General features: G+C 37.7%; 3 protein-coding genes and 2 long non-coding RNA genes across 6 annotated transcripts; 1 reads left to right on the forward strand and 4 right to left on the reverse strand.

Moving 5' to 3' along the window:
* Window positions 1–22,335: 22,335 nt before the first annotated feature.
* On the reverse strand, window positions 22,336–23,285 carry LOC124337656 (basic proline-rich protein-like). The gene is made up of 2 exons (XM_046791698.1): window positions 22,427–23,285; window positions 22,336–22,346 (listed from the first exon to the last, which is right to left on the reverse strand). Exons 1-2 carry the CDS (start codon window positions 23,283–23,285, stop codon window positions 22,336–22,338), a joined length of 870 nt encoding a protein of 289 aa, XP_046647654.1.
* Window positions 23,286–23,812: 527 nt separating this feature from the next.
* Window positions 23,813–25,003, reverse strand: LOC124335950. The gene is made up of 3 exons (XR_006916967.1): window positions 24,321–25,003; window positions 23,961–24,258; window positions 23,813–23,899 (listed from the first exon to the last, which is right to left on the reverse strand). It is a non-coding gene; the product is annotated as an uncharacterized LOC124335950 (long non-coding RNA).
* A 19,164-nt stretch (window positions 25,004–44,167) lies between these two features.
* Window positions 44,168–45,081, forward strand: LOC124337534. Its single transcript, XR_006917411.1, has 3 exons — window positions 44,168–44,334; window positions 44,846–44,938; window positions 44,999–45,081. It is a non-coding gene; the product is annotated as an uncharacterized LOC124337534 (long non-coding RNA).
* A 5,910-nt stretch (window positions 45,082–50,991) lies between these two features.
* Window positions 50,992–51,528, reverse strand: LOC124337657 (protein PXR1-like). Its single transcript, XM_046791699.1, has one exon. The coding sequence runs from the start codon at window positions 51,526–51,528 to the stop codon at window positions 50,992–50,994; it is 537 nt and encodes a 178-aa protein (XP_046647655.1).
* A 1,100-nt stretch (window positions 51,529–52,628) lies between these two features.
* LOC124335755 (F-box-like/WD repeat-containing protein TBL1XR1) lies at window positions 52,629–54,244 on the reverse strand. Of its 2 annotated transcripts, XM_046789200.1 has the most exons (4): window positions 54,035–54,230; window positions 53,805–53,961; window positions 53,658–53,732; window positions 52,629–52,855 (listed from the first exon to the last, which is right to left on the reverse strand). In XM_046789200.1, exons 2-4 carry the CDS (start codon window positions 53,941–53,943, stop codon window positions 52,644–52,646), a joined length of 426 nt encoding a protein of 141 aa, XP_046645156.1. In that variant the 5' UTR covers window positions 53,944–53,961; window positions 54,035–54,230; the 3' UTR covers window positions 52,629–52,643. The 2 variants fall into 2 exon arrangements, with proteins under 2 accessions (XP_046645156.1, XP_046645155.1); XM_046789199.1 differs by lacking the exon at window positions 52,629–52,855 and having other exon boundaries at window positions 53,368–53,732; window positions 54,035–54,244.
* Between the last annotated feature and the right edge of the window lie 17,845 nt (window positions 54,245–72,089).

Below are 72,089 nucleotides of genomic sequence, written 5' to 3' on the forward strand. Positions count from 1 at the left end.
AGAAAGTACTTATGTATCCACGAAATTTCGGATACATTCTAAGAGTTACTATGCATTAGGATTAAGACTAACCAAACCTTTGTGATTTAGGACTAGATTTGATATATCTTTCCCCATTTAGATGAAAATATTTGCAAGGCTTTTCCTGAGGTCAAGAATATTTGAACTTTAACATTCTTTTATGAAAAACCATTGAATTATTCCTGAAACTGCTTTTTCGAACTTATCGTACAGATGAAGCATTTTGACCCACTTTTTCTCCGTTAGAAAAAAGCATAAATAATAATAATAATAATAACAACATTGTAAATGAAGTTTGACAATAAGAATAAAGACATGAACAATAAGTTACAAATAAAACAAGTTATCACCCCCTCCTAGTTTTTTTTGTTTATTTACAGCGATTAACAACACATTCAGTCTGCATATTACTTGAAGTAATGCATTTCGCCCAGCGCAATTATTGGTAAGTTGAAAGTGGAAACATCCATCATGAATACTGAAATTAACAACGTTTAAACTATAGAATAAACAACCTACAGTTCTATGTAAATATTAGTTGCATTTTGAAAAGATTTCCGTGGACGCGGTGAAAATGTCTGCGTTATTTGGAGGAAGAATATGTAAACTTTTATTCGTGGTTCTTGGTATTCTCTCTAGAAGATCAGTTAGGAGTGACTTAAATTTTTTCATGCGGTTGAAGAAAAAAGCGTTTAGCTTTGAAGAAAGCACTTTACTCCAAGTAATTATATTAACTCAATTTCATTTAATTTGTGCTTTCCAACCTATAAGATTCCATATTTACTCCTTTCCGGTGAATGGTCTGCAAGTAGTTGTGAGTCTTCGCTGATGAGTTCCGTACGCTTTGATTAAGAGTGGTTTCCACGAAAATAAGATGTTGCAGAGACAACTCTCAGAGATAAGCAATCAGTTTAATAAACGGTATAAAAGCCAGCAAAAAAATTCTTTGTTTAACATGTACTCTATGGCTGTTTTTCTGTGGGTGGATGATGCGAAGAGTTTCCAATCAAGTAAAGACGAAGAAAATATTGTTGAAAACATGTTTTATTTTTCCACCTGCACCCAATTCCCACAGTTTGCCAAAAATTCTTAAGAGAAGAATATCATTTTTTAACAACTTTTGAGAAAACCACTCAAAGACCAATAATTTTTTTATTGTGATGCTCTTCTAAAGCTCAGCCGAAATTCCTTTCGGCACTTTTTGTAGGAATTAACCAGCAAAAATTTAAAATTAGCACCAAATTGGCATATATTTAAAAAATAAAACCAATTTACCTAGAATATCCTCGGTATGATGGGATCCTTATAAACGGGCGACAAAAGAACCGTTTCTATTTTGCGGAATTAAGGATATCACAAATCATAAATCAGGATATGTAATTTCCTCTACCAAAATAACTGCTAAGTAATTTTCAATTCTAAAATACAACAAGTAAAGTAAAATTGGATCCTCAATAATAAAACTGCAACAAAGAATCTTACCAATGCTACCGTGTAATGCCCCGTTTGATATTTCAAAAATTTCCCAAGGTTGACATTAAAATTTCAAAACATTGTTTTGGATAAATTAGCTCGGTATCAATGGATGCAGACAAAGGACTAACCGATTAAGGTAAAATTGAAATAAGAAAAAATATTTCGAATCTGCTAAAATGCATTTTAATTTACAAAATAAGGAAAAAAGTTACAAAATCGTTCGTAATCAAAGATGCAAATCAGAACGTGTATATGTTTATAGAGCGAAACCATTTTTTAAATTTTTCTCTGATATTTGTGGGAATTCTAAAAACTTTAACAATTTTCTTATCCGATTGCGTTTAATAAAAAAATATTCTAAAATTAGCTTGAACATGAACAAGGTAAGTGTTGTTTAATTTTCTAATGAATCAAATACCAAATACTAAAATTTTTTTTTTGTAGGTTGATATGGAGCCGTTTTTAAATTAGGTAACGAAAATTGTCGAGTTTTTTACCGCTCCCTTGTAACACCTTGTCACCAAAGACAACAACCCACCCCCCTTAAAACAATTTTTTTGTTATTTAGTGATGTGGTGTAAGCAATATTTCTACTGAATGGGTAAAATAGTAACACTAGACTAATTTCCCTATTACAGAAGAGTGTAATTTTCATAAGGTTTAGATAAGCGTAACCTTTAAAAGTTACTTTTCTTCGTGAAACTGTATTTTTCTGCTTTCTTTCTTAAGCTTTCTTAGAACATAAGGTTATTGTAGCGATAGTAGCCATCCTTGGAAAGTGCCCTTTCCATCTAAAGTGCACAAATTATGATCAGTGTTAGTTTCAGTTTAGTGAACGAAGTTACGGCAGCCGACTTTCAAATGTTAGTACTTCGTTGCATGATGAACAAAATCCATGGCTTTAAAGAGTATCTTAATTAAAGCTCTTGAAGCATGTAGTAATAATGCAAGAACAATTTATTGTAGGATGAAATTTAAATAATTTAAATTTTTTTTAAATAGATATGATTACTTGTAATGGTGCTATAATTTTCTTTGGATACGCAAACTGCATTATTGATTGAGCAAATGATGGAATTTTAGATTGATTACTTTTCGCAGTAATTATTTTCAAGAAAATATTTAGTTATATACAAGCACACAGGCTAGAGTTTTCTAAACTTGAAAGTTCAATTTCAAGTTTAGAGACAAAAATTTATAATTCTAATTGATTAGTTTTGCTGCAGCACAAATTATTCAAATTTTTTCTTCTTCGGCTGAGTACAATTAATTTTTTTCTGATTTGAAGTTGCTGTAAACAAATAAGGTCATCAATCCGTCGTTACTAAAAATATGGATATCACAACCAAAATGGTCAATCAACTTTGACTTAATGGATTTAGAAGAAATGTCGCGCCGTAGTAAATCCAAATGTCAACAGAGTTTGGCCGTCCCAAAACGGACATTATAGTGATATGAAAATTTTGGGGAAAGATAAAAGGGGAAAATCGTATCACTTATCCTCATACTACATCTACTACTGATGCTTCACTAATTCCGCTTTGTCACAACCTAGTCTGTTGTGAAATTTTTGATTGCAAATTCAAACAAAAATGTAAATTTAATTATAAAAATTCTTGTTTTAGCAGTTAGTAACTATGTACAGATTTATTAATTGCAACAATTTTATTGTGATAGTCAAGGTTAAGTATAAAATACTCTATATATATGTATTTTTTTAATTTTTTAGTTGCAGAGGCGTTATCATTTATCAATAATGATAGTTTCCTCTTTATTGTATTTCGATGGGAAAAAGAAAAAGAAAAAAAAAAACAAAGAAAAGAAAAGAATATTACGGCAAAGAGAGTAGACTAGGGTACAGTGATGGTCATATTTGGAGTAAAACAAAAGAAAAACAAAATTAGATAGGATAAATGTGAGAGGCGTGAAACGGAGTATCAAATCGTGCATTCGTCATAGGTTACTTAAGGCGCTGAGTTTTTTTCGTGAAAAAGTTTTGACGGGCTTGAAGAAGAAGTTTGGATTGAGTGAAGACGTAGAGTTTAGGGGGCCAAGTAAGCTTTAGTTGGAGGACTGCGCGGATAAGAGGCTAGCGATGTATGGAAAAATTGGGGCATCTGAGTACAAAGTGTTCAACCGTTTCATCTTCGGAAAGACAAGAGAAAAGCGACGAAGAAACATGTTTGAAGCGATAGCCGTTTAAACGACAGTAGCCAGTAAGGAGTTGATTAGTCTGGTAGGAAAGGGAATTGGTGTTGAGAATTATTGCACTGGCTGCTGTGGGGAAAAAAGGCCCACACCGACTTTCCAGCTTTCATGGACTTCCACTCATCTCCCCATAGAGTGTTGATGTAGTTGAGAATCACATCTTTTGCATATGATTTTGTCATCGGAAGGGATGGGTGATGAGAGGACCAGCTTCGGGTGGCACTTTTAGCAATAGAGTCTGTCATATAATTCCCAGGAAGACCAGAGTGGCTCGGGATAAAAAAAATTATATTTGGGCAGTGTGTAGCCAAGATTTTTACTATAGAAGAGAATGGTTGGGAGGATTTAGTGGACGCGGATGGAGTAGAAGCAGCAAGTGCGGATTTGGAGTCGGAAGAGATTTCGTAGTTTTGAGAGGGAAGTGGGCGTGTTGAGAAGATCCAGTCTAGGGCGGCAAGGATTGAAAAGCCTTCTGCTTGAAAGATTGTAGTGTGGCGAGGTAGGGAACCAGAGAGCGAATTGCTTTAGTTCGGATGTAAAGCAGATAAGGGCAGAATAGCCAGCCCCATTTTTGCGTATGGAAACATCTGTGACTGTGAAGATTCGGGTTGTCGAAGGATCGGAAGAGGTGAGTGTTGTCGAGGAAGCCGATTGAATTTCCTGCGGGTGGTTTCTATTCCAAGGAAGTATCTCTGGAAGGTGGATACATTTAGGTCGGTCGTAGGGATGTCCAGCTTAGTTGCAGAAATAGCATTGGCAGCTATTATAGAGGCTGTTTTGGAGAAATTTTTTTTTCCAAGGAAGTATCTCTGGAAGGTGGATACATTTAGCTCGGTCGTAAGGGATACCCAGCTTAAGTTGCAGAAATAGCATTGGCAGCTATAATAGAGGCTGATTTGGAGAACTTTTTTGTTCTTAAATTCAAGATATCTGATGGTGGTGAGCTCTAAGACTCTGTAACCAAGTGGCATGATTCCTGACATGATTAGCAAGGATTCAGTTTGAGATGTGCGAAAGGCGCGTAGCATTTGAATTGCATATCTTCTTTGAGCACTGGGTAGGATTTTTTTGGTAGATTTCAAAGTTGCTCTTTTAGCCCATGTTGAGCAGCCATACAGGATGGTGGGTTCAACTATAAGTTTGTAAAGGATTTGTAATGGGACACGATTTAGGCCCCAGGTGAGGGATCAGCAGTGGCGCATTGAGTAGAATAAGCGAGTTGCAGAGGTACATTTTAGCTCAATGTGCCTTTTCCAACTGAGAAGATTGTCAATAAGAAAGCCGAGAAACGTAGTGCTGGTGTAAGGGAACATGGCTGTTCCTTGTAGAGTTAAAGAGAGATTATCTGGGAACAGACGATTGCTCCGACGAAAATCGAAAATCATAAAGATGGTTTTAGGGGAATTAATCAGAAATTTTATGGAGAAAAGCCAGTCTATGACTGCACTGCATGCGATATTTAGTCTGGATGTTGCCGTGGTTGGATCATAGTGGCTGCAGGCGATATTTAAATCATCGGCGTAGGCAGATATAAAAACCGGGAAAGGAAGAAGGATGTAGAAGACATCATCAATTAGAGTAATCCAAAGAAACGCTGAGAGGATTCCATCACCTTGGGGGCAACCAGTGGAAAAGTCTGTTTCACGTCCCTCGATGTCGATCTGAGCTTTACCATTAGCAAGATAGTCTCCGATGATGCGAACAAGGTATAGCGGGCAGTTCTTTTTTATGAGTGCGGCTATTATTGCAGGGTGCCATGCTGAGTCGAACGCTGCCTTTATGTCGACAAAAGCGCTTGCAGTAAATTCTTTTTTCGAAAAGTGGGTCTTGGTGTTATGAACCAAATCGTAAGCGGCTGTTTCGGTGGAGCAAACTTCTCTGAAACCGTGTTGCCCTTGGTTGAACCAATTTCCTTCAGTAGCGATCCATTTCAGTCTAGAGAGGATGATACGTTCAAAGATTTTTGAGAAAGAAGGGAGCACGCTAATTGGACGATAGTTTCCAAGTAGCTCATAGTTGGATTTGTTCGTTTTCTGAATTATGGTGATTTTAGCGATTTTCCAGGATAAAGGGAACCAACCGTTTGAGAGGGAAACGTTAAGCATCTTCAGAAGAATATCATCATAACATGGGTGGGAAGCAAGAATATGCGAAGATGATAATTGGTCGATTCCGGCGGAATTTGTAGGTTTTAGGGTGGAGATGGCGGACTTTATCTCGTACATTGTGATTGGACGAGTATGACATATGGGATGAGAAAGAATAATGTTGTTTTGTTTTTTTTTAAATTAGGGATGTATGGCAGTCGGAGGAGGGTAGAGTGGGTTTAAAAAAGTGGCAGGCGAAAGCTTTAGCAATGTCGACCGGAGAATGAATGATGTTGCCGTCAACTAACAGAGAGGAGGAATTGCTGCTGTGATTATCTTTTCTCGCTAGGTAGTGGGGTGATGTTTGAAGACCGTTGTTCATATCGTTTGTGCAGAAACTTTACCACGTTTCCTTTTTTCGGGTCCTAATGAGACGTTGAAATTTGGCAGCTTCACCCTTGAAGAGCATTTTTGATTCGTTTATCTGGAAAGTAAAAGACGCAGTTTTTTTGTTGTTTTTACGCCATCTCCTATAGGCTTGTCTCATCCGCTATCTGAGGCGCTGCATGCCTTACTTGGCAATGAAAATCATGGCGGTGTTACTGAAAATGAGTTGCAAAAGGAACCTCTGGCCTGGTTGCTACGAAATACTCGATTATTTCAATCGAACTAGATCCGGATAACCTTACGGCAAGTCCCTAGCCTTAGCAGCATTAATATCAACCCCTGAGAAAACAGTCAATGCTGTCGCTGCGACTGAAGAATATAGATGCCAAATAGAAAAAAAAGTCTTGGAAACTTGTCTTTCCTTCAGAACTGCCGGCTAGCGCTAGCTACGTCCTAATTTGATAAAAATGAATTGGGAATTATAAACCTTGGCAAAGAGAAGTACCACCTCGCTTTAAATGACGTCTGATGCCTGTTGGCTGCGCTCAACAACCTGGCGCTGATTTTGAAGACACATTTTCCCAAGTTCCCGAATCGAGTTTTTTCTTATATTTATGTCAATCGTGGCTATCAAATATAGGGTGATGCCGTACTTCTCAAAAGGGCTCCACGGTACTAAACAACCACCAATTTTATGGAACAAAACCCATAATGGAAAACTGGAAGCAGCAGACTTCCAGCCGTTGATGGATACAGTGTCTATATTCGTTTTAAAGGATACGAGGTTTCACTACCTATTGTGAACAACACGGCAAGTGAATTCGAGATTCGCAACCTTCCACCTACCCAGTTTCTCCCCGTTACACGGAACGTGAAAGACCAAATAATCAAATTTTCGTTTCGTAAAGATACATCATTCTAACTCTACTCAAGAAACATAAAATGAGAAGTCCTAACGACCACTGACCCAAACTCCCGCCTCAATGCGTCATAATGTTTCCAACTAGCGAGAGGGAGAGGCTATGGAACTATATAACGAAAGTTCCATAAAAAATCAGTAGTTGAAGCCCTTTTGAATCTTACAAATGCTACACGCCAGGAAATCACACATTCCGTTGGCCAAGTAGCGAAGTATTGTTCAAATCCGCAATCAGCGCAATGGAGAGCAGTTAAAAGATTATTGGCCTATCTAAAGGGAACCTGTTATCTGGGAATACAGTAATGGCTATTGACGAAAAAGGACAATATGTTTTCGTTTTTGGGATCTCTGTAAAAATAAAATCAAGAGAAAATGCACTTTTAGTTTGCTAAATGCAAATCACACTTGTTAAGCAATTCCTGTTTTTTTTTTTTTTTATTTAGTGTGGACGCAATTGATGGAGCTGCGAATTGCTTCCATTTTGCAGAAACAAAAGTCCTGGAACCCAAATTTACTTGTAGAAAACCAGGATTTTACTTTTAGGACCACGACGACACGACACGTTTTCCACATGGTAGCACCAACCACTGGTAAGTTGAAATATTTTGACTTGTCCACAGCCCTGGAAACTACAACTGATCAGATTGTACAGCTCCAGTTGGTGTCTGTCCCTGCCCACCCGGGCCCGTAACCCGACACCAGAAACCAGATTATGATCCCCATTTATCCAGTTGATATACCGGGGCATTACCCCAAGATGTACGGAAACTGGTAGAGAAGCAGCCTCAGAAATATGAGGCTGCTGTTGTCCCACCGGGTTAACCGCCATTGGAAGAGGTCATTTGACATGACATTTTTCTACGTGGTTGCTCAGCGAATGGACACTCTTCGCCGTCAAGTATTGGGGGTGGCCCCTTCTTAAGCCGGTATTAAAAAAATAGTGGGGTTGGTTAAAAAGAAGTATATTTTAAAAATATTTAAATATTTATTTTTATTAAAATAAATATTTTTTTTTTAGGGAATTGTTTGCGACATTGTTATGCCCAGGCGGAAAACCGACCCACACAAGATCCTCCACCCAACAATTTGGATCTGCTCATGCAGCAAATTGAACTGTTGCGGGGCATAAAGCAGGTCTTGGAAGTGAGACTCCCATGCCCTGCTCCAATGTCTCAATCAAAACCCCAAGAGATTGTCGAACCCCAAAAGATTGTCGAACTCCAAGAGATTGTCGTAGGCACTGGTGTCCCAGGCGTTCCATGCGTCCCAGGTGTCCATTAAAAAGGCATCGGGTGAATTCCCCCCCCCCCACTTTTTTTTTAATCCCGAAGAACACAAAAGTTTGTTTTACTTACTGGAAGCCTATTTTTTCTTTTTCCTTTTGCGGCTGCCAGGCCAATTGGTAAGTAAAGTAAAGTAAAGTAAAGTAAAGTAAAAAAAAAAATAAATGTTTATGTTTATTTTTTATTTAGGCCAGCCAAGATTGGTTGAGGTTGACCTTGACGGTTTTGCTGCTGAGGTGGGGGCCATAGTTCTCGAAGGGGAATCCAAATTCCTTAAAGGAACGTTCGGCCTCATATGTGTTGTCGCGGTCAGGTATTTGGGGTGGCCCCTGCTTAAGCCCGCTTTACATAAATTGTGGGGTTGGGTAAAAGGTTTGTGCTGCAATGCCTCTCCCAAACTCTCTCCGCAGAAGCTGCTCATAGAGCAAGTGACGCAAATAAACAAGTCGTTGAAAGCGGTCGTGGAACGTGGAGCCCCATAGTCTCGAAGAGGAATTAAAATTACTTAAAGGCACGTTTGGCCTCATATTTTTTGTCGCCGTCAAGTATTGGGGGTGGCCCCTTCTTAATCCGGTATTTAAAAAATTGTGGGGTTGGTTAAAAAGTAAGTATATTTAAATATTTAAATATTTATTTTTATTAAAATAAATATTTTTTTTTATGGATTTGTTTGCGACATTGTTATGCCAAGGCGGAAAACCGACCCACACAAGATCCTCCACCCAACAATTTGGATCTGCTCATGCAGCAAATTGAACTGTTGCGGGGCATAAAGCAGGTCTTGGAAGTGAGACTCCCATGCCCTGCTCCAATGTATCAATCAAAACCCCAAGAGATTTTCGAACCCCAAAAGATTGTTGAACTCCAAGAGATTGACGTAGGCACTGGTGTCCCAGGCGTTCCATGCGTCCCAGGTGTCCATTAAAAAGGCATCGGGTGAATTCCCCCCCCCCACTTTTTTTTTAAATCCCGAAAAACACAAAAGTTTGTTTTACTTACAAAATTAAATAACGGCGCATCGTTGTGTGGGACGCTAGCATGAAGGATACTTCTTTGAAAATAGATGGCTGAGCGATCACGAACCAAAACATTTCCAACGCTCAATTGCAATTTAAATCGCCGGGACTTTGAAGAGTCAAATTTGTTGAATAAGTCAGTAATGATGCGTGGAAAAAAAACCTAGATCGTAAAAGGGGCTCAGAACATCATATTAGCTAGAGTGCCTGTAAATCACGTTCATAGTTTCAAGTTTTACATTGCTGACTCGTAGTCAGTGAAGGTGGGTACTCTGCTAGAGTAGTGAATGAAGACGCGCTGGGTTGCGCAAAAACTCGAAAGGAAAAGGATAAAGTTAAAACGGCAGAAATGAAGCCAGAGGAAGACATTGCTGGACCTAGTCAGACTGAATATTAATCTGAAAGTGAAAAAAGGAAGAATCTCAAAGCTAGATCTAAAAAAGGAGCTCAAAAGATCAAATGAGCAAGACTGCCCGGAAAAAGCGTCCAAAATTTTTAGTTTTATGTGGCTGACTCGCAGACTAAGCCGGCTAATTTTTGTATTTAGCACTCTGCCCCCGATGGACGGCCCTGTGTTGGTTGATTCTCTATTTTCGAAGGCATTGTCGTTTGAAACGGGAGCGGAGTCGGGGCAGCGCGTGTCTTGCGCTGCTCGACACTCTTTTTTGTACAAGAGTGGTGGAGAATTTTTCTATTTAGCACTCTGCCCCCGATGGACTGCGCAGTACGCATACCCACGGGAGAGTGGTCAGTGTTCAGTGAAAGTCTGCTAGAATATTGAATGAAAACGTACAGGGTTGCCGCAAAAACTCGAAAGCCCTATTTTTATTTTGCACTCTAAATATGTCCAGTAGAGGGCATCAAAGATATTTCAAAAATTGCGACATAAATGCCATATAGAGATGAATATGTAATTATGTAGTGGCAACCACCAGATGTCACTAGTCGTAAAACAATTATTTTATCAGTTTTTCATTAATTACCGGAAAATTAATTCAGTAAATAAAATGATTTTTGTTCTGGTCGCACCGCATATTTTTCGTCTAATTTTCAAGACCAAAAAGTAAAAAAAGTAAAGGTAACCCAAAACAAGGGAAGCTATAATGGAAAGTGGAATTTAGACCAATGGGGAAAGAGATGTAGTCGCAACCGCAAGATGTCACTAGTCGTAAAACAATTATTTTAGCAGTTTTTCATTAATTACGGGAAAACTAATTAAGTAAATGAAATTATTTTTGTTCTGGTCGCACCGCAGATTTTTTTTGTAATTTTTAGACCAAAAAGTCCGAAATCTGTCGTGAAACACCCGAGCTATGGAGCGTTACATACACACAGACATAAAAAGTGACATGGCTTTTTTTTTCTGCGTATGCGATTCTTAGCTTCACCCTTCGGGCTCGAAATAAATGAATAAAAAACATTCAATCTAATTGGAGACAATTTTTGGGGGGTTGCTAATCGTCAATTCGGCAGAAATATAGGCTGCCGAATCGCCGTTGCAATTCGGCAAAATGTCCAAATTGTTTGTAAATAGAAATTGTAAATGGAAATACACATTTAAGTATGATATCCGAAATTCAGACCCATTCATTACAATCTTTTTCTGTATAATATTTCTGTATAGCATTGTATAAGTCAACGGTTGGGCTTTTGGAAAGATCGTTGAAATTACATGCGAGAACGCATAGGTTTGAATCTGGTGATGACAACGCTATACATGACGCTCGTCATTTCATTTTATTTTTAACTTTTACTTTACTGAGATTCGAATCTCAGACCTTTCGAATGGCAACCACGCCATCTAACTGCCAATTTTGAACAAGCAAGTGAAAATTCTTTTCCCGGCTATTTAGAATGTGTTCAAAAATAAATTAACGATTATATAATAACGATTTTACCATGCCTCTTTGGTATTTATAATTGTAAATTTAAGAAATAAAATTATTCAAAAAAAGTTGTCAGCAAATTCTAAGGTTTCAAAAGGTGTCGCCCATTAGACCCCATGTTAAAAAGCTTATGGCACTAAACCTTGCTTTTCTTACAACTATAAAACAACTATAAAACCCGTTTCTAACGCACCATCTACGAGTATGATTGATATTTAAAAGGACTTATTAGCCTTATTTCTGGGACCCATGTGGGGGTCATTCTTTCTCTTGTGACATTAATTTTATTATCGACTTCATTTTTAGCTTATTGAACCGAAGGGAGTTAATTCTTCCTTCTTATAATTTAGTACAGTTTATTGAAATCCAGTCATCCGCGAAAGTTTCGTTGGTAGGCAAATGGCTCTCTATGCTTTAAGTTTTATTTGACGGAAGGGATACTACCATGCCTACCGTCATGGACTTTATTAAGGATTGGACTCAGTCCAATATCGCCGCGTTAAAGGCTGTCGGGTGGGCTTTTTTACAGAAAAAGTCAGTTAAAATACCGTTAAATTGAACTTTAAAATACGATTCTAACTACGTAAAGCATTTGTAACGAAACTTAGAATGAAAAGAGAAATTTAATTTTTTATTTTCGGAGAAAGGGAAGAAAGTCAACTTGACTCATATGCCATCTATCAACCAAATACCCTAAGTTCTTACTTAATGTGGTATTTACTAGTGCATAAAAAGCTGCACGTGATGTTTATTGCCGATATCAACAGCTGATATCAAATTTTGTTAGTTTTAGACACCAAATGACAAGAGATTGGTTTGTTTGGTTGGTAGACTATGGCATATCAGTCAAGTCGACTTTCTTCCCATTCTCCAGCCTTTTCCTGCAAGTAAAATGTAAATATCTTTTTAACAAGCAATCCACCACTGAAGTGCACCAAATCCATGGACCCCACTTTTTTTTCCCATTCCGCTATGGGATCTAAAAATCTGAAATAATTCAGGCATATCCAGTTTTTTACTCCGGATTCACCTGTGTTTGCAGAATTTAAATATTCCCTGCCGTTTGGGAGATATTTAATGTTAAAGTTTGGGTTTTTTCAAATTTTAACAATTTTGGGGGGTCTTTGGTATCGCTTTATGGGTAAATGCTAACCTTTAAAAAAAAACAAATTCTCCCAAAAGTTTGCTCGTCCATCCATTAATACGAATCCAAAAGGAATTTACATTCTAGACTAGATTGGCCGAGTTATTCCCAATCTAGTAAAGTGTAATTTTTACAAGTTTCCCACCCAGCCTAGTCTCCATTTTTTATCACTCAGAGTAGTCCATGCAACTGTGTCCCCCGTTTTTTTTACGCCGTTTTCTCTTTTTCTTTCTTAGTTAAAGGAAGTATAGAAAGAAAAAGAGAAAAATCAGTCTCGTTCTGAATCTGAACGATTGAATTTTGTTTCTCGAACATATTTTGGCAATAATGACTGAATTAATATTGTGTCCATATTTTGGTTTTCCCGTGAATCGTAAATCCCATCGTGAAGTAACCCAACCAAACAAAATACTAGGAAGTCCTACTTTTAAAATACAATATTAATTAAAAATATATTTTGTGGAAGAACGCAAGAATATCAGGTGACATTATAGTCATAGAAAGTTGAAATTAAGACAGGAACATGTCAATATTATGCAATGTAATGCCAACTTCAGATCATTAAAATTTTTTCTATTGAGTCGAGGCTTTATTACCTTCAGATTGACTGAATGTTATCTCTCACAAAAAAACAACTTGTGGAAAATCGTACCGTTGCCACCTTGACGTTTATGCATTCCTAGTAGTTGGAATTTTAAAATTGAAAAAGGAAAGATGGCCTACCGAGAAGAAGGAAGGCTCGTTTCCTTGCAAAAGGGTACCATGATGAAACCAAAGGAATTATCTGCCAAGAAACTTTTGCCGCAGTCGTCCGATTCAATTCTCTCCGAGTGCTAATAACAGTTCAGCTTCAAGCGATCTCGAATTATCCTAGCTAGACGTGAAAACCGCATTCCTTAATGGCGATTCGGAAGAAGACATTTTCATCTATCAACAAGAGGGATACATCGTTGCTGGACGTGAAAAAGAAGTGTGTCGTTTGAACAAATCGATTTATGCGGTATCAAAAAAGTAACCCACATATGGAATCAAAAGGCTGCACTCTTCAATTATGGCATTTGGTCTTAACCAAAGCAATGCAGATCCATGCATTTATTATTGACTTGACACAAACCATATGCTTATAATAGAAATTTGGGTGGATTACGGACTTGAATCCGCAAACGACATGGCTACTATCAACAAGACAGTAAATTTTCAAAACCAAAACTTTGAAATGGACTACAGACCGGCGGATCAGAGAGATCGGATCCAAAAAAGAATTTTTCTCGCTTCTTAACAGTATATCGAGAAATTGTGGTCCAAATTCAACCTGAGCACCTGTCACTCCTTTGCACTATCAGCTTAAAAAGGAGCCACTACCCTGTCATAATTAATGACACCTCATGGGCACGAAGAAAAAAACATGATGTTAAACATTCCTTACCGAGAAGCCGTAGGGAGCATCTTGTACGCGGCCATCACGGTACGACACGGAATTGCTTTCATTGCAGGAAAAATAGCGAGATTCTGTGAAAACCCTGGACCTATCCATCGTAAAGCGGAAAAAAGGGTCATTAACAATGTTTAGTAATTCCTAAAGTACCTTGATGGAACGCAAAACCATGGACTGTGCTTCGACGGCAGACACATCAGCCAAAAGAAAATCATGGGGGGCTTTGAATAGTGAAGGTTCCCGAAGAATAAGTCTGAGTTCAAAAGGGATTCAAAAGAAAATGTGATTAAGAAGATGTATCATATTTTTATTTTAATTGAGAAGATAGATTAAAATTTTAAGTTGTTTAAGTTCTGAAATCATTCATGTTTAAATTAATTAATTATTTGAAATCAAGGCTATTTTTGAATGAGGAGGATTGTTGAGCAACGAAAATACTGCCATCTAAGGTTGACTCGTGAAGGTGTGGTGTGGAGAACTCGGATGATTAGCCTCAACCACGGAAGAAGCAAAGAGTCCATAGCGTCTTTGAACAAGAAATCGTTATCTCTATATAAATTTTGTATGAATTAACATCGTCCCACTTAACTGTCTGCATAACGTGTAAGTTGAATTATTGAATCTCAGTACACCGAGATTCCAATACAAATACTCATAAATGAGATTTTTACCCACATCATTCAATGCATTGCCTCTGTTATTTAACAGTACATGAAAGAAGACACCTTGCTGGACTGCAAGAAGATTAGTAATTTCTAGTAATTTTTGTGTAACGACCCGATTGTTTAATCCTCTTCAAGTGAAAAGTCCATTAAAGTATCAAAATGGAAACTTTCATTATAACAACAAATAATTAAATTTGAAATCATTGAATGGATCTGGATGAAGAGTAGCTTTTTTTATTGTTAAGTTTTACAACTTTTTTATTCAAGCGAGTACTTACTAACAATTAATCCACGAAAGCTACGTTGACTGAATTTACATGGGCAATTTAAATCGACGGTGGTGGAAAATGACGCTGGTAAAGTAATGTGTTTTCTTCCAATTTTCTGACTCCAATGCTTTTCTTCACTTTTGCTTTTTCTTCACTGTTGTGAAATAGCACTTTGGCTACATATGGATTGACCAGCTAATCAACCATCATGTTCAATTGGCTGTTAGTTATCCTGGCAGGCTGAAAGTTATCCTAACTTCTTTCTAATTTCTTCTTCTATTTTGTTACAGTCGGAGAGTTCCGAGAAAAGACGTGGAAGAGAAGAAGGCGATTCTGAGGAAGCTGACGACGGGGAGGCGCGTTAAAGAAGGAGATGAAGAGAAGAAAGACGAGGCAATACGTTGACGAACGAGGAGAGAGGAGGTAGACCGTGCTATTCAGAGAGTTAAGAGTGTTTTTCTAGGCAATTATTTGGTGTCTTGGTGCTATTATCTTGTTTCGATTGACCAATTAATTATAAAATTTTGTGACTACGTGTGAGAGTGCTGTTAGCGCGGGATTTGGCAATAAATCCAGAGGTTTAAAGGTATGTGTTAGGTCCTTTTCTTTCGTAAAACAGGGCACAGATAAAAGGAATTACGAGTCATAAACATTTAAAATATCCGTCGTTGCTTATGTTTAATCATTTCAAATTACCTAATAGAGGTAATTTAACCATCCATTTTATTTCCTGTTACACTCATGGATAATACCTAAGATATTTTTTCCACAGCATGATGGTAAGTTACGGAGGCGGTAGGAAAACAGCCTCCAAAATCTGCAACACTAATACACACATACATTTAAAATGAAAGTACTTTTGTGCATCGCACATCCGCTGGCATTCGGCTAATTCAAGTTGCAGACTTTGCTGGTATATTTCTTCGTCCATAGCCATGAAAAGATAATCCGGAATAATAAAGGTGGTAGATTCACGTCTTAATGAGAGACAAAAGGGGAGAGAATACCAAAAAATACGAAACTGGAAGAATAAAATGAGATCCAGGGGACCCTGGCATATGCACGAACGACAAAAAACTAAAATGGAGAAAACACGTTAGGGGAACGTATCTGTATTTCAAATCGGATTTTCTTCTATGGATGGGAGAATACAATGAATGGGAGAATATGTCGATTCTGAGAATATGGTCCAGGTTATCAAGTAAATTGATATTTGAAGTCTGGTAGTAGGACTGCTTATTGAGGATCCATTAACGACGAGTAGGACGAATTTTAGCAACAACTGTAGAAATCGAGGATCCTCTTCCTATCCCACCCCCAAAGAAATTTAGTTAAATTAAAGAAATACTTTTACGGAATAATTCAGAATACCTATCCTGCCAATGTCAGTGCGCAGAGCTCAACACCGTTCCAGTAGTCGACACAGGCATCCAACAGAATTTCACCAGTACCTTGTTGAGAGTAACTGAAACCGGCCCGTGTTGGATTCTTGAACACAGACACCAACCATATTCGGGAACGGGAACTTTAATTTCAGAAGAGACAAGCTGCGAGCCCAGTCTGTCCTTGCGGCTGGAAGGATCCGCTTGCTGGAGAAAATTATAATAATTCCATTAACAAAAATTGTCTTGGTAATTGATGCGCATAACTAGGAAAGAAACTTTTCCGGGCAGTATTCTGGAAAACAATTTAATTGGCCAATTCCCACAACGGCAACTTTAACGTGTAAGGTTTCATGTCAAAAACAGAAATCGTCTAAAAATAAAATGAGATTCCAACTTAAAGGGAAACAGGAAAAGAAATGGCCACGGTTGGTTGCAAAGTTATGTTAGGTGACTGTGGACTATGTATGTGAGGGTAATTTTCTGGGCTTCATTCACATTTGTGTTTGCATTGAATTGTATTTGAATTCAATTCAATTAACATAGTATTACGGTAGTGGAAGGTATCTGGATTATAGAAGAGAGAAGGAGACAATTTCGGAAGAATTTGCAAAGAAGAGAATGGGATTATCTTCTAGAATCCTTCTTGCTGAACCATTAACGACGAATTTTTAGCATTGACTGCCAGCCAATTTCTTTTCTTGATTCCGGATTTTTTTCGGCTACTTCAAGAAACACCATATGTTGCATCTGTAGATAAATGGTATTGTGAGTTGAAAATCAATTTTTTTCGGGGGGGGGGGATTGGTTAGGCGATAATTTCCCTGACCCAAAGTAAATTGAAAACCTGCAGCTGCGGCGGGAGATCCATCGGCGAAAAATTGCTCGTTAATAGACTTTCCTTCTCCAAAGAAACTATTGGCCTTGTTGTGGTGGCTTCTGCCTTCGTGATGACGATCTCGACGATAGTTTCTTGGTGTTGATTGTTTTGAGGCAGTCACGGATGCTTCAGCAGTGTGACCGTGGTAGCGTTCGTGGTCACAGCCTTTAGAAGTACTAGCCGCGTCCAATGGGCTGGGATCGTCAGGAGACTCCTCATCAAGTGGACGTTGGGTAGACGACTTTTTTTCATCATGTGACCCTGCTTAAGAAAAAATAAACAATTTAAGCATTTTTTTTTATAATTTTAAACGAAAAATGGGGAGACTTACCCTTGGAACGAGGAGGCCAGTTCCAATTCTCGTAAGTAGTACTGCATATTGGAGGCCAGAGTGTGATATTTGTGACACCAATAGTCGCAACTCCAAATATATCTTCGGCCATATAAAGAGCCAAGTTTGCAATTCGGTGATAAAACAATCCGTCCGACTCTTCAGTGCTGGAAGCCATTCCTAAAAAAAATTAAACATCAGATGAAATGAAAGCTATGCAAAAGCATGGAAATAAAAAAAAAAGGCATCGAAGAAAAAATTGGACTGAATTTTTTCACCTTTGGTTGTGTCAGTAATTAAGTTTGCCCAGAAAATAATAAAAAATGCCGAGCTCTGCCGTTGTAGACATCGACATTAAGGGTTTTAAATTCATTAGGGAGAGCTTTTTCTTCTAAATTGAACTTTAAGCTTTTTGGATTATGAGGGCGAGAATCTCCCCTAAATCTGTTGATAATCTGACAAACTTTTCAATTTTGGGAAACAATTTTTTTTTACTCCTAAAAAGTTTTAGAGGACCGGCTCTACTATATATTTTGCTGCTTTACCTTTTTGCTTCACGCCCATGGCGATTGGTATATCGAAGAAGTTTTAGGTGGACGTCAACATCAAGACTGGGAATTGGTTTTCATGCAGTTTGAAAGGTACGTCTAACGAGAAAGTGTTGTTCCATCCACCACTAAAACAAACAGCGGGATTTTCATTTTCGGAAAAAAACATTTAAGTGCAGTCTCTTGATTAAGCAAAAGAAAAAACGTGAGAAACTATAACGAAATTTTCTTATCCGTTGGTTTGGGACGATGAAAACGATTGAAACGTTTTGTTCAGCAGATACTTTTAAAAGATTCATTTCAATTAATCTCACGATAATGCATTTCAATTTTAAAAACCTTTGCTGCAGCATTATTTGTATAATTTAAGCAATTCATGTCAAATCATGGCTGGAGAGGACATAGCCATCGGATGCATTGGTGGAGCAAATCCATCTTTACGACCATAATCAATTCACAAAGGATCTGAATTTTTCTCTGAGTTTCGCTTCTCCGTCCTTCATCTAACTTGTCTAGTTTTTGAGATTATCGAAGTTTTTCCCATCACACTTTTCCAGTCTTTAAAACCTCCTAAGATACAAGAAACAAACAAAAAAAAGTTGGCATACCCATTAACTTCAAGTAACCTCTATACTCTTTTTAATCCCTCAAGAACATTGTTTGGTTGATCAAAAAGCTTTAAGTCTTGTAGAATAATGGGGAAATTTCCTAACATTTGAATTATATTGTACGATTAAAAATAATCGTAAGAGAATAACATGAAAAACGCTAACCTTGTTATAGTACCTATAGATGATCAAGGATTGACTCATTCCCCGTGTAAAACCTTTATTAAGGGTCTTTGAAAATGGGGACATTGCGATTGTCTTTTTTTACTGCTGTTTCATTACCAGATTAATCAAAAAAGTATAAATCATTTTGTAAAAAAATTTATACAATAAATACTTCACCTTTTTTTAAGCCAATTATGAAATTGCTTACCCTTCTCACTTCCTTCACTAGTATACATTCTAAAACTAATTGTTTATACTGGTTGCCAACAATAAATAGTTTTGTAGTATAACAGCAGTAAAACTTGTCAAAAGTATGGTTACTTCATCTGGCTTTAGGATGATCAAGCTTTTTCCATCACCTTCTTTCTTTAAAACATCTAAGATAATAAACAAAAACAACAAATTAAAAACAAATGTCCGGGTTTAAACAAATATTGAAAATCAGCATATCCTTTCGCTTCCAAGCAAACCTCTTTACTCAATAAACTTCCTCACGGGTATGATTTGCCTCGATGCGGGAGGAGGGTTTGACTTCGGGTTGCAGAAAATTATGATTCCAGCAAAATAATGATGACATAGCCTAAAGATTTGATCGGTCAATGAAGACTGAATTGAACATCAATATAAGGCAAAGAGAATCTATTTATGAGCCTTTGCAGAAAGGGAATATGATCGTCTAATATGAGACTGCGAGAGAAAAATAGAGACTGGAAAAATACGATTCAGTTTTTTTTTTTTACCGGAAACTTTAAAACTTCACTAATTCGAGAAATAAACAGTTGCAATGGGAGAATATTCCGATTGCTAACGAAAATTATGTGCTCCTAGGTTTTAAACAGCAGCTTTTGTTTTGACACTTTGCTATTTGGGTAAAGTACTTGCTGGTTCCAACATGAACCTCAAACCACTTGTCATCTTGCTTTACTAAATCTAAATGCACAATTTCCAAGTTGGGTGAGTCCACGAACTCAGCAACAGGGAAATGTAGCATCTTTACTAAATTAGACCAAATCGTTGGTGAGCCCTTTGTCGGTGTGTTCAAAATTCTTCATCGGTCTCTTCATCTCTCTCTCTTCTGGATCATCGGCTCTGTAGTTGCTATCCAAAGTGGGTTCTGAAATGGCTATGGGGTAAAATGAGACCACTCAGTTCCTTGCTCTACTGGTCAATTTTTCGTTCGATTCAGTGGAAAGCACTTCATCCAGGGGCATTTGTAGCCACAAAAAGACCATCAAGGTTATGATTAACAACGATGGATTACAATCTCGATAATTCGATAAAGACATAAAAAATGTCGAGAAAATACGATGTGAAGAGTCTCTTTGGACTAATCTGGCAACTCTGACATGTGTGCTTAACATTGTTTGTGTTAAGGGACGCGTAGAAATGTCCGGTAGAGGGCCGCTAAAGGCGAAGGAAGAAACTTTTATTCCGGCTAGCACCGGCATTCAGAGAGGTTCATTTTCATGTTCGTGCATTTTTGATCGTATGTAACCAGATATAATACTGGTTTTTAAGTCGCTCATTTTTCTTAATCTAGCGATGGCCTAGATAACTTTGTTTTTTCTCCTATACGAAAACTTTTTTTAACTTATAGTTTAAAATATTAAAATTGAGGCTAGGGATAAGTGAGACGAGGAAATGGTATAAAAAATAAAAATACATAAGAGTAATTTGGCTAGCGCAACAGTTGCCAATCCAAAAACACCTTCAGCCATGTACAGGCCCCATTTTGCAATTTGGTGATAAAAATCATCACCTTCCGATAGCTGGGAGCTAGCCATTAGCTGGTGGCTGATGGCCAAGGGGTTCTTGGTTTTTTAAAGCCAATTGGGGCGCTCTGGTGCTCGCAGAAACAGGGGTAACAGCGTACACCAGTTGCTAGTCCACCAGCTTCGTCCGAAGAACTGTGATCACGTGCCCCTTCCTCATCATGCGGATGTTTCGAAGACTTCTTGTTACCTGCACGAGAAAAAAAAGATTTTAAAATTTAAAAAAAAATTCTGTACGTCTTATCCCAGGATGAAAAAAAACACTTGAAAGCAATGAAGCTGCTTGAACCAATAAAAAAGAAGAAAAGAAACAAGAGAGTGGAAATTTTTGTATTGGCAAATAGTAAACCACTCACTGAATGTAAAAAAAAAACTGAATGTTCAATCTTGATTACTCTTTGTTCCCTGGGATGCAGCTAGCGCATCCAACTTTTGGTTCAAAGATAGCAGAATTTTCCTATATAAAACAGGAAAATAATAATAAAACATAATGTTGAATCACTGTTTTGAAGAACTTACGATGCAACCTGATCAACTTCACCAACTCAACTGGTTCTTAGGCATTGCATTCAGAAGGGTGGAACTGAATTTCCGAGCAACAAAGATGTAAACTACTTGCTTGTAATAAACTGCTGTCCATTTTGCCGAAATGTTGTCTATTGTTATCTGTACGTCAGCAATGAAGCTGCTTAAAACCAATAAAGAGAAGAAAAGAAACAAGAGTGGAATTTTTTTTCATTTATAGTAAACCACTGAATGTAATACAAAACGAATGTTCAATCTTGATATTACTCCTTTTTCCCTTTGGAAGCAATTAGAGCATCCAATTTCTGGTCCAAAGATTGCAGGATTTTGCTATAAAAAAAGGAAAATGTTAAAAACACATATTGTTGAATGACTGTAATGAAAAACTTACGTTGCAATCTGATCAGCTAACTGTGTCTGGCTGTCCACCTGATCTGCCAATTCCAATACACTTTGTTCAGACTGCGGTTTCTTCTTTTTCTTGTCGTCGCACTCAGTGGCCTTTTTCATGCAGTAATAGAACATCCTGGGCCCAAAGTTGTAACCCATCCACACAAGGCAGAAGAAAACAGTCCCGTAAGATGTCCAGTGCACGTGAGGATCATCCTTAAACAGCGCTGTTTAAGTGTTTGGCTTTATTGGCTCTATAGCTCTAGTTTTTCAAACATTTCAAATTTTTAGAAAAAAAAATTAATTAATTACGAGCTGCTGGAATTATTCCAGCAGCGTAAAGTTGCTTGGCAAATTCAAAAAAAGCCAAGTTCCGTGCATCACGTTTTTTTGTTTCAGTTTTGTCTACGGAAATTCTATCTAAAGAAATAAAAAAAACTTAGAATTTTTTTTTTTTTTATTTTTAAAATCCTATTACCTCTTCCATAACGGGGATATTGCAGGCTGCAGTTGTATCTTCCCTCTTCTCCTGTTGGAGAGAAAACAAAATTTCTAGCGCCTAGATGCCGTTTCACTAGACAACGTGCATTATGCAGAGTGTAGTGCCCCATCTCCCAGCATCCAGTCTGTCGACATAAGCCTGGAAATCTGGGCCCCTACGTCCGTTTAGGGTCACCACTCCTAAATCAATCAGGTGATTCATTAAAATAGTCGCAGCTTCTCTTTTGTTGTCATCAACGTAATTATCATTGGATAAGTATCGGGCCACAAAGGGATCACCTGAAAAAAATGGGAAATAAACAATAAATAACACGAATAATATAAAATATAAAAGTTACTAACCGGGAACGGAAACTGTTGTTCGATATCGATTTTCCGTTGCCACACTCAATACAATGGCCGATGTCCCAACTTGTTGCGTCAAGAAGTTAAACATGTCATATTTGACCTGCATATAACATGCTAATCTAGGCCCACGTTGACCAACTTGAGGTTCTCCAGGAGGAGCGACAGCCGGTTGTGGCCGACCGCGACCGACAAGACGTGGCTCTATAGCAGCGGCAGCGGCAATGGGCATACTCCGCCCGACTTGAGGTGGTCCAGGAGGAGCGGGAATCGGTACTGGCCGACTCCGACCGACAAAACGTGGCTCCATAGCAGCGGCAGCGGCAATGGGCATACTCCGCCCGACTCGAGGTGGTCGAGGAGGAGCGGGAATCAGTACTGGCCGACTCCGACCGACAAGACGTGGCTCCATAGCAGCGGCAGTGACAATGGGCATACTCCGCCCGACTTGAGGTGGTCCAGGAGAAGCAGGAATCGGTACTGGCTGACTCCGACCGACAAGACGTGGCTCCATAGCAGCGGCAGCGGCAATGGGCATACTCCGCCCGACTTGAGGTGGTCCAGGAGGAGCGGGAATCGGTACTGGCCGAATCCGACCGACAAAACGTGGCTCCATAGCAGCGGCAGCGGCAATGGGCATACTCCGCCCGACTCGAGGTGGTCGAGGAGGAGCGGGAATCAGTACTGGCCGACTCCGACCGACAAGACGTGGCTCCATAGCAGCGGCAGTGACAATGGGCATACTCCGCCCGACTTGAGGTGGTCCAGGAGAAGCGGGAATCGGTACTGGCCGACTCCTACCGACAAGACGTGGCTCCATTGCAGCGTCAGCTGCAATGGGCATACTCCGCCCGACTTGAGGTGTTCCAGGAGGAGCGCCAGCCGGTTGTGGCCGAACGCGAACGAGAAGAGGGGGCGCTATAGCAGCAGCAGCGGCACCGACTTGAGGTGCTCCAGGAGTAGTGGCAGCCGGTTGTGGTCGACAACTGGTCATTGGCTTTATTACATCTTGAGAAATTGCTTCTTCTATTTCGTCGGACATTGTGGTTAAATGAATTGGTGGCATTTTCTAAAACTAAAAAGGTTTAAACTTTAGATAAACATTAACAAATTTGAAAAATTGAAAATTTAATTTATGAAATGGTGAGTGATTGAAAAGCTGATTGTGGAAACAGTTGATTAGAAGCAATTTTTGCAAAGTTTACTAGATGGCGTTACTTTTCCATAATAAACGCAGACGTCAGCTCCAGTTACGGGCCCGCCCTGATTCAACAGTGCTACTAGAATTAGGTTTCCGCCCAATAGTTATAATAGTTCCATTGGAACACAGATTGATATCACTCGAGATCTCCTAAATTGAATTTAGCGTTAAAGTCTGCCGATAGCATAATGCAAAATATAGGAACCATTTCCAAGGTATTTTTTGGCAATAAATCAATCCCATAATGTCCGGAACAAAATAGTAACAATTATTTTGTTATTTCAACAGGGAATTGTTGTTCAAAAGCGAGAAAGCAGGCCAACACCTTCAGGAGAAAACCAAAAATGTTTCACTAATCAAGAGTTTCACCCTATGCTATACAAGCAACATGAATCCATCCGTTCATTGAGTTGAGTTGAGCATCCAAGTGCTTTTTCAAAGATGTCACAATTTTCCTATATAAAACAGGAAAATGTTAAAAAACATATCGTTGACTGACTGTTTTAAAAAACTTACCTTTAGCAACCTGCTCCGCCAACACATCTACCATTTCCCCTAGAGTTTCAGCAGGTTGGGATTTCTTTTTGATTTTGTTATGCCATTCCGTTGCCTTTTCCATACAGTAGTAAAAAATCCTTGGCCCAAACTCTTTCCCCATCCAAAGAAGGCCAAAAAAAAACATCCCATATGATGTCCAGTGAGGATTTTTTATCAGCATCCCAGTAATGGGTTTGATGACATCTTGAATTGCAGTTTCAATCGGGTCGGACGTTGTGGTTAAGGGATAAAGAATTTCGCGAATTGGTGGCACATTCTAAAATGTTTTAACTGTAGATTAATATTTACAAATTTTGAAAAATTGAAAATTTAACTTACGAAATGGTGAGTTAGTTGCTGATTGTGGAAACAGTTGATTAAGAATCAATTTTTGCAATCACGTTTTTCGCGCCAAAAACATAGTATGCATAATTGCCATGCAAAATTGAATATACCCTCATGCTTACAACATGAGGGTATAAAACCTAACACATCACTCATTTCCTCCTGAATTTCAAGCTTAGAAAGGAGATTCTTCGGGGGTTTCTCTTTCTTCTTGTGATACATTCCCCTGACTCCCTAACCCCAAATCCAAAAACACATCCATTTCCATCCAATTCCTTACGCTGTCCCATGAGGATCGTCGGACATTACATTGGTTATTACCTTTTCAATTGCACCTCAATAGGTTCAGGTGTGGTGGATGATATGAGACTATCAATTTGACGAATTTGCCGATTTGATGGAATGTTCAAAAATGTTCAAAATGTATGTTAACATTTACAAATGAATAAACTTGATAAATTTTACTTACGAAATGGTGGAGTAATTTGCTGAATTGAAAATGGGGGAAACAGTTTACGAACAATTTTTGCAATTCACTGTTTTCTGAAGCGGTGGAACGAAATATATTGAAAGTACTTATGTATCCACGAAATTTCGGATATATCCTTTACTAAGAGTAACTATGCATTAGGATTCAGACTAACCAAACCTTTGTGATTTAGGACTAGATTTGATATATCTTTCCCCGTTTAGATGAAAATCTATAAGCTATCAAAGGATGCAGACTAAGGACTAACCGATTAAGGTAAAATTGAAATACGAAAAAAAATTATTTTGAATCTGCTAAATTGTATTTTAATTTACGAAATAAGGAAAAAAGTCGCAAAATCTTTCGTAAGATTGATCAAAGATGCAAATCAGAACGTGTATCATATGTTTAGAGAGCAAAACCATTTTTTTAATTTTTCTCTGATATTTATGGGAATTCTAAAAACTTTAACAATTTTCTTATCCGATTGCGTTTAATAAAAAAATATTCTAAAAAAATTAGCTTGAACATGAACAAGGTAAGTGTTGTTTAATTTTCTAATGAATCATATACCAAAGAATTTTTTTTGTTGGTTGATATGGAGTCGTTTTTAAATTAGGTAACGAATATTGTCGAGTTTTTTTACCGCCCCCTTGTAACACCTTGTCACCAAAGACAACAAAAATTGTTTTAAGGGGGGGGGAGGTGACCCACCCCACCCCCTTAAAACAATTTTTTTTTATTTAGTGATGTGGTGTAAGCAATATTGCTACTGAATGGGTAAAATAGTAACACTAGACTAATTTCACTATTACAGAAGAGTGTAATTTTCATAAGGTTAAGAAAAGCGTAACTTTTAAAAGTTACTTTTCTTCGTGAAACTGTATTTTTTTTTGCTTTCTTTCTTAAGCTTTCTTAGAACATAAGGTTATCGTAGCGATAGTAGCCATCCTTGGAAAGTGCCCTTTCAATCTAAAGTGCACAAATTATGATCAGTGTTATCGGGAATATATTAAACAAAGGCATCTTGCGCGATGTTCAGTTTAGTGAACGAAGTTACGGCAGCCGATTTTCAAATGTAAGTACTTCGTTGCATGATGAACAAAATCCATGGCTTTAAAGATTATCTAAATTAAAGCTCTTGAAGCATGTAGTAATACTGCAAGAAAAATTTGTTGTAGGATCAAATTTAAATAATTTTAAAAATTTTAAAAATAGATATGATTACTTGTAATGGTGCCATAATTTTCTTTGGATACGCAAAATGCATTATTGATTGAGCAAATGATGGAATTTTAGATTGATTACTTTTCGCAGTAATTATTTTCAAGAAAATATTAAGTTATATACAAGCACACAGGCCAGAGTTTTCTAAACTTGAAAGTTCAATTTCAAGTTTAGAGACAATAATTTATAATTCTAATTGATTAGATTTGCTGGAGTACAAGTTATTCAAATTTTTTCTTCTTCGGCAGACTACAATTATTTTTTTTTCTTATTTGAAGTTGCTGTCAAAAAATAAGGTCATAAATCCGTCGTTTCTAAAAATATGGATATCACAACCAAAATGGTCAATCAACTTTGACTTAAGGGATTTAGAAGAAATGTTGCGCCGTAGTCCAAATGTCGACAGAGTTTGGCCGTCCCAAGTCCAACGTCCCAACGGACATTATAGTGATATGAAATTTTATATTTAAAAAAATATATTTGTGCAGTGTGTAGCCAAGATTTTTACTATAGAAGAGAATGGTTGGGAGGATTTAGTGGACGCGGATGGAGTAGAAGCAGCAAGTGCGGATTCGGAGTCGGAAGAGATTTCGTAGTTTTGAGAGGGAAGTGGGCGTGTTGAGACAATCCAGTCTAGGGTGACAAGGATTGCAAGGCCTTTGGCTTGAAAGATTGTATTGTGGCGAGGTAGGGACCTAGAGAGCGAATGCTTTAGTTTGGATTAAAGCAGATAAGGGCAGAATAGCCAGAACCATTTTTGCGTATGGAGCCATCTGTGACTGTGAACATTCGGGTTGTCGAAGGATCGGCAGAGGTGAGTGTTGTCGAGGAAGCCAATTGAATTTCCTTCGGATGGTTTCTATTCCAAGGAAGTATCTCTGGAAGGTGGATACATTTAGCTCGGTCGTAAGGGATGTCCAGCTTAGTTGCAGAAATAGCGTTGGCAGCTATTAAAGAGGCTAATTTGGAGAACATAGGATTTTTTTGGTAGATTTCAATGTTGCTCGTTTAGCCCATATTGAGCAACCATACAGAATGGTGGGTTCAACTATAAGTTTGTTAAGGATTTGTAATCGGACACGATTTAGGCCCCAGGTGAGGAATCAGCAGTGGCGCATTGAGTAGAATAAGCGAGTTGCAGAGGTACATTTTAGCTCAATGTGCCTTTTCCAACTAAGAAGATTGTCAATAAGAAAGCCGAGAAAGGTAGTGCTGGTGGAAGGGAAAATGGTTGTTCCTTGTAGAGTTAGAAGAGATTATCTGGGAGCAGACGATTGCTCCGACGAAAATCAAAAATCATAAAGATGGTTTTAGGGGGATTGATCAGAATATTTATGGAGAAAAGCCAGTCCATGACTGCACTGCATATGATATTTAGTCTAGATGTGGCCGTGGTTGGATCAGAGTGGCTGCAGGTGATATTTAAATCATCGGCGTAGGCAGATATAAAAACAGGGAAAGGAAGAAAGGATGTAGAAGACATCATCAATTAGAGTAATCCAAAGAAACGCTGAGAGGATTCCATCACCTTGGGGGCAACCAGTGGAAATGTCTGTTTCACGGCCCTCGATGTTGATCTGAGCTTTCCGATTAGCAAGATAGTCTCCGATGATGCGAACAAGGTATAGCGGGCAGTTTTTTTTAATGAGTGTGGCTATTATTGCAGGGTGCCATGCTGAGTCGAACGCTGACTTTATGTTGACAAAAGCGCTTGCAGTAAATTCTTTTTTCGAAAAGTGGGTCTCGCTGTGATGAACCAAATTGTTAGCGGCTGTTTCGGTGGAGCAAACTTCTCTGAAATCGTGTTGCCCTTGGTTGAACCAATTTCTTTCAGTAGCGATCTATTTCAGTCTAGAGAGGATGATACGTTCAAAGATTTTTGAGAAAGAAGGGATCACGCTGATTGGACGATAGTTTTCAAGTAGCCCTTAGTTGGATTTGTTCGGTTTCTGAATTATGGTTATTTTAGCGATTTTCCGGGATGAAGGAAACCAACCGTTTGAGAGGGAAACGTTAAGCATCTTCAGAAGAATATTATCATAACATGGGTGGGTAGCAAGAATTAGCGAAGATGATAATTGGTCAATTCCGGCGGAATTTGTAGGTTTTAGGGTGGAGATGGCGGACTCTAGCTCGTACATTGTGATTGGACGAGTATGTATAGGCTGGTGTGCTTCAGGATTTTGTGTGAATTTCTTTATAAAACAAAAATTAACACGAATTCATAATATAATGAATTTTAATGTAATTACTTCTTTCGTTTGTATAAAGTTTAAAAAGTTCTATCGAATTAACGTGATTGGTATGAGTTTTATGGAATTTTTGTGGCTGAATTTTAAACATTCTAGCTTGAAGTTGAAAAACAACACGAAATACAAATTTGCAGTCAGCAGAATAAACTTTTTGATTTGGACGTATTCCTTGAGCTCTGGAATTTTGATTTCCATAGTGCGAACAAGTAAAAAAAAAAATTTCCTTCCACTTCAAGTCAATCACTTTAACGTTTACAACGAGCACCTTAACGGCTTTGGCATTTCTTGTTGGTTGCTTTGGTTTTAATCAAGGTGCTTTGTGTGCGTACCCTTTTGCAGGATTTCACCGAAGAAAATTGAAGGAGACTTTTGAGGCTCATGGACCCATCCATCGCGTTAAGAAGATCAAGGATTAGGCCTTTGTGCATTTCGGAAAGAGGAACGATGCTGTGCGGGCAAAGGATCCCTATTCTTTCAGTTTCTTTGTTGGGACTCAGTTTCTTTATTGTTTCAGTCATCTTTGTTGGGAAAAAAGAGTACTCTTACTAAGGGGTAAGGTTCGTATAATCGGGGTAACATTCGCCTTCCGCGAATACACGATTCATTAAAAAAGGGGGGTAAGGTAGCTATTATTGTCAAACTGGCAAAATTTTTATTTTATCAAGATGTATTCGTCATTCTTACAGTTTGTCCATTGTTTTGTTAAAGGATTGACAAAAAAAGTAAATACCTCAAATAAAAAAATACCACAAAAAAAATTCTGCCATCAATCAGGTAACATTGCAATTGTTTTTCTGTTGACAAAAAACTTCAGAAATTTCTTTAACGGCGAATTTGTTTCATTTGTTGCACAAGTATACTCTGAATGTTTTTAGTTGTTATTTTTTAACTGTTTATTTTAGAATGTGTTACCCAGAACAGCAGATATAAAAAATAACCATCTAAGAAAAGTGTATGTTTTGGTCAAGCCATCGGGTTGGACAGCTGCCACCCTTTTACACCTTCACGACTCTTTTCCAGTGAGGTGGTGGTTGTATAGCAACTCCAGAAGCTAATAATCATTTTGAGGTAAGTTTGCCCAACTACACAAAAAATGTTTCATTTCTAGTTTCCAATTGATTCTCTTGCCAAGTGTTTTGTGACTTGTGAGTAAAGTTTTCTTGAACGTGTTTAGGTCAAGATGATTTGTGTGTGAAACCTTAAGCAGGATTTCACCGGCTTGGGCCAATCCAGCTTGTGAAGAAGATCAAAGATAGTAAAAAAATACTTTTTCATTTTACGATTCTTGTTTTCATGGAATGAACTTATGTATTAGTTTGTGCGCAATATTTCTTGCCTATAATTTTTTGAAAGTGATAAATCGTGCAACAAAAAAATACAAGCGTGCGGCTTGTTGTTGTCGATAAGGTTCATACGTTTTTATACATAAATACGGCTCCAATAAGTAAAAAAACGACATGCTACTGACCTGTTTAAACAAGATTATTTCAAACTACTGCATTATAGCGTTTATTTGCCAGATATCAACGAAAAAGGAAGAAACCTAACAAAAGTCAGTTTTTTAATTAAAAAACATATGTCATTCTCAATGACTTTATAAAGAAGACTAAGGTGATAAAAGAAAACAAGGCCATTTGCGGTGTGACTTCGAAGTACTTTCGATGAGGTGATACTCCTGAGTATCACCTCACCATTTACTGTCTAAAAATCTAACTGTTGCACTTCGTCGACACAATTTATAGCTATGTTGGAATAGAAACTTCTACATTTCAAAAAATTAGAAAGCATATGACACCGGAGAAATTCCTGGTGACGCACTGACGCTAATCTATTATTTAACTTGAGTACTTAACGCAGGCTTTAGGAAGTTGGATAATTTGATAATAGGCCTAGCCATAAGCAATCAAACAATTAAATATTTAAACAGCATAAAAGGGTCAATAATAAAACTAAGCGGATAAATTTAATCAATGTTATAATATCCCTGATAGCCTCCATCTTATATAAAATGCAACAAATAATTCATTGTGACATCATGGAAAAGAATAAAACAAATTCCGATAATGAGTTTGATTAAAACCTAACTAATAAAGTAGAGTGATAGTCTGATAGACAATGAAGCACATTGTCTCTGGGGCAATGCACTGCCTGGGCTAACTCATGCTCACCACACTGGGCTGTGATTTATTCCAACAAAGGTTCTCAGATTATTCCTTTAGATTATGGAACTGATCTTGTACAATTAGGTGGTATCTCATCCTTTTACACTGATTTCAACATTCCACTCACTAGCGTGTTTCTTCGATACTGATCATTTTTACCTGCTATACAGTGGGTACCGAAAGTATCCGTACGGCTGAGATGATTAGTAGGGAAACGCGTTTTTTAAAACACTCCAATTTCACTTTCAGCGTGAATAGATCTAAAATCGAATGCAGGTGGAATAATCCACATATTGTTGGTTAACATTTCGGTTAACTGAGGGAATCACAATTGGGCAATCAAGAACCTTAGATGGAAGCACTTTATCTCTTTTGTCAAATGCCTATTACTTAAACAGTTCAATGAGTAATCCTTTTCACAGAAAACCACGCAAACTTACGCTCCAACCTCCGTTCACTTTTTATTCCGAGTTCTGCTGGATTCACAGTTCACACAAACTGGATCTCATGAGTTCTCTCTGCTGAGAATAGATGGGGATAGGAAACGGTGGTTGCGTTGCCAATTTATTAGTTGTGTTATTCACTTCCTCCAAATTTTGGAATCAACGAACCGCAAGCACAAAACACAATCAATGAATGAAGCTTCAAAAAAGTTTTATACTTCGGTCCTTTTTCTAAGGAGCTTTAGACACCAGGGTCAAGTGGATGCATCGTCAATTCGGGTGCAAGTCCTCTGCTGATGATCAACGTATATAAAAAGATGGCTGGAGTCTAAACTTTTCGTTAAACCTTGGTCAAACTTGATGAACAAGATCTATTGAAAATGTAGAGATAAGGCAAATTCAACAAAGGTTTTACATGCACACGAAGGCTAACGGCAGCCTTCAGATTGCAACATTGCAAAGTCAAGAGATTTTACAAGCATTATGGTCACAATTGAATATTTACAATTATCCAACTGATGCTATAAAATAAATTTTCTTCAGATTGGATTCGCCTACGTATTTTTACTTTGTACAAAAGTCTTAATCATGAATTGACACACACACAGTGGAGTGAGTTGACCGAAAACTGTTGAATGGGCATCAAAAAGAATTTATCATAGTTCTTTTCGTAAAAACAAGTCAGATAAAGTATTATTAATATTTATTGCACACATTGTAAAGCCAAGAGAGCTCGAAACATTGAGAGTGACTTAATAATTTCCTCTTGTAACATCCATTCCTCTTGTTACATTCATTCCTCTTGTAACATCCGGTAAAATGAGTCGAGTGGCCATCTCGTCCTAGACCTGCATCGTCAAATAGAAATGAAATCATCTATTTGAGAATCGAATATCTTTTTAAGCATACAAAATCTTGGAAATAAAAATAAAAATAAATAGAAATCTTGGGGTTAAGTGGTTGGCTGATTATGGAGCAGGATATGGCATGGACATGGAGCAGGATATGGTGGCAACGGAGATGAGCACAATCTCACCTCTTTTAACACCAATTCTCATGCTGACGGACACGCCCACGGACACAACCATGGACATGTACACGGATACGGACACGGCTACGGTCACCACGGACTCGCACACGATTTCAACCCAATTTCAACACAATCACTCCACAGATTTCAATTGATAGATATGATTTTCAGGTTTCAGCATTTCAGTCGTTCCGTCTTGGAGGTTTAGACACTTTTAGATTTTTCGATTGTTGATTTAAGAGTGGAACGTGTGTTATTCTGATAAGAATTACTGAAACTAAACCTGTCTGTCAGCATATTGAAGATTGCGAACCAGAAGATTGTATTTTTCTAACAGTCAAATGTGGTAGTTGCGGTAAATTGTTTCAAGATTATGACGCTGGGGGGTAAGTAATCATTTAATTTTTGGTCTTAAAATGTCCCATTCAAGTTTTTTGTTGTTCTAGAATGCCTATCCCTAAGCCAGCAATTGTAAAAATAGATCCCTTCAAGACTTTTTACACGGTCGGCATTGAGACTGCCCAACACATCCTTAGTGGTGAGCCTGTGAAAAATGACCCTTCTTCAGGAAGACCACCAAAGAGGTGCAACAGATGTGATGTAAGTTGGCCCAACATAATTTTCTAGAGATAACAATTTTCTTACATTTTCTCTTTTTTTCAGATCTTTATTTGCAACATTCCTCAGAATGTCTGCAAAGATGACCTAATGGAATTGTTCAAAACATGCGGGACAATCTTGGCTATTCAGCTAAATCTTCACCTTGGATACGGGTAATTCAATTCTTAAAGAGCGAAGCAGCCCTAGAGGCAATCGTGAGTTCGATTATCGCGTTCAGATACGCCATTCTGTTGTGATGTATCAGCTGCAGATGTTTGGTGAAGAATACTTTTGGTGGAGAGCCATTTCCGGAAAGAGTTACTTGTATACTCGCCCCCATTATCTGAGCGAAGTATGCGAGGGCGCTGTCGAGTATCAGTAAACATCTTTTCGACGTATTGTTTAAAACCTTCTTCGGTCTCGGACTTGTTCTTCATAAAGTATTCCACTTTGTATCCACTGTAGTCATCTTTGAATATGACATAGTACAGTTTTTCGTTTTGAGTCGCTACTTGAAATGGACCAACTAGGTCTGAGTGAACGATTCCTCCAACTTGTCAAGCTCTGGTTCTTCCTTTTGGGAACGGGAGACGCGAAATCTTGCCGATTATGCAGGCTGTAAAGTCCTCTTTGTGTGAGGTGCTTCCCACGACGTTAAGGACTGTGACCAAATTTAGTTTGATTATTCGTTGCATGGTTGCGTAATTCACCTGAGCGAATCGTTCATGCCATATGGCGAATGTTGTTGCATTTTTACTGGAGAACACGTGTCTGGGCTCATAACCTGATAGAAATGTACAAGACAGACTGACTTCTATCTCTATGTATTGATCAATTTTCGTCTTTCGCCTTTAGGCCCTAAGGACAAAAGTGGGGGTATAGGCAGCACGAAAAAGGGTGAAAAGGTGGGGGGAGAGCAAAATTCATCACATTTTTAGGACCGCCCACAAAAAATGGCGTGGGGTCCGTTTTTAAATGGGGGGAGCTAATCTCAACTTTGAAGTGAGATAACGGGGGGAAATTATTATTTTAAAAATAAAAAATACCATGAGAATCAGCGGGAAAAACTTATTCTAATCATATTTTTTTAAAGGAATCCCTTTTTCATTCACCAACCCAATTCGACCGGCCCCCGTGCTCCTTCCATATAAAGTAGATTTTCCCTCACTATTTTAAAACAGAAAACTGACACAACATCTTCAAATTTTGTCATTTTTTCAGGTGTTCACCGACAATTTGCCACATGATGCGTACGAGGACAAACGTACAGTCCCCTCCATAAGTATGGGATCACCCCGCGCCGTTCCATAAGGCGGCGTGTATTTTTCATATGGGTTTTTCGGGTGGCAAAAATCGAAAAAATGTCATAAATTCACCAAACTTGGGATTTATGTCATTTTACGTCTTTTCTATTGTCTGAATTTTTTTCAGATTTTTTCCCCTATTTTTTATGCCTAGAAAAGTGGCGCACAAAGTATCGGATCACTCCGACGCCGGCCGTGTTGTCTTATGGCGCAAATGGGCTTTTCATATTGCTTTTTATATAATTAATTTTCTAGAAGGAATTTTTATTTTCAAACCCTTTTTACATTTCCCTTTTATAAATTAACTGTAAGATTTCCATTATGATCGGAACCATTTCCGAATTTTCCCAGATTTATTAATTTCCCCAATTGCTAAAATAAGAGACTGCAGAAGACTTCATTTACGGTTTACAACCTCTATCAGCTGACGTAGGCCAGAAAATTAGTGTCGTTTCTATACACCACTGGCGCTCTGCTTCCTTTTTTACTTAAGGGGCGTATAGAAACGACACTAATTTTCTGGCCTACGTCAGCTGATAGAGGTTGTAAACCGTAAATGAAGTCTTCTGCAGTCTCTTATTTTAGCAACTGGGGAAATTAATAAATCTGGGAAAATTCGGAAATGGTTCCGATCATAATGGAAATCTTACAGTTAATTTATAAAAGGGAAATGTAAAAAGGGTTTGAAAATTCCTTCTAGAAAATTAATTATATAAAAAGCAATATGAAAAGCCCATTTGCGCCATAAGACAACACGGCCGGCCCCGGAGTGATCCGATACTTTGTGCGCCACTTTTCTAGGCATAAAAAATAGGGGAAAAAATCTGAAAAAAATTCAGACAATAGAAAAGACGTAAAATGACATAAATCCCAAGTTTGGTGAATTTATGTCATTTTTTCGATTTTTGCCACCCGAAAAACCCATATGAAAAATACACGCCGCCTTATGGAACGGCGCGGGGTGATCCCATACTTATGGAGGGGACTGTATTTCATTTTTTGTCTCAACCATTTAAGAATTTAGACCGATGATGAATTCGATGTTGATCGAACTGCAACCGTCGATTTATTTACATGACCATGCATTCTGGAATTACAAAAAAAAAATGAAATAGAAAAAGCAAGGTAAGTTTCACTAATTTTGTTTTCACTAATATTTTCAAATTCAGTACCTACCTAAAGTTTGGAAACGCGCGCGCGCGAGAGAGAGAATCTTATGGCGTTTAGCTTTTCTTCTCGGCGATCCGAAAAATCCAATTTTCGTCGGATCGCGATGAAATTTTTTTTGGCTTTAGCCATTATGGGTAGCAAAAAGCTGAATTTTTTCAGATTTTTCCTACCAAGGGGAGGGTAGGTTAAAAATGGATCCCTAAGTTTGGAAACACGCTATAGTGCTCCATGCAAATTAGGGTACTTTGAAGGGGAATAAATAATGAACGGGTAGAGCTAGGTTGACACGGAAAACTCTGAAATGAAGAAGTTCACAAGCTGAACAACATTCTACATTTTCAGAATTTTCGCGTAATATTGAATGTAGTCAATTGTAAATTGAAAACAGAATTTATTTTTTGGTCCGTTCTAGTCCCTTTCTTCCCCCCATTTCCACCCCGGGCGCTTTTTTCTCTGATAAACAGAGAAAACGCGCGCTTATGAGGGGGCGACAACCCGGCGTGGGTGGGAATGGGGGGGAAGAACGGGAAAAAAATGGGCAATAAAATAAAAACTGTTTTCAATTTACTTTTGACTAGATTAAATATGACGCGAAAATTCTGAAAATAAAAAATGTTGTTCAGCTTGTGAACTTCTTCATTTCAGAGTTTTCCGTGTCAACCTAGCTCTACCCGTTCATTATTTATTCCCCTTCAAAGTACCCTAATTTGCATGGAGCACTATAGCGTGTTTCCAAACTTAGGGATCCATTTTTAACCTACCCTCCCCTTGGTAGGAAAAATCTGAAAAAATTCAGCTTATTGCTACTCATAATGGCTACGGCCAAAAAAAATTTCATTGCGATCCGACAAAAATTGGATTTTTCGGATCGCCGAGAAGAAAAGCTAAACGCCATAAGATTCTCTCTCGCGCGCGCGCGCGTTTCCAAACTTTAGGTAGGTACTGTAAATTTCATGAGTATCATTAGATTTGAACAGCGAATGAAAGAAGAAGAATGGGAAACTAAGGCAATTAGTTCCTTGGCAGAAATTATACTCCGCCAAAATTCTCGTATCTTGCATTACACAATGCAAGAGCGGAATAGATTGCTGAAGGAAAAAAAAGTTTTCGACCGGAAAAGGATCGCCCAAGAAATTAAGGGAGTTGTTTGAAGAAAAAGATAAGAGTAGAAAGCTGGAAGAGAAACTCCAGGAATAAGAAATTCAGTTACGGGAAAAACAAAACCGAGGAAGACATCCAAATAATCAGTCTTCTTCCAACAAAAACCAAATTGATAGAAAAAAAAAGAATCCTCGATGCCATTAACAAGTGATCTCCCACTCAATCGCACCGAAATACCCACTTTTTTCGGAGGTAGTTTTCGGATCGTAATCCGGAAAAGGACTCTAAAATTCTGGACTAGGTCTATTCTGCTCAGAATCACACGTTGATATTAACTGAATAAAGTCAGGATTTTTATCTTTTTTCGTTCACGAGGTAATCACGGTTGAAAATCGTGAAATATCACGAAAACCTAAAGTCACCCCCTCCTTCTACATCGCTATTCGCCATATATTTGGCCATAAATCAAAATAATTTATGGAAAATGTAGCATGTTCATCCTTCTTTCTGAATCCAAGAGGATTTTTCATAATATTCAGAGATGTCGTAGATATCACGATTTTCGTGATACCCCCATTTCGACACATTTTTCAGGCATTTTATTCGGCGTTGCCGATTGCCGTATATGTGCTTCGCCCCCACTTCTTCGCTTTATTAATTGTTTCTTATGTATCAAGTCCTGGCATCTGTATCGATATACAAGTCCTTGATACATAGGAAACAGGGAAAAAGCGAAGGAGTGGATAGAAAAGGGGGAGAAAAGCACATATACGAGACCGAGATAGCTACGAATACGCTGCTGCCTCTTGTGTGTGTGTTGTGAACTACCATATACGAATGGGTAACTCAGTCTTTCTAGTCTAAGTATTTGTAGATTATCGTTCTAGTGTTTTAAGAATAAGGTTACTGCAGATACGTAAAAGAAGCGTAAATAACGTATTATTTTTATTAAGTTTCATTTTACAGCTTAAATTATTTTAAAATTTAAAGACAAAAAATTTGAAAAAAAATAAGTGTATTAGTCAAGACTCGAACCTCTGTACTCAAGAGTTATAGGCTGGTTCTCTAACCACTACGAAACCCGATTGATGACAAGCATTGCAAATGTTTAATACATACGATGTTTTACAGACGTTTCAATCGACTCTTTCCATCTCTTGACATCTTACGCGCGAGATGGCAGGAATTTCTCGTAGCTGTAGGAGGATGGGAATAGACGTTCCGGCGAGTTCAAAACAGAGCTGTTACGGCTGCTGATCACCGTCAGTAAGATCACATGAAGGTTCCGTATAGGCTTTTAGAAACTGGTGGCCTTGTATATGCTGTGTGCCCTCAGCCCATCACAGTCCGAACTAGGTAGCTAAGCAAAGGGGTACAAGTTTCGCCATCTGTGGGTAGCCGGTGTCACTTTATATAGGTAGCCACTGTCGGGGTAGCACGTGTACCTCATCAGTAGCCAGTGGAAAAGGTAGCCATGGACACTGGCTACCTTTTCTTTTGGTAAAACTTAAATTGCCCCAACAAAAATTCAATTTAAAAGAAATTAAAGCATTGTGCTAGGATTAAATGTCTTCATACCCTTATTCAGTTTATTAGTAGAATTATCAAAGGAAGTGAAGAGTTGTGTAATCAAGAATATGTTTCCTATAGACGGGCCATAAGTTTGTTGGCGAAGAACTTGAGAAGAGATGACTCTGTGTTGGGCTTGTTGAAATCGTCTGTTGCCAATTTGAGATTAGCTAACATCTAAATATTGTCTATAGATTGAATAGGAGCTTTATTTCACCCTGCTTCATACCAGCACTTTAAAAGTTTTGATATGGATGCTAACTCTTATCTTTTATTGCAAACATGTAGTAGTGATGTCAACATTTTCTTATTGGCATAATTCCACCAACTTTCTAATCAATAGTGTTATGTTGAATAAAACTTTTTTTTTTGTTTTTTTTTTTTTGTATTTGAGGGGCTGCTCATGCTATGGAGTTTGGCCCCAGATGACGCTGATTACATGTTAAACCATGTTGGGTGTACAATTTCCTTTTGGTTGGGGATAGACGTTTTTAGCGGATGATGAAGGTGCACATTGCATTAAAAACGTTTTTGGATTTGTGGAACGTAGGGAGTGGGGGAGGCCAACGGCCAAATTCTGAGGTACACAGAGAGACCAGTGCAGTTCGAGTAAGAGAATATATGGGAAATCGAATATAAAATGCTGGTCGGATTCTGAGGGAAATGTACATTTATAAGCTTATACTTTTAAGAAGATATTGGTGGGCATTTAAAAGACTGTGACCCGTTAGCATTTGTATGACTTGGTGAGGGAGGTTGAGGATTTTAAGCTGAATGAAACATTTCAGGAAAGGAAAAAAGGAGCGAGTTGTGTCGCCTTGAAGAGATTCGTGCCACTCCCTCCTCCATGCTTGTTCTAGCGTGTTTCTTATTGTGTGTTTTATTTGCAACGGGAGTCTACTTTTCGGTGGTTCAACTGAAGCTAGTTTGAGCTTTACTGCCTGGATATGGGTCGAGATAGATTGTAGAGCGCTTGTTGAGAAGAGTTGTAGTTTAGAAAGGAGGTGCCGTCTCAGATTTCTGTTACTTTTAGGTCGGCCGGCATAGCTCCGGCTAGGATGGAGAGTGCTCCGGTGTCGGCCGTCCGGAACGATCTCGAGATGATGACGTTGAAATTGTCGCTCAATCGATCTAAATTTTTTTCGGCCTTGTTTCGTCCTGATCACGGACTCCCATACAGAACAAAAAAATAGAATGCTCGGCTCTACCAATTAAAGATGAGTACATTGCTCTCAGGCGACTTCGGCATGTATAACTATAGAGGTTTGACTGATAAAATTGTTAGTTTGATTATCTCATTAGTGCTAATAAACAACGAATCTGAATCTGAATTCCAATACAGTAGTGGCAATGATGCAAAATCGAAAATTTTTCATTCCCAAGAATAAAAAAAATTACCCTGAAAATCGCACGAAGGAAAAAAATAATGGTGGATTACAAAATGAAGGTGCACTAACCATTATTCAATTGTTAGTGCAAGTATAATTTCCTACAAAATATTTGTTGTCTTTCAAGGCACAGAAAATTTTCCTGTAATTTGTCGAACTTAAAGGTCAAAAATGGTAAAATTATAGATCTATGTAGAGAAAGTAAAGTTTATATCAAGCTTACTCTTGAATAGCGAAGCTCTGTTGAAATAGTCCATAACAGGTTGATGTATTCCGATGGCACAGTTGGTTTCCGACAGCCCTAAGGTGTTTTCAGAAATAATTTCAAAAATGCCTTTCCTGGGATTTCAACCAATAATCAAAAGTATAACGTGGTTCCCAGCCAGCGACTTGCCATCGTTGGAATACATCAACCTGTTATGAACTCTTCGTTAGATGATGAAAACCAAAAGGAAGAGGCCGCGGAATTAATTTTACGGGTATCCTTACTGTGTTTAAACCGGGATATCCCTGAGGCAATTTTCAAAATAATTTTAAAAATGCCGTTCCTGGGATTTGAAACATGAACAAAAGAGGATAACCCACTCCTTTTTCTGTCTCTCAATCCACCCGTGCCATGAGACACTGCCAAAGATGAACTCTTCGACCTTTTAAAATAGTCGTGCAATTTGGAATAAGAGGGATGCTGACTGTTTTTAATTTTGGTTAACGATTATCCAAATAATGATACTAATTGGTGTGAAGGGAATCGAACCCAGACCATAGTGCATATTAGTATGAGAGCTCAACATGATTTTTGATTTTTGATTTTATTTATTTGTAACGCGCACTATCCAAGTAAAGTTCTAATGACGCGAATTTAACGTCATATCCTTGAAAGCAATCAAGGATCCTGTCTAATAACATGCTATCAATTAGACCAATCATGTGTGTTAGTTTCTCTTTTTATTTCTGACAAGCTGTGATTGGTACTACACAACCAAAGGTAGATGGCGCTGGCGACTGTCCCGCATTTGGTTTCATTTCCTCATACTTTTTATCGGTTTTCCGACTTAGGAAGGTGTTCGGCCTATACTAAAGCATGCGAAACGGCAATAGCCAAAAGTGTCCCGAATCAGGAACAATATCCTATAGGAGGACAGCACTCCTTACCAGGAGACAGCCAAACAGTCAAATCTTTATTCGTGCTGTTAGTCATTGGATCCATTGTAACAACAGAAATCCGAATTGATTCCAAATAGCTTTCATGTTCTTCTAAACGAACACGAGCATGGCTAATTTAAATAACAATTTTAAATATTTACATTGCATTAACATTAGTAAATGTAATCCAAAATAATTATTTCATTATTTGGTTTTTTGAATTATTTCAATCTGAATTGTAAATATACTTATAACATAATTTGACCAATAATTTGTTTATAGTATGTAAATAATTTTTTTTGTCTTCAATACAAAAACAAAAATTGAGAATTCCTCGTTTGTTTTTTGAAAAAATATTTCACTAGTTGTTGTTTTGTTAATACTAGTTGCGATTGTTTTGAAGGATTGCTTAAATTCCTGGGAATTGATCATTGTCACGGGAAAATCTGTTTGGAACACTTGTTGTCTGGAACACAATCAATAAAAGCTCCGAAATTTTTGTTTTACTGATGTGTTTGGTGTGGGTAACTAGATTTTCAAAAAATATTTACTAAATAACAAATTAAATGTTCTTTATGGTACTGTGTCATTATTTTGTGGCTATATCTTTAATTTAATTCCTATTAACAAATTGGCAAAATTGGTGGAGTTTTTCTATTCAACTAGTTGTGAAGTAGTTTCTATGACGTACAGCACAAATATAACCACCCATTAACTGATAACATGTAACATTTTGATCCAACAATTGCTAGGTTTATGAAATCGAAATAAACATCAGAAAATGTAACATTAAATTCAAGTTGGTCTAGATTTAACATAGATTTATGGAATAAGAACACCACATAAAAAAATTTTTAATAGTAAAAATTAAACCGTTATCGTAAATCTTTCTTAAGCTGTAATCTAACAATAAGTAAGCTTTAGCTGTAATCTAAACAATAGTTTAACAATTCCCCAAATTCGAAATCCTTTTGAAGTTTAAAAGCAATGATTTTTTGTGAATTTTTACAAATTTTCTACCTATTTTATCTTATTTTATGTATTTAGAAATTCTCATAATGTTGGAAATATAATCTAAAAATTATGCATAATTAGAAAGGGTTTTGATCTTGCAATCCAAGTAAAATAAAGCCATTAACTGATGTTGCAGTAATGACTTGTGCAAGGAGTTTTAGCTCTAAAAACCGAAGTTGGTTTTAGCAGCAACTTTAATTTTGATTATTCTTGGTATGGAATATACGGTTGTTTGAAGAATCTGGTTGTAGAAGGTTTTTGGTGCTCAAAGGTGACTCCAATGACCAGCAATGACAAGTTTAAAAAACGTGTAGGTTTCTTCTTATTTGCTGTTTTCGCACCAGATAGCCATGCAGAGATCTCGTTACTGTTAACCTTAAATAAACATATATACTATAGATTCAGTCACATAAAATTCTTATTCAAGGGTTTCTCACTTTTTTCTTGAGTTAAATCATTATTTTGCACAATATGAAGAGTGCAACAGGGAAGTACATCCTCGATCAGCTTAAATTTTGAAGACCTGGTGCCAAAGTGACCCTTTTTAATAAAATGGTAAGCATTTAGTTCGAGCGAGTCTGGCAAAGGTAGTATCTAATCCAACTATTATACTTAGACATTTATACAACCTATTTATGTAGCTGTAGAAATATTAGCTTTACTCTCACAAATATCGTACAGTATCTTTCAAAAAATTCCGAATGAAAAATAGCCATCTAGCGTTCAGATTTGGGAAATATTTGGATAGACAGAGTTTGAAGGAGTATCTCGGTCAAGTCAAATAGTTTTATAAATGAGAAACCGATAAGAGTAGTATAAGCCTAGTGAGAAACTTCTTCGAAAATTGTTAATTGACAATGGACAGCAGTACATTTTTACTGATTGTTATTCTGATACCAGCAGGAAATTGTTGAAAAACATTCAAAAGAGTAAAAGTTAGTTTTTTGGTGAATCTGTTTATTCTTAGTTTCTTACTATATTCCTGTATTGAATAATTCCTTTTGTCATGCTTCATGTGTGAGGAGTAGAGACGATTAAACGATGGGATTTTCCCCAATGGATTGGCAATCAACCATCACACTCGTAGAATAATATGTTACATTATTTTTAACAGAACATGTTACATTTCATAATCTTTTTTTTTTTCTTGCTGCAATTAGTGTGGTGTTCATTCCTGCTGTTAATGGAATAAATCATAGTTGTGAATGCAATTGTCATCGGAATTTATTTCTTTCCAAATAATTCATAACAGTTTAATCTTAACATTTTCTTTTCTTTGCACACAGTCTATCCCGAAGAAAAATCTTCAATTGGCTTAAGATGAAGGACGATGCTCAACCTTTCCTGAACAAGTTCTTGCTGTTTTGACATGGATCGAGCCTGACAGTGACAAGCCTACATGGGCTAGTGAATTCCGTGTTATTCCTACTCACTTCAAGGCAGTAAAACACTTTGCCTGAAATTTAAGGGGCGTGACTACATCTCGTCTGGCATGGTCATTATGATCCGTGCTGGTTTACCTTCACCTAAGATCTTGCCTATTCGTTGCAGTAATAGTTAACGTTTGTTTGTTAAATTGAACTCAAACTGAAGCTAGATTTGAGTTTTCTATTTGTTTGCAGACAAAGTCCCTTTCGAGTAAATAATCTTTTGAAACTTTAGAATTTAAACCAATAAAAATTAAATTAAGGAGTCGAATGGATGTAATCGATTGCAGTGCATTCAGGTAAAATTTAAAAACCTCCCAATCACATTTTGCATTTTGATTTTAGTTAATTTATTTGTTTTAAAGGTGGGAACGGTATTTTCTCCTTTGACTTGGATATGTCAACTAAACCATTTTAAGCTCTCCGTAACCACGGTAAAGATTTTCCTACAGTGGCCAGGACACTGTAGCCCACGATAACGATATTCTCTCTACGCTTTAGGATCTGACCATTGCTCTGCCGTTGTATCACATGGAACGTCGTTTTGTAAAAGCAATACGTCGTGGTGTATCTTTGTGTTATTTCTAACTGATAATATGTGAAATAAATTGTAATTATTGAGCCGATTCGTTTGAGATTTCTTTATTTAATACTTTTTCCAATTGCCTTAGTTTTCGATAACTAGACGAAGTCTATTAATCATTGATATAGCGAGTTTTCGCCAGTAATTGTGGTTACCCCTATACCCTTCCCAAATTGAACGAATTTTTTGTAAGACTTCGTCGTCAGTGCGAGGTCGGAGAATTTCCGAATTCTTCACAATATCCCCCCCCCCACTCATTCTCTATTGGATTCATGTCTGCTCCCTTGGCCGGCCAAGGAAGCAACTCAATATCAGGATTATTTGCGAAACAATTTTTGATGATATTTGCGCCATGAATAGGGGACTTGTCTTGAATTAAATTAACGCAAATCCCGGAAAATCTGACGTGAAGAGATGGCTGCAGAGTATCACCGAGGATTTCTAAATGTTTCTCGGTGGTTAGTTTTCCATGAATTCGGACGAAGTCGCCAGGACCACTGGCCGAAAACCAAGCCCATACGGGCACAGATTTCTTCCCACTCCTGTATTTTATTTGCACAAGATTTGGATCAAATCTGGTTCCGTTTTTCCGATAAACAATATTTCTGCCACATTCGTCGCATCTTAAAAATGAATTAAACATCTTAATAATAGCTAGATATTTACGTATAATGTTATTCTTTTTTCATACCCAAATGTTTTTTCATTGAAAAAAAAACAGCATTTTCCCAAAATTCTGTTTTGTTTTTTCAATATCGGTATGGTCTATTGGCAAACGTTAGTACAAATTCCAGCCGTAAATTAGCATGCGCTGCGGACAGAAATAATTTACGCACAGCTCTTCGGGGATGAATGTCTCATTTTTTTAATACGCTTATGATTGTCAGGGGACCAACATTGAGTTGTGTTACATCTAACAATCATTACAGATGTTAAAAGATATTAAAAAATACGCGATTTTTGTCATAAATTACCGACTATCTCCTGAGCTGTTGTTATTGATTTTGCCGTTACAGCAAGCACAATATCCTCTTCATTTGCAGGGGTCAATTTGGTCGGTCTACCTGATCCCCGTTTCCTCATAATGTTGCCGGTCTTGCGGAACCGATGTTGCCATAAAGATACGGTAGCAGCTTCAATGTCTAAGCGTTTACCAATAAAAGCCACAGTTTGACCAGCTTCAGTGAATGCAACGATAGCTGCACGCTCTTGATCATTTAAATGTTTCCTACCCCGGTCTGCTTGAAACATCTTGAATGTTTGAAGAACTTAGGAATACTGTTCTTTTATTTTTGCACTCCCTAATCATTATGTCACCATCCCTCCCCATATAGTATCATTTCCTTACCTCTACGTTTCGGGAAAAGTCCTTGAAATCTGGTAAGATCTGGTCTAACTGTCTGGGTCATGGATTCCATAACATTTAATATAAGAATTTAATTGCGCGAGAATATGGTTTCCTCATTTCATTTGTTATTGCATAAGAGACCCAACAGTTTGACCAATAATTCAAGGATTTCTCCCATCCCTAAAAGCAAATAAGGTGCCTATTTAAGTGGTCATTGTTTCCTGCCACCCTTCTAAACAGAAACATTAAAAAAACTGTATCATTTTTTTTCTTCAAAAAATCAACTTAGAATGACGCAAAGAGAACTCTTCGCTAAGGAATTTAGCGGTTAGTCCTATTCATTTTGGAGAAACATGATATTCCTCGACGAAAAGCGGTTTGGGTAAGAAAAAATTTAGTGTTGTAAAATTTCCGCTTTTTTATGCGCGCCTTTCTTTTCCAGATTGAAAGCTGACGGGGAAATATTTTCCACGTGCCATCAATGATCACGCAGGGGAACTATTTTAGCGTGCGGCGCTGTTTCTGCGGATTGTCTAAGAAGTTTACTTTACATCGCATAGAAAGCGGACATCTTAATACTGAAAATTACTTAGCAGTCATGGACTTGGTTAATTCCCCCGGAAGAACCATTTTCGCCTCAAATAACTGCGCACCGATCGCAACCGATCGCACCGATCTATGGTGGCTACCCAGTTTTTCTCTTCTCGACGGGAGTCTTCTATTCTTTGGCCTCCTAAGAGTCTTGACATAATGCCCATTACGTCAATTTGGAAAAAAATTTTAGGGATCTCTGTCATTCGACAAGTATTATTTCAAATACTGTTCAACTTTGGGGGGGAATGGAGAATGTTTGGGCTGATTTTATTGCCAATAATCATTTCATTGATCCTACAACTGTTGGTTACGTCTGATTAGACCTTGGACGAATAGTCAATGATAATGGCTGATACAATACATTTCTTTTTATATATTTTTTTATTTCTTTATTTTATATTGTATCATAACTTTTTCTTCAAAGGGGAATTTTTTCAAAAGGGATTTTTTTCAAAAGGGAATTTTTTTAAAATTTATCGCTATGCGCACGTTCTTTTTTTAAATAGTGAATTGTTATCCCGGTTTGGTGTTTTTTAAAGGTAAGGACTGTTTTTTAAATATATTCCGAGATATGCTTGGGGTGATAACCATTTCAAATCGCTAAAACTTATAAGTTCCTCAACATTATTGTCAGAATTTTCATTCCTGCAACAATGGAAACAAGGTTCCTCAGATTTACATCCCAAGCAATCATTATTTCATGGTAATAGTGATATAACCACTGAAATATATTGACTTACTTTCCGTGTGTGATGTCTTATTTTTTTATTACAATGCATTTCTTTAAATTTTGGAAGCGCCGAAAGGCTCTAAACAGATGGCAAGGCAAAGGCTGATCTTATTTTTTTATACGCAGCGTTGGAAAAAAGTAACATTTTTTGCCATGTCATGGGTGGTATTAAACCTATTTTTACCATAAGATAACGGATGAACGAGGAGTGTCTGTGTTTTTCCATTTTCTTGCTATAATTCCAATTGTAGTTCAAAAAGAGTTGGTAAGCTGTTTCAGATTGTCTGTATTCATAATAGTGTTTTTTTCAGCTTGCTTTATTTAGATCGTGAAATTTCTTCATGGAATTTTTCAAATGGTTATTTACAATTTTGTTTTTTCTCTTTGACGCTTTATCATTCTGGTTCTCGCTCACAAGTTGACATAGCTACCAGTTTTCTTAATTTACAAAGATTCACTCGTTTGAGAAAACCTTTTTGACATTTATACTAAATATATAGAAGACGAATATCCATCTTTTTACGTTGTCAATGTCATCCTTGTATTCTTGTTTTAAACGAATTGGTTCTTCTGTTTATTGAAATCATCAATAAATCCATTACTGCTGGGTGAAAAGTTATTAAAGCTTATTGTGAGTTGTTAAAACTCGCACCTTTCATGGATCAATCGAATTGAAGAACATTATCAATTGAACTTGATCACTGTCTACTTGGTGTTTCACAATTTTGCCAACCTTTCTCTTTTTACGTGACCTAACAGCGATGATTCGTCTCCGAAAAGTGAGTAAAGAAAAAACGGGAACGGTAATATGTTAAAAACTGCTATTTATATAGCAGAGGTGATAGGGTCCGATTCACTGATTCCCTTGACTGATTATCTAATTGATTTGTGTGTTGAAATTAATTATTCGTAATCGTTTTTAGGTTTCTCTGCTATGGATTTATGCCCAGATCAATCGGATTAATTTTGTTGTTTGCTGATCTATGTACCACATAATTTAATGCAGCATGGGTGTGCTTCCTTCCTTGGTTCGCTGATCTTCTAGCCGCTTCTACTTTTTTTTTACTTTTTTTCATTTCATCCCTTCCAAATATTGAAACGTTTTGAAAAATTTATGTAACCAAATCGAAAGTTTTGTTTAATTTTTTGAATTACAAGTTAAAATAGTTCATCAACATCTTCCTGAAAATTTCTTTTAACATTTACACAACACCTTTGCAATTTTGCATGAGGTTATGCATGTCATTCCATTTTTATGACAGGTACATTTGTTGCTGTCACAGGATCGATTAAAATCACCATTAATCATTTTCATTAGCTCCTTAAGAGCTTGTGGTACATCAGTGATTTAAGGAAAAAATAATCCGTCATTTAGTGACCATCCCCAATCAGTTTTATATTGGTCACTCCTTACCAAATTTCTTCCTATATGTAAAAAAGACGACAAAACATAACTCATCTGTGGTAATAATTTACTTATTTAATTTTGGCAATAGACGTCATATGTTTTAAGTCATTTTAAGTCATGGGTTGTCTAAAAGATGTAAAGTTCTTTTAGTAAGTCTACTATGAAACTTCACAGATCTTTTTCTTGGAGGAAGCTCTTCTGGTTTAATGGACGACGTAACATTAGCATTGCTTACTTTCTTCTTGAAAATTGTGCATCGAAGATTGTCAATGTCATCACTAGGTAAGCCACCATATACAATGCACATAGAGCTTTCTCCAGCTCCGTCAACTTCTTCAATTGAACAATTAGGCAAGTAGAAAAATGTAGACAAACTGATTTGAAAGTGGGTTGCCACCTGTTTCGGCACTTTTTTTCGGCACTTTGATTTCGTCGTTTTCGGCACTGTTTTTGTCTTTTTCGGCACCGCCGCCAGATTTAGTTCCAGGCGTCAAGTTTTGGGGAGGGTTGCCAGGCGTGTGTGTTTTTCCGTTTCGGCACTATATTTTTCCGTTTCGGCGCTATGTTTTTCCGTTTCGGCACTATTGTATTTATTGTATTTATTATTAGATTTATTTATTGGATTTTAATAAAATTTTGTCACCAACTAAAATTTTAACACCACATTTTGAAACTCTTTTCCTTTTCCTATTCCGCGTATAGTCTAGTACCACAACCCAAATTGTTACAGTTTTAGTTTCCGTTTCGGCATCGTCGCAAAATTTGTATTCCACCAGGTGTCGTGTAAATTATCTTTAGTATCTCTAATTTTTCGCACTTTGTTCTTGTACGTCGTGCTCTTGTGTCACTGTCGATTTTTCTTAAGTGCAATGGAAAGACCAACCAGAGTTAGAAAGCAGCCAAGTCGGCTTGCCGATTTTGAGCTTGGCGAGGATTCAGGGAAGTTAGTACGTGGGGGAAATACACGAACGAACGGAAGTATACTGACACAAACGTCAAACGAAACAAATAAAAAACAATAAGGCCGCAGCGCCTCTGTCGGGGGTAGTTTACCAGCAATCAGGAACGGGTTGGGTTGCTCCAGCCGTCAGGAAGAGGGAGGGTATCACAGCCGTCAACCGTCAGAGCGCCCCTAGCGGCCTGACGGTGCAATAGCGCCGATAGCAAATTGACATGAATAAATCGATAAATTGAAATGGGGTGCCGAAAAGGTTGAAGTTGGTGCCGAAACGATCGAAATTGGTGCCGAAACGGACAAATTGGGTGCCGAAATGGACAATATTTTTTCATAATCGAAGAAGTGTGGTTTGCATGGGGTGCCGAAAACGACGAAATCCAAGTGCCGAAAAAAAGTGCCGAAACTGGTGGACACCTGAAAGTGAATACTATTTTTTAGAGTTTCAGTTCAATAGCATCCTTTAACAAAGGCCTCGATGTAGTGTCACAACCAAGGAAGGCATGGTTAAACAAAGGTGAATTACACAAGTTGTTTCCTAAGATTTTCTTCACTTTAGTTACATTCCACATTTCCCCCCTTTTGGGGCTTTAGGTTCGGTACATTTCTTCATTTATTTCATTGCAGTAGTGAAGTATTTATAGTAAGATGAGTACATCGGTGTCCTTCCCTATAATAATAATGGTAGTTGTTGTTACTACGCATTCTTGTACGGCACTATTTTTAGGTCAGCATCGGACTCTGCATGAATAGCAGTTACTCCTTTCTCATTTAGTCATTTACCTAGTTCAAATATGATTCTTTGTTTGTTTCTGCAATTCAAAATAAATTCTTCTTTAGTATTAATTAGGTTCATGTAATTTGAAAACACAATTTTTGGTTCAACACTTTTTGTTCACTTGCATGCGTTATGTCTTTTAAAGATTGAATATCGTAGCCATCAAAGACTACTTTTGATCCCTTTTCCACAGTGAGTTATAACGTATTTACAAATATTCGTTATAATTTTCGAATATTTTTCGTTTTTAAGCCAAGATAATCTGTGCAGAAGGCCAGAAGCTAGCCACCATAAATCAAAATGATAAATTCTTAATTTTCTGTCTTCGTGTGTCTTTCTCCAGTTCCCGGATCATACTTTGCTCGAGTTGCCTTTTCCTAAGCAAGTTCCAACTTGTTAGAGGTCCTTGAGCTTTAATTTTTATTGAAAAATAAAAGGGGAAAGGAGCTGGTTAGCCTAGAAGCTTGAATTTCTGGGTTTTGTTCACTAATTTTAAGGTGAATACCACGCAAATCCAGAAAAACAAGACCCATATTAGTTATGAAAAGCTTTAATTATATAAACTTAGATTTATTAATCTAAGACTTTATAATTCATTCAGTTGTCGACTTCCTGGTTTCTTGGTCTCTTGTGAAGTCGGCATCACTGTAGCCTTTCATTACCAGGTGGTTGCTACTTTTGAAGTAAAGCCCATGGTACGGCGTTCCCGCAAGATAAGCAAAAAAGTTGTTATGGCAATTTAATGGCCGTTGCCTAAGTTCTGGCAGAACTACGATACCTGCCCCTCTGCAAACGCTATATCTGGGTGAGTACTCATGGCTAGATAAAAGAGGGACCCAAAAGCTTCCTGATACGGGATCTTCTCCATGTCTCCTTTTTCCTTCTCAGTTTTTGGCGACATTTCGGTACTTGGGTGCGTCTGCGGGTCTGCGGATACTGATTTTGGATGGCAGTTCTCCATTCTGAATTTCTTCAGTAGTGCCAGAGTGAACAGCGGTTGTGCTGCTTTGAGTTCTTTCTTCTTCCTGTTTCGGATAGTTTCGACTGCAAGAAACCGTTCTGCATCCATGGTGCGGGTCTGAGATTGCTCTTCCAGGTGTTTGATGATTTGCCTGAGGCTTCCTTCTTGGTTACTGCAAATTATTAGGCCATCATCAACAAAAAAGGGCAGGATCGTTAACTCCTCCCATTGATGATGGTAGTAAATGCAGGGATCTGCATCGCTCCTGACGAAACCAAACTTGATCAACAAATCGTTGAATCTGTTATTCCAGGCCCGTGGGGCCTTTTTCAGGCCAAATTGTTCCTGCAAATTGGCGCTGATGTTACGTCGTATTCTTGCTGACAGCTTTAGGCGCTTTGCTGCCATATTTCTTGACAAGCTCTTCGGCCTCTTCACGGTGCAGGGATTCCAAAACGCTTTTAACGACAATGGTCAATCCCGTCAGACATCCCGGAGCTCCCTGTAAAGTAGAAGATACAAAAGAAAGATATATAAGGACGTTGTCGTCATCTTTCTTTCATATATGGCCCAGACATATTAACAATACACAATTTTCAATCTCGTGTACGCGCGTGTGTGTGTGGGGGGGGGGGGGTGGGGTTTATTACCTCCGGAACGGGTTTATTGCCGGGATTTTTCGCTCCGCCGTCTCTGCTAGAAGCAAGGAATTTCCGTAATTCTCGGCCTTTTCTTTTCGCTTTTCTAAGGCATCGAAGGCCGGCGAGTCGATTACATCTGGGTCTTCGTCGTCATCATCTTGGCTCGACTTCTTTTTGGGAGTTTCTTTGACAATTTTTGTCTCCGCCTTCATCTTTTTGTTTGACTTGGGGGTTGAAGAGGTTTTATTTGAATTAGAATACATTTCTTTCAGCTGGGATTTGATTCTTTTGTTTTTCTCTTCACTGGGTTTGGCATTCTTAGTGGGAGTGCTCTTATTGGGAGTGACGGATGAATCAGCAGCCTTTCTCTACTTGTCAGATTCCCTCTTTACTTCCACCCGGGCTGACTCTTTTGAAGATGTTTTCTCATTTTTAGATGGAGGGCTAGACTTTAATTTCTTTTCCTTGGCAGGAGATTTGATTTTCTCTTTCTTGGTTGGAGAATCAGGTTTGCCCTTTTTACTTGTTGACTTTTCAACCACTTTTGACTTTTTCGTCACTGGGGCTTCAGCCAACTGCTGCAGTGTGGCTTCAAAATCTTCATCACTGTGATCTTCAATGACTGTTATTTTCCTTTTCTCTGGTATTTCCTTGCTCCTCTGGATGGGCTTGTTGCCGAATACTGAGCCAATGTCAACAGGTTGAAGTGGAATTTCAGGTGTTTCGGCATTTTTCTTGAGTTTGGAGGCTGAAACAACAGTCTCCTTCTTTGGTATATCTTCCACTTTTGTTTTCTTTAAGAACGCAGGTTTCATGATAGACCCTTTCGAGTCTGAATCTGTGGAGTCAACAAGAACCATGGCTTTCTTCTTTCGTTTCCCTGCATCCTCGTCTTTCAAATCCATGCTGAACCCGGTGATTTCGACGATTTCGAGGCGATCGACGTGAAAAAATTTCGAATGTCTCCCTTAACTGCAGCAGTTTTGGGACTTTTGGGAGGCTGTCACGTGACAAAAACCAACAAACATAGTAAATACGTGCTCAAAACCAAAATTTTAACCAATAATAAATACCATGATGACCAAATAACCTTTCCAATGATTCAACAATCAACGATCGTAATACTTAAAGACATAAACTCAACGTTTTCGAGTTTTTCTTAATTTAAGAGAAGAAGAGACGACGATTGCTTTCAAAAGGGTGGTTGGCGTATATTCGTTTTTACATGGCAACTGCGCATATGAACATGGCAACGTTGTTGACCGTGTTTTTGGCGCGAAATATTTTTAGCGCAAAAAACTGCAGAAATTGATTCTAATCAACTGTTTCGTGTTTCCACAATCTGCTGTTCTATCAGAATCACTCGTAAGTTCAATTTTAAATCTTTCAAGTTAATGTTTATCTAAATTTTGAACATGTTAGATAATGGCACTTGTTCCCTTAACAACAACGATTGACAAAATAGAAGAAGCTATTTTTCAAGACGTAATGAAGCCCATTACCAGTGCCCTGTTGAAAGAGGATCCTGACGTTCACTGGACAGCTTACGAGACTTTTTTCTTCTGCCTCGTGTGGATGGGATACAAATTTGTGCCCAGAATCTTCTATTTCTGCATGGAAAAGGCCACTGAGTGGAACAACAAGAAAAAGAAAAAGGAACCACTGCCTGGAAAAAGTGAATTGGAAGCGGCAGATCAGGTGGACAGCCAGACACAGTTAGCTGATCAGATTGCAACGTAAGTTTTTCATTACAGTCATTCAACAATATGTGTTTTTAACATTTTCCTGTTTTATATAGCATATCCTTCAATCTTTGAACCAAAAGTTGGATGTGCTAGCTGCATCCCGGGGAACAAACAGCAAACAAGATTGAAAATTCACTTTTGTTACATTCAGTGAGTGGTTTACAATTTGCCAATAAAAAAATTTCCACTCTCTTGTTTTATTTCTTCTTTTTTATTGGTTCAAGCAGCTTCATTGCTGGCGTACAGCTAAAAAAGTAACAATAGACAACATTTCGTTATAATGGACAGCAGTTTACAAGCAACCAGTTTACATCTTTGTTGCTCGGAACTTCAGTTCCACCCTTCTGAATGCAATGCCTAAGAACAAGTTGAGTTGGTGAAGACGAGTTGTCATTCATGTTCCAAATTCTGGCAGTACTATCGCCAGAGCCAGAAGCCAATAAATCAGTTGTTGGGTTCCAAGCGCAGATGAAAATTTCAGATTCATGTCATTCATATTTTTGGCGCGAAAAACTGCAGAAATTGATTCTAATCAACTGTTTCGTGTTTCCACAATCTGCTCTATCAGAATCACTCGTAAGTTCAATTTTAAATCTTTCAAGTTAATGTTTATCTAAATTTTGAAAATTTTAGACTATGCCACCGATTCCCTTAACCACAACGATTGACGAAATTGAGGAAGCTATTTTTCATGGTGTAATGAAGCCCATTACCAGTGCGTTGTTGAAAGAGGATCTTGACGTTAACTGGACAGCATATGGGACTTTTTTCTTCTGCCTCATTTGGATGGGGTACAAATTTGGGCCCCCAATTATCTATTTCTGCATGAGAAAGGCAAATGAGTGGCACAAGAAGAAGAAACCAGAGCATGGACAAAGTTTTTTGGAAGCGGCAGATCAGGTGGACAGCCAAAGCCAGTTAGCTGATCAGATTGCAACGTAAGTTTTTCATTACAGTATTTCAACAATATGTGTTGAAACGTTTCTTCAACAATATATGTTGTTTCTTTTCTTCTCTTTATTGGTTTTAAGCAGCTTCATTGCTGACGTACAGATAACAATAGACAACATTTCGGCAAAATGGACAGCAGTTTATTACAAGCAAGTAGTTTACATCTTTGTTGCTCGGAACTTCAGTTCCACCCTTCTGAATGCAATGCCTAAGAACAAGTTGAGTTGGTGAAGGCGAGTTGTCATTCATGTTCCAAATTCTGGCAGTACTATCGCCAGAGCCAGAAGCCAATATTTCAGTTGTTGGGTTCCAAGCGCAGATGAAAATTTCAGATTCATGGCCACGAAGTACAGTTGATTTGCTGGCAGGTATCTCTACTCCTGTTTCCTCTTCCCGGCATTCATTGGGGTTGGCTAATAAGAAACAGTTGAAGGGAAAATAAGTAAGCAGTTCAGGGGATCAAAGAAAAGTATTGACTATCTTACGATATGAATGCATGGGTTCATATCCATTGGAATTTGGTGGTTCTGTCTTTACCACTTGTGGTTTCTGATTGTTCTGCATTTCCTGTTGACTACTTGCAACATCAGGCATCACAGCATCAATGAGTGATAAGCTTTCCATGGGTTGTTCCGAACCATCCTGAAAAACAAAAACATGAAAGAGTAAAAATTTGGTGGTAGATAAATTTCATCATATTTAAATTGTCACACACATCTCCAACACTGATCTCAGCTTCTGTGAAATGGAAACCCTTCTGGATGATGGAGAGAAGAGCTGCTGTTGGTACCAAAGCTCCATTGATCTTGGATTGTGAAATATGTGACTCTATGCCGAAGGTGTAAGCAGAATGCTGAAAACCTATTTGAAAGGCGATCAGCAGCGATCATGACGCCATCAGGGTAGGCCAATCATGACGCTACCTATTCACACAAGTGATTGTAACCACAGACTAAGAGGGGAAAGACCACGATCATCCCTATAGATGTTATTCCAATGAAAAGTAGTAGTAGTAGCGCACCACAGCGGCCGATAGCAGAACTAAGATTGTTATTACGCTTGACCACCTATATATTCAAGATCCTTTGTTCTCGATTATAATTGGCTGTGATTTCGTTGTAACTCGATCATTATCATCGACTTTTGAATTTTCTCGTCTGGCTTCTGTTTCCCATATAAAAGAACTGCACGAAGACACAATACTCACGGAACAGAGAAAAAAATATTGACCACAGTTACTTCATCCATGGGGAATAATGAATCGTAATTAGCCTCATTTACTGACCCACTTTCGTAGGTAGCTTCTTCTCTGAAGACAATATCACGGCTGTGAAAATATTTTCGTGTGAATGGGTTCCACATGCGAAAAGGTTTAGAGTTTTCACAATATCCAAATAATAGGCATTCCACAGCTTTTGAGTCCAATTTACGTCTTGTCTCGTCCAGTATATGGACAAACTCGGGCGATCCAAATCTTCTGAAGTATGATACATCTGGTCTTGATCCAGTCCAGAGATTGAATGGAGTCACATCGTTGGTACTGGAGATTTTTTTGTTTTGGATGTGTGTTGAACACATTACTGTTTCTCCACATAGTTCTAGTGGGACCTTCTTTCCGTACAGCATACTCCTGGCTGCTTCCATTAGTATCCGGTTTGTCCTTTTTGCGACCCCATTTTGTTGGGGAGGGGCGCTCTTCTTTCATGACTTATTCCTTCTTTGTTCAACCACTTTTGTATTTCACTATTGAGATACTCCCCTCCGTTGTCTGATATGATGTATTTGACGTCTTTATGAATTTGCTTCTTTACTTTTGCGACGAAGTTTGAAGGGCAGTAGACTACTGGCAGAAGTCATCTCATACTTCTTCTTTAATAGATTTTTTGTGCGATGCAATTTAGTTCTTGCCTCAATATTTCTTAAAAATAAGTGTTACATAAAAAATTTTGTAGTGTGAACACGAAATCGTGCAAATTTTTAAGAATTTTTTTAGGGTTTTTACGTAACCCTTAAAAAACGCTCTTGTGTAACCTAGGCTTAACTTCTTGGGTGTTCAGGAAGCATTTCTACGAAATTACATGATTAGGGGGATTATTTTTTTTTGGGGGGGGGGGAGATTGGGGAAGCATTTTTACCTCTAGATCATCGTAGGCATATAAAATAAGGAGCTAGGCATAAATTTATGCTAAGTAAATTGATTTTACATTAACCCTTTCATGTTTAAAGATTCTTGAACTACTATTTGCTATTTCTACAGACACTACTGATTGAAGAAAATTGGATCTAGCATTGGGTTCACCATTTTTGGTTATTTTCAACTGTTCTCTCAAATAGGGAACAAAATATGTGACTCCGTCTTTATGATATACAATTTCCGACATCAATTTCATGTCCCAAAAATAACGTCATTTTCTAAACGTTCAAAGGAACCTCGTTTGCGTTCCAACTTGGATGTCTAAATGATATGACATCGTATTCATTTTTTGTCCAGAAACTGATGTTCACAGAAAACAAAAATGATACCAAAACAACATAATTTTTTCAACTTGGGTAAAACCACTTCTTAGTGAGTTGTATAGGGACAAAAAGTGGCATTTTAAAGATATATTTGTTTGGGGTCGTTGTCTTTTATTCACGGGCTATTCATATGCCATTCCTTCCTTTTACAAAAAAAAAATATTTATTAAAAAAGTGGGCGTTCTTTTAATAGGAGGTAAAAATTAGTTAAAAATATCTTAAAACGGGGGTTACAGTTTGTATCATGTGGCCGATAGAAATAATAGGCTAGTTTTCATTTAAATTACAAAAGTTAGGATTGCCATTGACATACAGCATTACACTTGGTGCCCATATTCACCTTTCAAAACTGATCGGTCAAAAGAAGGGATCATTTTACGATGGTTTTCATCGGATTGCAAAAAGAATTGGAATTGAGCTTCATTCTGGAAAGTCTTCAAATATTTTCATGTCAGGCTCGGCGCAGTCATTTACTACCTCAAAATTGAAACTAAAGCCTCTTTCAATATGATTATATGTCATCTGATCATAGTACTGGCTGGATAAATGCAACCAATCTTGAGTCTGGTTGATGAAAATGAATGAAATAAATGCCAGGAGCGTGGACCGATAAGATCATAAAACATGGGGGGAGGGGCATTTATTTCAATGAAAAGAAACGTAAGTTTAGCAATTTAAAAATTATATGACCTTGGAGTAGAAAAAACTTTCTGGCGATTAAGATACGAACAGAAAGTCATAAATTTTCATTAAGTTAAGCGGAAACAACTAACTCTTCTTTTAGGTACCAACAATGTCGCGCAATGGATCATTTACAGCGTTTTATAAGAGTTTATTTTCTTCAGGAAACCACGTCATATTACTTGTTAGTTAAGTAAGTAAATCAACTGTTGGAGCAAATACGGGCATGCGATGACAGAAAAAGACGAGCGTAAAATAGGCTAATGAATACAGCCATTTGATGTACTTTTTGGCGCCCTAGTAATGTTAAATCGAATCCCTGTTAGCAAATTTAGATTGCAAGAATGAAGTGTATATGTCCTCTCCGGTAGGAAGGATATCATTACTTCCCTAGTCCTTACGCGGGACATCCAATTGTCGCACCCAAGAACATCCCAACCTAGAAAACTGTGGACATCCGAATGCGACATACCCTAGACGTCCTAATAGGACAACCATGGTACGTCACTTTTGGATGGGACGAATACTAGGCTTTAAACAAAATAATGCCATTCTAAATGCCTATTGACCATTTAAAAAAATGCTCAACAATAAATAAAACATAATTTATTTTTTTTTATTCACGCAACAATATGTCACTTTGTGGGGCGCATATAATATAGTTAAAAACAACATTTCTTAATTAAGGAATACCAACGGTGATAGAAGTAGAGATACACACAATAGTTCCTTGTACAGTTCACGTTAATAAAAATGATTGCTATGATTTAATGGGAAGGAGGCTTCCAAAAGAACTGTCACACGCCACAAACTCGTATTATTTTCATTAAGAAAAAGTTTTTGTTGTCATTTTTATTTTTACTTGACTACCCATACACGGAAGACTGGCTTAATACCGTTATGAAGAAGGTTCACAGAGTATACGAATCAGACACTTGACTACGATTTTGCACTTGCTGACGAATTCAAAGTATACCAAATGTCCCATTTTAATTACATAATAATAATACAGTACGTGCTGTGTAAGCTGAAAGCTAACTCAAATTTGCGTTGATTTTCGCAGCTTTCTCTGAAAATTTTAGCAACATGATTTGCATATTAAGTAAAAACTAGCAAGTGCGTATGTGCAGAAAATTTTCAAGCACAACCATTACCTCTCAACATTTTCGCACATCACCATGACGGCGCAGGTTTGGATTCTAAATAACAACTCGTCTAACCGACGTACGCCCATTAACTTAGATGTGGATACTTTGACCAAGCTGGCTTTCTTGTGAAATTAAGTTTGAGAGTGTTTCCTTTGGTTTTCTCCTCATTTAGCATTCCTCACGAGCTTCTTTTTGGTCAGTTAGAGTCAGTAGAGTCCAAAAACCACACGTGTTTAAGAGCTTTTCTTCTCTCTTAAACGATTTCAAACACTTTCGGAATGACCATAAGTTTTTCAAATTGGTAAGCATTTTTCATGTCTGTTTTACACACCAATTTATTCCTAATTCAATTTTATCTTGGATTTCCACGTTGCACCACATTATGAAATGGAAATAGGGAAATTCTTGAGTAAAAATTAAAGCTTGGCAAAATAAGTAAAGAATTTTGAACAAGACTACTTGAGACATAAATGCTCTGCAACTGCTGCAAAAGTATTTAAGCAGCCCATTACAATTAGGGAAAAGCTGGGTACCTGTCTACTATTGTTCATTTCCCCTTGGTTAAGGGTCAGTTCTCCAATTTTACTCATTTGTATTGAGTAGTCTACAATTAAGAAAGTTAATTCCATTTAATCCCTTTCCCGAAAGTTAATTCCATCAATCTCTTTCAGTGTCCTACATATACATTACATATCCCAGCCCATTCTAGACTAGAATGTTGTTAGAACAGGAGGAACTTAACAGAAAGATAATCGTTTCTTTAGATCCAGCATAAGTTAATGATAGCGTACGAAACACGTTTATTACCTAGAAACTCGAGGATGAACAGGAAATTTTTTTAAAGAATATAATATATATATAACCACAATGTCAAAATTGGACATTAGAGTGATATAACATATAGTTGACTTAGTAATTTGATACCTGTGTTATCAAATTTACGTCTAAAGTCGTACATCAAATGTGGTATAACAAGAAACATGAAATTGATATGATCAAAACAAATAACGACACTTTGTTGTCACCCTTTAGGGTTTGTTTGTGAATGGGTGAGCTTTTCAGTTGTCTCTGAATCTCTTCAGGGCTACCAGAACTAAAATTGATGTAATCTTTAAAACGGTAACAAAATAATCATTTTTTCCGTGTTTAAAAACGAAAGAAAACCCCCAAAATACCTTATAAATGATACCCTAAATCGTTGACTACTGCTAGATGGAACGACCCTTGCAATAAGTAAGACCTGTCGTGATGCTGTTGTCGTTGTTGCTCATGCTGGTGACGCGACGTTTTCTTATGTCTACGGAGAGGTGCTTCATGTGAGTAACTTTACGCAGGATTTCACCAAAGATAAGCTTAATGAGGCCTTAGAGACAAATGAGTTTATCCGGCGTGTGAACAAAATGAGGAATTCCTCCTTCGTTCACTTTGAAAACAGTGTCAGTGTCAATGCCATGCAGGCAATTGAGGCGCTCGACGGATGCATGATCTATGGGGCGAATATCCAAGTCTTGCTTTAAAAACTGGACTCGATTCAACTGACTGAAGCGGCGGAGGTTTGACGTTAATATTTCATGTTAAAGGTTTTGTTGAGGTTTCGACGACAATAGGTGCAGCTGCACAAAGTGTGAAGTTTAGTTTCTCTAAATTAGTTTTTTGAACCTTTATCTACAGAGAGTTTTGAACTCTATTGAACTCCATCGAATTGGCTTAAGTACAAAACTATTGTTTAATTATATTTTTTTAGAATGTCATGGCCACAGTAAGCAATTGCCAAACTGGATGTGACAAAAAATTCTATATTTTGCTCAAACCAAACTACCACAGTGATTGGACATAAAGAAATTTAAGTTATGAAAATACGCCCTCCTAACGCAAATAATTCGTGTGATATTAGAAAGGTAAAAACAGGCGAAAGTCGACCGTACCAGAGGTACGTAATCCAAATACCCTTATGAACGAAGTAAAAACAAACAGTAGGTTGGGCTTTCAATTTTCCTTTTACTTCCATGAATATCTTTAAAAGAATATTAATTTATTTCCCTGATTAATTTATTTTCCTATATATAAAAAATCGTAACTGATTTCAAAATTAATAAATATTTTTTAGACATGTTTGAATTAAAGAATAATATGATATTATGTAGTTGTGAGTAATATCATTTTTTTATTGTGGGAAGCAGCCTTAATCATCATCTCTCTTCCCAAGGGCGAGCACAGAAAAAGAACTTAAAAAAGTGTCTACTGATTTCGGTCGATTAGATTTACGTTTCCATGGTTACCACTTTTTGCTCTGCTAAGCCAGAGACCTGGCCTCTACCATAAGATTCTTTAATTAAATCTGGCACACAGCGTTAGTTCTCTGAACAAACGTAACCTTAGACTGTCGTCCACTATGTTCACTGTTTCATGGCCTACGTAATGGTTAAGGCCTGTAAACTTGAAGGAAGTCCTATGACGGCGAAAGGATCGCAGAATTTCCTATCCTTTCCCAGAGCAAGAACTAATCAGACGAAAAATGAAGGGTTCAACTTCGCCATCTGGCGTTCGATATTGCTATCTTGTTAGATTGGGAAGGAGGAATAGATGATGGCGGCTGAGCCGAGAAACGTTTGAAGTCTTCAGCAATGTGTTTATTACTTAAAATTTACGAATTGAATATACTATTGTGTGTTCAAATTTTTAGTTTTGTTTTATCATCGCCATGATCTGGCTCCACATTCGTTGTTGGATAGGTTCTTGCTCTTGTTTTCAAACTTATTTATTGCAACTTTTCCTTGCTACTTGTAAGACAACAATGGTATTTCCCCCCAAAAAAATAACAAGTGATATTACTCACAATTGCATATTCTCATATGGGTCTTTAATTCAACCACGTCTAAAAAATACATATTAATTTTGAAATCAGTTACGATTAGTTATACGTAGGGAAATAAATAAATAAGGGAAATCAATTAATAGTCTCGGATCAATAGATTCATGATAGTAAAAGGGAAATAAAAACAGTTTTTTCTACTTCGTTTGTATATATATATATAGATTTGATTAAGTACTTCTGATACACTTGACTTTTGCCTTTTTCTTATCTTTTTGCTTTCACATGATTTGAGTTATTCACACTAGAAAGGCGTATCTTCTGAACTTAAATTTCTTTATGACCAGCCGCTGTGGCAGTTTGGTTAGAACTAAATATAAATGAAAGCATATTGAAGGGGTTCGACACATTATGATATCCCAATCCTTTATCGTACAAAAACTAAGGGGCAGAATTAAGAGAACAAAAATATCGAAATATGCTTAAAGGGGTAGCTGTTTGTACTAGAGAATGGTGCAAAAACAAAAGGGTCATTAGAGTTGAATGCCTTCCTCAACGCCGCTGGGTCCGACCATTGGACAACCGGCTCACCCAACCCTCAAGTCTGAAATATATTAAAAAGAAAATTGTTAATGAGTGAGAAAGATAACATTTAAATGTTTTCTTACACGCTTTCTTCTTTCGGTTTCAAGATATACACTTTCAATTGTGCCGAATATGTCAAACACTTATTCAACGTTGTCCTTCAAAAAAACAGTGAGCGACAAGTTCAAAACAACAAAACCTATCAATAATAATTTAAAAAAAAAAAAAAAAAAAAAAAAAACAATAATGAGCTCTACTTTTACAAAAAAAACTTACATTGGAAATCGCGTCGCTGTCTATGTTATCTTCTGTGTCCTTCTGGAGTGGAAGCAATATTACAGTGACTTCTTCAGCAGCTGATCCTCAATTGTTCCTCTGTCCCGTTGTGATGTCCAACTTGCAACCAGAACTGTCAAAGATAGCATTGATATTTGCTTGCATTGGTACATTATATGTGCTAGTTTGGGCTACAAGATACTTGCTTGCTGGAAATTTAGCCGAAGTCCAATCAGTTTCATCGAACAAGTCATAGTATCCCTTTCTATCATCCATTTTGGAAATTTTAGGATCTGGCCATGTATCCTGATAACAGATATTTAATTGGCATTAAATAATTACCCTCCATGGTGAGTATTTATTTCTACTCCACAGTCACTACATACACAAATACCAGATTCTGATTCTTCTGAATATTCGTGTATACAGCTAGATTAGTTTATTTTGTCAAAAATCAAATTACTCCTGGAAGAAGCAGTTCGTGTAAGATATTTAAGCAGTTCGTTTAAGACTCTAGACCAGCATGGTCTCCACAGTTAAACTCCGACACTTTAGTGGGAGTGCGTGCCGGCTTTTCCCCTATCTACTAGCATGGAAGCGCCGACCAACTAGTAGAACACTTGAACAATGTAAAAATTGTTGGTTGATTGACTCTTTCAAGACAAAAACATTTCGAAATTAATTTTGAATTTAATTTAATGAACATGAATAGATTGACATGATATTTTACATTTTTACAAAGAAAAATAAATGTGTGTTCTACATATGTAAATTTCGTCACCAGAAGTTCAAGAAGACCAACTAACACAGTCTAGTGAACTTCAAACTGAAAGAAAAGGACAAAAAGAAATGCAAAAAAAGATGGAAAAAGACATGTGGATTTTACTTCTGGGAACGGAGGGGCATAGAACAATAGCTATACAATTTAGTAGAAATAAAGTTTAAGAACTCTTGGTCCAAATTTGAAATTGAATTGGTGGGGATTCACCTTGCGGCCGTTTATCATAAAATTAAATCATTGCAGGTGACTTTCAAAGTGGACAAATGCAAATTCAAGGATGATCACGACGTACACGACGGCAACTCGAAGATGCGTTGCAGTTTTTGTTCCGTCAAATTATGAGGAATATTACTCACGTGAAGGACATAACGCTGAACACGGTAAAGCAAACATTACCCACATCGCCCCAAGAAATCAACTAGGAAAAGTCAAAATTTTGTTTACCTTCAGTTCAGGCGTTCCAACTGGAACATATTGGGTAGCTGGTTCACTAGCCGGCTCTGCTTGAAAAGTGTGAACGGAAGGGGGCTCAACTTCGTCCGCTGGCACTGCGAAAACTAGGACAGCATCAGGAGCGGTGGCTTGAAAAGTGTGAACGGGAGGTTCTCAACGCAGAGTAATGTGACAACTGAGGTAGCATCAGGACCAGAGGCTTGAAAATTATGAATGGGTGGTGAACGGAGAGATCCGTTATAAGTAGTCCATAATTAGACAGTGCTAATTGTTGTTGGGGTCTTGAAATCTGAATGGAATTTGAAAAAAAGAAAAAGTCCACATCTTTGGACGGAAAAATCTTAAATGAAATTGAATAGGTTTTGAAGTAGGTGAACAACAAGGCTGGATAATGTCGAGGTATGTAATGGGAAATTTGCCACGAAGCTGAACAATTTGACCCTCTAGCCAGTGCTCTTCCACTTTTTTCATGATGATTTAGCTACCAATTCCCCTTTAACCAGAGAAAATTCAATTAGCGCCACAAAATTGAATTTGACTCTGACTTTGCCTTCGCTGGGTTTACAGTTGGTTAATCTTACTCCATCGTAGGGTATTATCTGAATTAAAGGCAGATATTAATTAAAAAACCCATTGTAATGGTATTGGAAGTGTATTGTTGTTATTCTACATACCTCGACGGAATTGACAGGGAAGATGCCTACTAAGATGCATTGTGTTCTGTCGGATTAAAATAATATCTCCTTTTTTAAACGAAAATTCCCTGTGCGAATCTGTGCGCTGCACCTTTTTGACAAGGCGTTATCGATAAACGTGTACGTACGAAATGCCTCCCACAGCCAGCCGATTTTTACTTGTCGACAGAAAAACTCCAAATATAACATACCGAAAGATTTTGGAAGGCCGAGAGGACCTTATGCAAAACGCTGTTTTTTCTGGATTGTATATCTATGACATGTGATGAATGAGCCTTCAGACTTTTTTTCAGAAAAAATAAAAAAAAAAATATCATTTGAAAAAAAAACCAGAGAGAGTACAAAGAATACTAACAAAATTGAAACGTTTGCTTGATTTGTTTTGGTATTCACTGCCCATTTCAATTTCTACCCGGACGTTCAGTTTACAAGTATTTACTGTAAAATGTCTTTCTTTTCTGAGTTGTTTCCAACTTGTTTATGCATTCAATGATATTTAACTTACTACTCTCGCATTTATGAACTGTTTTCAGGAGTTCTTTTGTAAGGAAATTGATCGCAGTTTCGCTTACGTTGAAATGGGCAGATAACTTAAGCAAGAGCTTTCCTAAGAAAGATTGGTGTGATTTTCTTTGGTCGCAGTATTCTCAAGTTCATCATGATCAATTCATCATGGCCTAGCTTAAAACCTCTGAACTTGAGCAATTTGAACCTAGCTTCAAATGAAATCCACTAAAAACTAAAATATTATAGGTAAAACAAACGAACCAGAACGTTGATGATAAATATCTGGAATAAGGATGCTTCTGGAAATGCTGCAAACAGGAAACAATGACTGCCACCACAACACTTTTCACAAGTATACTAAGGGAATTTGCAATTGCAATTATACCATGAGAATATTTATTTTTAAATGGTTTTCGTATTTAACCTATTTTCCTGTACTTATGGGGTTCAATGTTTTGGAAGGAAAATTTCGTCAATTTGATGACTCACATCGATTTCGGCAAGCCTTCTTAACTCCGATCTGCCGGCTATTAAAAAGTTATACATATTATTACCATGCTTAAAAATTAAAAATTTGAATTTTTATAATTACGTCCAACATAATAGTCGAAAAAGACACCCTGGCATAGAAGGAATGAATCCACTTCTTCCGTGTGAATCTAACATTAATTGGGGGACTTCGTTGGCAGAAATTATTTCTTAATCATACAATTCCCTGTACATAACAGCTGCATATAAAACTGCTATTTTTTTAATATTCATAAACAAGTATAAATAAGAGCTGCACTGTGTGGTAGTGTTAAGGCTACGACAACAATCTGGAATAACAGACAACAATCTGAAAAAATGGAGGGAGGAGAGAGATGATGACCCTAAGCTATATTGCGGAGGGTTGCACACTAAAAATGCCCACCAATTTGTCTTGAGAAAGATTAAAAAGTGCCTGCAGACAGATACTTTTGACAAGACAGGGCAAGAACGATTCTAGAGAGGCAATGATTGTGGGGTGCCAAGCTGAGTCAAATGCGTTTTTATGTCCAAAAAGGTTGTCGCACACACGGCGGTTGATCCTATTTCGACCTACATTATCTGAATCCGTGTTGGGAGTTGATTAACCAATTCAAAGAGTGACTAACCAAACAAGTCGACAGAGAATGATCTTTACGTGGAGCTTTTATAAGATTTGAAACCATACTGATAGGTCTTAAGCTGTTGAGGGAAGAGTAATCAAGCTTGTTAGATTTACCAATGACGACAACATTAGATAACTTCCAATTTTTTTGGGAAGAAGCAAAGTAGGATGCAGGCATTAAGGATAGAAAAAAGGTGGCCTTTGATCACAGGAATGCTAAAGAGAAGAAGGTCAACTGAAATACCATCCTCACCAGGGGCTGATTTAGTTGTTAAGAGTACTCACTGCTGTATCAAATTCCTATAGGGAAATAGGTAGCAGAGGGTTCAAGGGTGTTATCGAAAAAGAATTATCGCCAAGAGAGAGTTCTAACCACATCTGATTACATTCAACATATGGTTAAGTCAGTCTTTTTATATCATTTTGGCATCAAATCAAATTTTTTTGTCATTTGTTGAAGTCTAAAAAACTTATAGAATACCTGTTAAGTGAATGCTGCTCTTCAAGTACTGTTTAACACCCCCTTCTTCATGGTGGGATTGAAAGGAGCAAAAGACATAAAGGATTCTGCTTTTTCAGAAGATCCCATCGTTGAATATTTTTGTTCTATTTTTGATGTGATGACTTCTACTCATTATGCTACGTCTCGGGAAATTTTGGACCCGCCCAGCAAGTTCCAGCTGAGCCATTGCCGGCCGTCAGATTGCCGCTGCACCGCTTCGAGGCTGCCGCTATGCCCGCACTGTTCCTGCAGGTAGTTGCCGAACCTCCGGAAGCAGTGAGAGGCGGTGGCCTTGAATGTCACATAGATGTGTTGTATGACATGTTTAACTTCAATTGCCCTGCCTTCTCATGCTGCAGCAGGTCTTGAACTGATGTTTTGTCTTTCTTGTTTTTTAGCTTGAGTTTACAGCCAATTCATCATGGAGAGCTTTGATTATCGAGTAAAGGTGGTTTTCTTCGGTTTTGCTTCTACTGTTACAATATTTATCATGCTGCTGAGGCAAAGGTAAGTAACGTCTTTCTTTTGTTAGGAAAATAATAAATTTTTCTGTGTGATTTTTCTTTAGGTTATCCGAAATGGGTTGAAGACCCTGACCAATTTGCAGCTGACGTGGCTACAATAGTGAAAGAGGAAGAGAGTCCTTTTTTACAAGGCACTTTCGGCTTCTTACTCATTGTGGCCACAAAATATTTCGTTTGGCTACGAAAAACGAAAAAACACAGAAAATTAGAAAAATCTGATTTTTGTGTCGTGTCAGTCGTGTCTTCTCTTGTCTCCTCGATAGTTTAATGTACTTTACATAGCAGATAAATAGTTTAGAATTAATTAGGATGATTCGTTGGGCTGTAATAAATGGAACATCAAGGTTCAATAACTTGTAAAATTTTGATTTGTGTCGAGCACAGGAGCACTTATCATGTAACCAGACAGTGCATGGCAGGGATGTGCTATTTACTTTGTTTCAGGGTGAGTTCATGTTTCAATATTTCTTCTTTTTGCAGACTTGAGTCGAGCCAGCCATCATCATTAACAAGAATTAAAGGTTTTCTTGTCATCATTCTACCTCATCAGCATCGTCATCAGCAGCAGTGTCCAGCTTGTCAGCTTCGTCAATTTGGTATTCATTTTGCCACACTTACGTCATTTAATCTGTTATTTAATTTAATGATTTACATGACCTGTGGCCCTGTGGCTGTGCAGTGTGCTCCATTGAAGACTTTATATTCTCTCGTCTATAAATATTCCTACTCATTCATTTTCAACTTATTTTTACTTTTGGCTTTCATAAATGTTTTACATGCTTATCATTCTTGTATTTTGTAGGTAATAAGCACCACATTTGAAGAAGAAACCATCGTGTCGGTACAATTCATATCTTCTTTGCCTCCCTTAAATTTATCTTGTCCTCGTGTACACTCATGTGAATGTGAGGGTGAATTAGCCGTCAGAATAGATGTTTTACATTAGCCGCGCCAAAATGTGTCATGCCGGCTTTTTCTATTCAGAGTCTCGTCTCCTTATCTCTGGACGTATTCTTCAGATGGATTGGGCTGATTTTTAAGATAGCGCAACTCAGCTCCTCTTCTATTGCATCAATAACACCCTGAGCTCCAAAATTGTCATAATCCAACCAATCAATAAGTAAGAAAATAGATGTTTTGACTCGAAATGCTGGCGAGTAAAAACGGCAGCTTACAGTGCAAATAAACTCTTGCCTATAGTTTCTATATCCACTCTTATATTACTGCTTTGCATTCAAACATAACTGGTTTTTGATACCTGTATTCTATTTGATACTCTTTAATTTGTCTAATTTACTTTTAGTGAAGTCTGACGATTAAACGAGTTAAAATCAAGAAATAACTCAATTTTTTAGAATTTAATACGATTTGATAATTCGTTAGGACCTGATATTTCCCAATGTGGAAATTCTCCTGGTCTCTAGAGGATAAAAACTATGGAACCACTTAATCTTATTAAATTTGGTCCATTTCTGCAATCGCATCCAAGACTGCTTGTCAACTGTTGACTCATTATCTTGGAAAGATCCACACGCCAAAAGGAAAAGAAATTTGAGGATCTTCTTGCAGTGCAACACAAAGCTTGATCCAATGACAAGGATCCAACCAGGCATGGGTGTGCTTTTTGGATGAAACTCTCATCTATATTCACCGAAAGAGAATTTTTCTACGGAAAAGTCGTCGTCGTCCAGAGTTCATGTTTATCCTTATCGTTGGCGAGGTGGCATGGCAGAGGTATACGGAAACGGCCAGTCGTACACCGTATTGAGACGCGTTGTTCTGAAGCCAACACGCTGGTTTCGTACTTCTCCGTTATCCGATGATCGGATAAATGAAATGAAATTCAGACGTAGACAAACAACACTGATTTCAGAGTCCCTATCTCAAACAGCTAACATTTAACACCTCCTGGGAAAACGCGATCAAGAGAAAAACGTGGAAGACTTGTTGAATAAAAAGGTGGTAAACAGTTACTTCTGCTCCCAAGTCTTGCATAGGTTTTCCATACCAACATTTACGGAATATATTGAGTTACAAGACGGGACATTGAAAAGGTTGGTTGGCTTGATGGATTGCGGAAACCAGAGCTCCTTAATACGTAAAGGCTCAATCAGAAACGCAAACAAGGAGATAATAGACAACAAAGTATTAAGGATCAGTGGGTTATCCGCAAAGACAGGGAAAACCAGTCGTTACAACATAGCGGAATTCAACCTATGTTAAACCTACTGGAATGCACCCAAAATCAAGTGCAATTTCATAGAGAAAAATTTGTTGGGAAATTTAAAGGACTACTAATTCAAAGAGATGGAGGAACGGTTAATACGCAAAGGAAAAAATATTTTGCAATATTTTTATTTTCCAATCATTACTGATGTACAGTTTCAATTTCCATATCATTCACCTCTTCCAATAATGCTTCTTCGTCTCTTTCTTCTTTAGCTGTCTTCTCTGCTTTGGCTCTTTTTATTGCGGCAAACACTGATTCTTTGTGCTTCTCTGCAATGAATTTTACTCACTGCAAAACTGTTACTACCCGTGGGCAGAAACTTCTTGAGGTATTTCTGTGCCAGTTCTTTCTTCTCTTTCTCTATGTCTGCTTGCCGTTTATAGATATTATATTAATTTGAAGTTAAAAAACGAAAAAGTAAAATTCTCCTTTTTTCCGCTCCCATCCCTTTGTTTTCTCTCACGCCAATGAAACTAAGAAATATCAATCAAAAAATTGAAAATCAGACCTGAAATAAAGCTAAAGCAGGTCGATTTTTTGAAAAAAAGTCGCGTTTCCCTAGCCTTAGCCGTTTAGCTGGAAAAAAAGGCCAAACTGGCTTAATTTGCATAAGATTCTCTCGGCTTTCCAAAGACTTTTACAACCGGCCAAAAGTACTTCAGGAAATGAAAACAAAAATCTGAAAAAATCAGTGGTGTTCTCACTACCTATTGCTATGTACATACTAAATTTGAAAGCATTGGGTTAAAAACTGTAGTACTTAGAGGACAGCAAAAACAGCTTTTTAGCATAAGGTCCCTTCGGGCTTCCAAAGACTTTTGGTAGGTACTGTATGTATAACGTATTGCGCTGATGAATGGCAATTGGCGTTATTAGTTTTACCTGTTCCATGTGATTCCGGTCAGGTGCGAAGAATTTCCGTAAGGGTGTTATGTTTAAGTACAGATTGACTGCGCTCCTGTTAGCTTTTGGTATGATTGAGCCCCACTTTCACGCAACAGCAGATGAAGCAGACTCCAACGTCACAACAGTGGGTTGCAAGGCTTCAGTGACGTAACCTTTGTTCACAGCCAATTAGTTTTTAGATGCAACGGTTTTCAACATTTTGGTGGCTTTGTCATAATTAACCACGTCAGCATAAACTTGCTGATGTCAAAATTTGATCGGAGAACGCCACAAGCTGTGCCTTTTTTTGTTCCTCAAACGCATATTTATTACGAAATTCAATTTGAAATGTGTTATTTGGAATTTGAGTTATTACGAAATGGTTATTATGAAATGGAACAATCAAAGGTGAAAGATGTCACTGGTTTGAACAATTAAGAGCAAGACTGGCAATAAGACGGGAAGGGAACCTCACTTATGAGGAACATATTTTTGGAGACGGCAAGTACAGTATCCTAAAAAATCCGAACAGCAATTCGTTTAAAAAAAGCCCCCTATTCATATTGCTTTTAACTTGGCTTTAAACCCAAATTTAGGGACTTCATTTGCTGGAACATTCCTTTTCTAAAATTCTTTTCTAAAAACTATTATTTTTTAAAATTCTTTTCAAAAAACTATTCTTTTCTGAAAACTCTGTAACATACATGTAAAAACATCTGTATTAAGGCATCTAAAAAATGGCTAAGTATAAATAAGAAATTATTTTTGGCAGAAATTCTAAGTTCTTTTTACTAACAAGTTTAACTTTCTTTGTTCAACCTAAGCTAATTGCAAAACGAGTTGCGACAAAAAAACAATTGCGGCCACTTGACTAGTTGCGCGCGTCCGTCTATTATATTAGCGCTAGTCGCTATCGAGTCCGTTCTCTATCTTAGCGCTAATCGTCGCTTGGCCAATGTTTTGGCGGCTCGTTTGGCGAAAAATGTCAAATGGTTTGCGTTGGATATAGCGATATCGTTGCGCGTATGACGTTAGTGATCTAATACCTGTGATTAACTCGACTTTTATGCGTTGATTTTAGGCCAATTTTTTCTATTATATGACTTACGAAACGCGCAAGCGCTAAAATAAATGTTTAGCGCTGAATAATGCGCATCACATAAAATTTGATTGAAGGAAAATTCTCGGCTGAAATAAATTGCGTTTATATTTTGCCGTTTAATTCCGGGCTGGCCGGACTGCCCCTTGTCGACGACACCCAGAATATAAACTGATGAATTTGTTGGCGATTGATCTGTCCCATATGAACAGCGGCCCATCTTTGACGGCTTTTCCTATTTACGGACGCATATATGCCTTCGCTGCTCAATAAATAAATTGAGGATGACCCACCTTCAACACCGGAAGCGGTTCGAGCTGGAGTTGCCGCTGTTGGCCAGCGCCAACGAGGTGAAAAATATCAAAAACTCAGGTGACTTAGCATGGTTTGCGGATATTTATTTTAGCCAGATGTATCTGGGAACTGGGAAGCGCCTTCTTTTCGCTCTCAATAGCAAATGGCTGCGAGCGGTGGCCGCTGAGTTTTTCAAATGTTTCGTCTATGTGGTGCGAGCCAGTAGCCGCTGCCGGTGTTGGAGGTGGGCCATCTTCAATTTATTGGACAGCAAGGGCATACGGCTATAAAGGAACGACGGGTCGCTAACGATCAGCTACTCTGGGTGTCGTCGACAAGGGGCAGTCCGACCAGCCCGGAATTAAACGGTGAAAAACTAGCGCAATAATATTAAGCCAAATATTTGCTAGATATGCGCCCGGTTAATTAAATTTAAAACAATACGCTTTAATAAGGGCTAAATTGTTATTTTAGGGCTTGCGCGTTTCGTAAATTATACCATGAAATAAATTGCGCTCAATTGATACTATCATGCGCAACTTAATGATTAGCACCCTCCTGCGCTCTTAGTAAAGCTTGTTCTAGTGAAAAATATTTTACCTTATTATTTTTGCGTATATATTATAAAAGGTATTGCGCTAAATTTAGCGCCTCGTAGTTTATCACAGGTAAATCACTAGTGCCATACGCGCTTACACAGCGCTAGATCTAGCGCGGAATATTTGACTTAATTATTTTTCGCGCCACATATTTATTTTTGCTGCTTATTTGTGTTTGTAAATTATGTAATGAAATTCAATGTGCTAAATTTTACGCATTTCGCGCAAATTAATCTTAAGTTAATTATTAGCGCAATGCGCGCATAGAGAGCGCTAGATCTAACGCTAACAATTTTAAATGTTTGGCCGCGAGCAGCGAGCCGTATAAAACAGTGGAAGGGCGACGATTAGCGCTAATAATATAGCCAACGGACTCGCGACAAGTGCTTATATCATGTACAGGCACGCTCTTCTCGTCCATTGGCCGCAATCGTTTTCCCTTTCGCAACATTTTATTCGTCGATTTTTTTAAAATTAACGAACCGCTTGCGCGTTTCGTAAATAATACAATGAAATACGAATATTGCGCTAAATATAGCGCATCGCGTGCTACTTTATCGCAAACAAATCGCTAGTGCCACGCGCGCTTAGATAGCGTTAGATGTAGCGCAACAAATTTCAATGGATTTTTTTTTTCGCTTATAATGAACCGCAAAAAATAGCGGACGGACCAGCGATAAGCACTGAAAAAACGGACTCGCGTTACTCGTGTGACCAGTCGCCTATGGCACGTTTTTAGTGCCATAAGTAGCACCTGAACCCAGCACCTGAACCCTCAACCCAGCACCTCAACCCTCAACCTCAACCTCAACCCGGCACCTATCTATTTTCCGGAGCTATTTTTTCAAGCTACTTTGTCAAGCTATGCTTACATCTAGCGGAGGGAAAATTAAGCGACCCCGAACTTACATTGTGCCCCCTAGTGACAGAAATGTGGCAAGTTGTCTGCTACACTTTTTTTGCTGAAGCAGTCGCGTGGCTTTTTCTTTTTGCTACCATTTTTGGGGTAAGAGTTTTTGTTTATGAATATTGGTGTTAAATAATATGCGT

This window comes from Daphnia pulicaria, chromosome 4 (assembly GCF_021234035.1).
Source record: "Daphnia pulicaria isolate SC F1-1A chromosome 4, SC_F0-13Bv2, whole genome shotgun sequence".
NCBI classification, from domain to species: Eukaryota; Metazoa; Arthropoda; class Branchiopoda; order Diplostraca; family Daphniidae; genus Daphnia; species Daphnia pulicaria.

Excerpts from the sequence above, each read along its gene's own strand:
- LOC124335755 (XM_046789199.1), bottom strand. The coding sequence starts at position 53,943 with ATGGAAAGCTTATCACTCATTGATGCTGTGATGCCTGATGTTGCAAGT. Across the intron at positions 53,733-53,804 it reads TGAACCCATGCATTCATATC|CCAACCCCAATGAATGCCGG; the intron begins GTAAGATAGTCA and ends GTTTCTTATTAG.
- LOC124337656 (XM_046791698.1), bottom strand. The coding sequence starts at position 23,285 with ATGTCCGACGAAATAGAAGAAGCAATTTCTCAAGATGTAATAAAGCCA.
- LOC124337657 (XM_046791699.1), bottom strand. The coding sequence starts at position 51,528 with ATGGATTTGAAAGACGAGGATGCAGGGAAACGAAAGAAGAAAGCCATG.